Genomic DNA, 72089 nt, shown 5'->3' with positions numbered 1-72089 from the left:
CAGAAATTGAGATAGAGATTGAGCCTCACCATACTACCATAGTGGATGCCTGTCAATTATCTATATCTTCTGTTGCCATGTGACATCCGACAAACAGTACGAGCAACCCAAATCTATTGAGTGATCAAGGTCAGAGTTGGAGGTGATTTATCAGGCCAGACAATGGCACGTCGTAGATATGGCCTATCAATTCAATTACCTAATTAATTCTTTAGAGTCAAATGCAGAACATGTAGTATATATATGGCATTTGCCAAATAAAACTAGGGCAATCATGTTCAATAATTAATCAAGCTAATTGATTAGGGCTACAATTAAAAGGGCACCACTCGTGTATCATGTTTTATTGATCAGATGCCTCATATTCTCTTTTATTTATCCTCATCGTCCCCATTCCTAATTTTAAGTGCTGGACCCGGTCTGTTGGCCGAGCCTGAGAGAAAAGGTACCAGTCAAGCGTGCATGCTGTATGAGAATGAAAGATTACCCCGGCCTTTAATGCCATGATTTTCCTAAAGAGAAGAAAAAGAATCTGATCTGCCAGCCCCATGTTCCCATGTGCCATCCTTTCTGTAAAGTGGTGAGAATACACAAAAGTACCAGAGAGAGAGAGTATGTGACATGAGATGACATAGTAGAAACCAACCATAGAGATATATATAATGCATATACATGTACACTACTATATATATATATATATATATATATATATATATATATATATCTTTAGTACTAATTGGAATGAAAATTTAAAGCATATATATATATAGAGAGAGAGAGAGCGAGCGAGCTTGATTAACAAACTCATCATTGCTTTGAAGTGTCCATTGAGGAGGATGCAGCAATTAATATAATTGATGTTGTGCAATTCATCACTTGGACGAAAATGAAAACTTGCAACGCTGGGGAAAGTTGCAAGCCTTTGTGGGGATCACATGTCGCTGTCCTGGCAGTAGCGGCCTTCCCCTGCACATATCTCACTCTGCTTGGCCCTACATCTCACAGAGCTTAGATGCCCATTCCATCTCTCTATCATTGCAAGTCACTTTCAGACTGGTGCAGAAAAGATAACATCATCGAAAAGCCCACAACCTCATCATCATTTCTAGTCCGATCATATACTGTGTTTAATGCGTAATGTTTAGTCTAATTTATCCTAAGTCCTAACTAATAAGGACAAATTATTAATAGGCTAGCTCCTCTGCATGGTGCTGTGTACGTACGATGTGTTATCACAATCGGACCATTTCCAAGAGCCCTGTACTGTGGGACTAATTATAATTAATAAGCAAAACTCTAAATTTGATACTCATCCCTCCAGATCCAGATCACTCTCTCCTTTCAATTGAGCCTGCAGCAGGAGGAGACTTGTTTCATGGACATATATTTTACTAGCTAGTGCCAGCTCAACACAGTGTGTCATTACCTCCCTTTATGTTTACCTGTCGATCGGTTGGCTTTATTTCCAAGTCAAATAGTGCTAGCTGCTTACTATTATGACATGCTCCTCATTTTGAGTGCTTCTCAGAAGAATATACTATACTAGTATGAAAAGAATCCTGGTAGTAGCTAGAAAAGTGGAGCTGTATTTTTATAAGAGTTTGTAAATCTTTTTTTGGTTCGTTTTGGATTAAAATGAAACTGCACCACGTCAAATCGGACTGAGATCTGTACCCAGCTGGTAACCCACTCGAAGGTCCAGTCTGATAAAATGCAATTGCAATTTGACCCAAGCATGAGGAAGACTTAGCTTTGACTGTGGTGTAACCAAACCCCTGCAACCATTTGTTTAAGAATTGCATTACAACCACAACTTTATTTGGACTGGAATTAAATGAGGCCAAAAGAGGAGACCTGTTAATTAAACAAACGGTGATGAGTAAAGGCAACAGTGACATCTGAAATTAAACCCATATTGAAAGCTTGAGCTACCAAATATGGTAATAAGAAAGATACACAGGAGAGGAGAGAGGAGATCTAGCTCTACTTCAAGGTATAAGGATATGAGTAGGTAGGACCCTGATCCAAAATGTGGATGGATTCAGGATTCACCACGTTTTGTCGCTGAGCTTCAATTGTCTGATCCATGATCACTTTCTGTTTGACTGTCATTAATTAGCACAGATGCACAATGGGTAAACTTTACTTTTGACCAACCTAAATGGAAGCTTTTAATCAGATCGATCGATGTTTATGATCATCATCAAATTGGATGGTGTGGGTTGATGGGGCAGCTGCAATCTTTGTTGGTAGATAATGGGTTATATATATATATATATATATATAGATAGATAGATAGATAGATAGATAAATAGATAAATAGAGAGAGAGAGTCTTTATTTACCGCGAGCTCTCATGCCTTGTTTTACTGCATGCAAATAAAAGTAGGGAAGAAGTGACAATCTTTTCTTTGGTTGGAGGGTACATAAGCTTTTCTAGGCCAAGATTGTGACCGCCAAAGTCTTCACGTGATAATGTGGAGTTTTTCCCAGTGGTGGAAGTTGGTATTGGCAGTGTCTTGAAGCATTGACCTACTTCACTTAAAATTAAAATTCCCACCCCAACTATTTGCCACCTTTTCTTCCTATTTTCTAATATATATATATATATATATATATAATCTCTCTCTCTCTGATGTGCTGTTCGGCATTTGCAGTTGTACCTTGTAATTCTCTTCATTTTTCTCCCCTCTAAACCCTTCCCTACGTTTGCAAGTGGAAGGTTAGATTCATGGCATCTAGATCCTTTCATAACAGGTCTTCCACTAAGGTTACTCTTACTAGTAAAGGTAGACAGCCAAGGGGGGAGAGAGAGAGAGAGCCCCCTCTTCCCTCTCTTATGTGATTCTAATCTCATCTTTCTCCTCTCCTCTGTAACTTTGGTGCTTGCAATCGTCCAAGGAAAAGAATCACAATGCGTTGAAGGAAACAGACTCAGTTTTACTTTCACTTTCCTTTTTGAGAATTTGTCCTATATTTGTAGTCTTTTATTTGTTTCCATCAAATTTTTTTCTGTGATGGTCGTTTGTTTCATAAATTCTTCTTTCTACTTTTTATTCTTTAAATTAATTTAGTGATCAGGGCAGTAATTTTGACATACGGCTTCCTTTTAAAACCCTGCTACATGTACAATTATTATTGGGAAGCGTGAATGACTGTTCAAGCTAGTCATCCTCCTTTAATTAGTTTTGATGTATATATGGAACCAACCAAAAAAAAAAGTTTTCTTCTTTTTCTCCGTGAAAGGGATAAAAATATCACTAAAACGTTTCCATCTAATTCCACTTTATGTTGAAATAAAGGCAGTTATGCTGGTCTCCTTGGTGGAACAATTTTAACAAACGAAATTACGGAATACCCTGTGATCATTTAATGAAATTCATGATGACGCTTGGACTGAAAGACTGATTAATGGATTATTCGTTTTTGGTGCACTAATCAAAAGAGAAAAGAGTGAGTTGGTCGGTCAATGTGAATGCATGCATGCAGAAGTAAAATAAGGTTAACTTTTACTGTTCTAGGTTTTGGAAAGTGTGGGTTCTATTTGCAGATCCTAATAAAATAATATTTAACAGTTTAGAGAACAATCACTCAAATTCATTCCCTCCAAACCCCAATAGCCCACCTTTTAACAGAAAAGATAGAAAAGAATTTTTGGTTTTCCTACCTATATAGCCAAACCCCAATAGCCCACCTTTTCAGTTTTCAATCTTTTTTTATATATACATGGATCCTCAAGGACCTAAACCAAACATTCATAACTTTTGACCTACTCATCTCATGAGAAAATAATCATATCATGCAGGAATATAACAAAAGAAAGGAGGTTCTCTCTTGTCTATCTTCATCTAGCATTTCTTTTTTTTTTTTTACGAAGACAGACAGACTGCTCTGTTACCATACTTTTCGTCATTAGTTCCATTTTGCTTGTTTGTGAAACCTGTAAGTCTGAATTTTATTTATATTTCATTGGAAGGGTGGTACGAGCAGAAACTTCCATGTGCATGAAGAATGATAATATATTATATTGTTAAATTGTTTGCTACAGTTGTATTGTTTCTTTCACATATTAAATTGCTACAATTATATTGTTAAATAATAACAACAGATATGAAATATATAGCAAAATTATATATACACCATTCCCACCATTATCACAATCACCAGGTTCAATAAAATCCAAACGTCATGCACCCCAAAACCCCCTCTTTTCCCTACATCACTACATCAGACTCTGTCGCCCAGCACTACTATTTTATTCTGCTATGGGTTCGTACATATTCATATACATTATTACAACGAAAACATTTCCCCACTATTAAAATCTCTCTCCAAAGAAGACAGCAATATATCAAGGGAAGAGATGAGGATAGAGGCTGGATAAAACGGTAAATTCAAGTTGATGGTTACTGGTCTCTCTTCCCACGTATATATTTTTTACTTGGAATATTCAAATTTTTTGTTCTTCGTTATTGGACGGTCAAAGAGTGAGTGTAGTGGTCTGGTTCTGGTAAGCATTCTGGGTGTCAGGAGGAGGAATGAAAGCTACGTCACAAGCCTTCTGAAAGCTCCCTTTGGTCATCATGGAGAGAGAGAGAGATCTGCCAAATTTTCCAGAATCTGAGAGGACCCATTCTACTCATCTTTCTACTCACTGAACTATACAAGTAGAAGTACACTCTGATAAATTGTCTTCTCTTCCTCATAATATCTTGTATATTTGTATGTATTCATCTGTTTTGCTACGTGGTTATTGTGAACTGTGCAAGCACGCAGACGCAGCCATGAGAAAATTTGAAGGAGCATGAAGAATGATAATATATATTATAATACAGCTAGTTAGTATTATTTTAAATTTTAAGCCTCGTTCAGTTTCTACATTTCATTGGCCTATATTACCCACTTTTTCCTCTTCTCAGTCGTCTAATCGATGCGGCAAACATTGGTAGGCCATACCCCAAAATTACAGCAATCCATCTCATCAGCAGAGCTTCTCGGTTCTGGGCTGTCAAACTCATCTTTCAATGTTTTTTTTTTTTTTTTTTTGGGGGGGGGTGGTCATGAAAAGAAATGTATTTCGCAATATAAATGGGTCTCCAGAAACAGGCACCTTGATTCAGATAGATAGGATCATGCATGTGTTTATTGTGCTCAACAAGCCTTTTCTCCCTCAGTAATCTTGAGCATGGATTAATTTTCTCCTTGGCATCATTGGTGGCAGCTGGAAATGAGGTAAGGGATAAGGCAATGAGAATATGACAAGTTCTGTTCTGTAGCATCTTTGTATCAGCATGCTAGGCAATTTTTTCCTCATTGACACAGTTAAAATTAAACATTGAAGCTAAGAAATATGGCCGATTAGGACCTCCACATTTAGTCAATCAACTGCACTACTCCTGGACCACACCATGCAAATGCAAATTATACTGGTCGAACAATCAGAAGGATGAATTATATTGGTCGATCAGAAATACAGGATTGGGAGAGTCCACACTTCATCATACTGCTCCATTTGACCAAATGGAAATGGAAATGATTTTGGCCATGTGCATGGTAAATAACATTCAACCAACTCTTAGGATGGATAAATGAAAATGGAAGTTTTCCTGGGGTGGAATAAGTAAATATACGTTACATGTGTCAGGTGAGTCAAAGGAAATAAGGCATTGAGGTTAGAGAGAGAGAGAGAGAGAGAGAGAGAAAGATGGGTTTTCAGGAAACTGAGTGAGAATGGTGCAACATTGCATTAAAAGGAGGCTAGGTCTTACTGATAATTAATAATTGGGATTAGGAAATGAAAAAAAAAAAAGAAAAGCAGATGAACAGTTTCTGAATGGTTGGTGATTGAAAAAGAGATCGTTGGGAAATGGGAACCGGGAAGAAATGGTTGGTCTTATCAGATCATATTGGTAAATTTTAAAGAATGATTAAATACTGTTTCAGAGAGGGAGATTTGGGGAGGAGTATAAATGTGAGCTGTTCTTGTGGATTGGCCTTTCCATGGAAGGATAGGATTTTGGGTTTTTCCATCCCATCGCGAGAGAGAAAGAGAGAGAAAAGAAAGAGAGTCAGTTCCAGTTTCGAAGGTTATGGAGGAAAATCTCAATCCATTAGCTGTTACTCATCTCCTTCAATGCACCTTGAGGAGCCTGTGTATCCATGAAAACTCTCAATGGGTCTATGCTGTTTTCTGGAGGATCTTGCCTAGAAACTACCCACCGCCCAAGTGAGGATAAAAGCAAAAAAAAAAAAAAAATCGAAATAGAAAAAAAATCCCAATAGATCATTTAGTAAAGGGAAAACTATTCTTATTTATGCGTAGATGAATGACAATGTCCTTTTTTTTCTTTAGTGATCTAATGTCAACTTATTTACTTCCAACAGATGGGATATTCAAGGAGGAGCCTTTGATAGGTCAAGAGGAAACAGGAGGAACTGGTATTATTTTAGTTTTACGATACTCCCTGGATCATAGTTTTTGTATGTACTATTTAGCCATATTGCACCATGATCGCTCTTCGCGTATGGTAGGATATTGGTATGGGAAGATGGCTTCTGCAACTTTGCTGCTTCAATGGCCGAAATCGATTCCGGCGATTGCCCAGGTTCATCGGTGTATGGAAATTGCGAATTCTCACACTTTAAAGGCCTGCAACCAGAGCTTTTCTTCAAGATGTCCCATGAAATATATAATTATGGAGAAGGGTAAGTAAGAGCCACTATGTCTTGTGTAGATAAGATTCAGTAGCTCTCGAAGTGATGATCTAATGTCGTCGAATATTTATTTTTTTCATTTTTGGGTGGGCAGTTTGATTGGAAAAGTGGCGGCAGATCACAGTCATAAATGGGTATTTAAGGAACCAAGTGATCAAGAAATCAACTTCTTGTCTGCATGGAATAACCCAGGAGATTCAGTATGTAATTGATATTTCTGATCATTCTTGACAAAATATATTTCATAGTTCACGTATACCCACATGATTTGGATCTGTATTTCGTCTGGAGAAATCTCCCAGCTGGCCTGTCTTTTATGCTGATCTTTTTTTTTTTTTTTTTAATTTTCAGCATCCAAGGACATGGGAAGCTCAGTTCCAGTCTGGTATTAAGGTACTTCATATTACAAACATCACTCCCTCCTTTTGTCGCTCTATAGCTACAGGCTCCTAAGAATTGAGAGGTTTTTTCCTCTAATTTGCTTCTTCATGTATCTTCCAGACCATCGCTTTGATTGCAGTTAGAGAAGGTGTAGTTCAATTAGGAGCTCTTCACAAGGTTCTCTCTCTCTCTCTCTCTCTCTCCCTCTCTCTCTCTCTCTCCATAAACATGCACACAAACAGATGCACTCAGTGTTAATCATGTGCGGTAAGCAAGACTAGCTAGCTTAAAGTTTTAAAGCACTACTGTGTTCCTACTAGCTAACAGTCTCACTTCTGTTCTCACTCGTGGCACTCAAGGTGATGGAAGACTTAAGCTATGTCGTCTTACTGCGAAAAAAGTTCAGTTATCTGGAGAGCATTCCTGGTGTTCTCTTGCCACACCCATCATCTTCACCATTCCCCTTCAAAGTTGACGGTGCACCCGATAGTTTGTCTTTCCGTGCAACACTGGCTTCCCCAGCAATGACAACGACGACGACCACCGAATTCTACAATCAGTTCGGCCAGCCAGTAAAGATTATTCCATCAATGAGCAGCCTTGAAGCACTTCTCTCAAAGCTCCCGTCCGTTGTGCCCACACCGTCCCCATCCTCATCTGGGTATAACTCAGGACCGCAGCTTTTATCATCTCACAGGCCATTGGGAATGATGGGCATGGAGAAGGTGGCCAAGGAGGAGATAGACGATGAATATGGACACGATAAGTACTTGGGTGAGAGTAGCAGTACCGTGTCGTATCAACATCACGCTTATCATTATTATCAGCACCAACAGCAGACCTAACAAACATCTCTGAGCCAATTCTTAAATTAATAATTTATGTAGCTCGTACATTTCAGTCTAATATGCTTCTTTAGCTTTCCTTTGTAGTTCAACCCTCTCTTCTCAATTACATAATGAATTATGCGAGACTCATCTCTGTAGAAGAATCCATTCTTTTCTTATGGCTTATTTTTTGGGGGAAAAAGTGAGGAGGGGATTGGGGGATACTTGACAGGATACTTTTTTTTTTTGTCTTGGGTATTAAGGTTTGAAATGGAATGAAAACTCTCCGACGTCAATGCACAAAATGGGATTTGGAGCCTGCCCAACCTCAGTGAGATGGATACATCTGATTGTGAGTTTCTGCTTTTCCCTTTTCTGGGGTAGCAGATGAGATGGGATTCGCTGTAGGATTCTTTTTGAATATTTAATCCAAAATATATAAATGCATGTTTGGATCCAAACACCAAGTATGAACAAATAATTTGAAGAGCAAAAGTAATTAGCTCTCATGATCCCCTTGTATTCGCTTCATTAAATCTTGATGGAGTAAGCTCGGACATCAAATTGGAAAAATTTGGTATTAGAGAATGACTACCAAACATCACATGATTTACTAATTAGTTGCATTGGATGCAATTAATCGGTTCCTCTTCGAGCTGTAGATCTAGAATATAAATTCAACAGAATACAGATATATATGATGATGGAAGGCAGTTTTATTAGATGTTTTTCTACCATTCGTGAAGATGCAAAGCCATGTGGATGGCTTAAATTTAAAGAATCGCTTTAGAACATCAAGGAAAACCTGCTCAAAACCAATTCAGGATGTGGTTGAAATTGCCCTCCCTAAATGTGCACGGAACTTACTTTTAAGCAAGCGAATATTAGAAGCCTCAGTTTCTGCCTCAAAAGAGCAAAATTTCCAATCCCTCACACATTTTTCCAATTCCAATAAACAAATGCCTTTTTTTTTGAAAGTTGAAATACTGAAATCCAATGAGAAGTTGCTTCTTCCTCCCTGAAGGGTGTATTAATGCTCTTTAGGCTCAATTTGGAAGGAGTACAAATGCAAATATATAGAGTGCAAAACTATGTATTTTGTATGTATTTGTACTGTTCATATTTGTATTTGTATTCCTTCCAAACTGAGCCTTAATGGTCCGCTTTATCTGACCTCTGATGCACACTCACCTGTGCATAATTGGACGATATTAGACATGATGTCATTCTTTTCATGTTAGACTTGGAAGTAAGACTGTAATGGAATCAATCTTTAATTGAATAGTTTGGGTCCAAATTTGATTCCAATTGAGTTCGAATCTTAAGGTTAGTTCGATTATTTATTCAAACTCGAGCTCAACTAAATAAAAAATTTGACTCAAAAGCTCATTAGTCTTGTTTGATTAACACACAAATAAAAAAACTAGAGTTCGAATTGAATTCAAATTCGAGCCTAACAGTATTTTAGTTAAACTGAGCCAAGACATACAGAAGTTCGGCTTGGATTGAATCACCCCTACTTGGAAGGACATGTTCATTAAGCATATAGCACATGAATCCTTGAACAAAGGATCAATAAGTATTGGGCAACACAGTAGTACAGCACCAGCTATATCATTTTCAATTAGTTCGCTAGGTGCAGCATGATAACTAATAACCACTGTTGTACGAGGGCAGCACTACCAAACACCCACCCCTCTGGCACTGGCAGGGAAAAAAGAAAAAAAAAAAAGAAGAGAAAAGAAAACCTTGAAGAACAAAAAAATATCATTTTGCTTACATATGCGTGTGTTGCATTTATCCACTCTTTTAGGTAGAAATCCAGGGTTTTTTTTTTCAGACAACAGTTGCACTCCTTGCTTTTTAAGGTGGTATTTGAAGAAAACCCATCATCTTCCGGTTGCTTTTTTCTGAAGTTCCCACTGTACCGCAGACTTCTGATTTAAAGCTAGTTGTCTGAAACAAATGTTGGGAGGTGCATAAGTTTCACAGTTTGTCAAACGGACCCTAACAGTGGACTCAGACACATCCAGTCGATCATTTCCTCCAAGTAGGTACCAATGCATTGAGGTAACTCTAATAATCATCTTGTCGGTGACACTCTTAAAATATCAATAATGTCTGACTAATAACCAACAGATCAAACCATAGATATAGCCAATCATGATATAATATAATAAACTAACATTTCTGAATGGCTGAGAGAGTGCAAGATGAACTTGTACAGCATTTTGTTCCTTCTCGCTAACACCCGGTATAGTTGCACTGCACCAACTGAGCTTCTTGTACCAGAGAGGACAACTGAATGAGTTGCAGGACCAATGCAGATATGAAAGATTCGTAAATTAATCATAAAGTTAATTTGGCAAGATAGCACAAGGTTCTCCACTGGTACCAATGGCAGAACTGCAACTGAAAAAAACAAGTATAAGAAAAAACATGTGAAGGCACTCCATAAAGAATGATAAAAGATAATGGAGTGATTTATATGAGCAGTTCAATTTCCAGCCCCTATAGTACTGCCATTAATGGTTGTGGTAAAAGATGATCTGATGCTAGGTTATATCCTGAATTAAAGAGCTATTAATGGCACATAATGCCCAATCATGCCCAAACCATTTTGTTTTGACAATAAAATTGAAGATTATAAGGTTAAGGGTCAGAACCCATATAATAAGAACTACAGAAATCTCAGTAGCGAGGTACCCTTGTTCTCAGCATGTTGGGCAACAACCTTTCTTGCAGTAACTGACCTTTTCACATAAAAATTAAAGTTCAGTAATGGCATGCTATGACCCATCACTAAATACATATGTTGTCTCGTCTCTCTCAATGAGAATGCCAAAGACACTCTTACATCTATATACCCTTCCACAAAGCAATGGTTATTCAAACAGAATCATGAACTTGTATTTCCAACACACAGAATAGTTCTCAATGAGAGATTTTGGATCACCTCCTATGTTTTAGTTAAGCTTCTACATTTTAACACTTAAGTAGCATCTCAAAGATATAAAAAAATGTCATTTAATACCTCCCTATTTCATATTTTTAAGGGTGGGAAAGCCCTTAACTAATCACACAATGCTGTATCAGACAGTATAACCTATAAATCCATCATCATACATACAGAGCACAAAAATCAAAACAATCTGGAAAAAAGAATTTAATTTGAAACCTCCACTTCAAAGAATTGTTAAAGCTGGATAACTTATTAGATTAGATTATTTGATTGAATACTGCAGTTTGCATCTGGAAACTTTTGGCTATTTCACTAGTCCATCAAATGCCACTGAAGACTGAAATATTTCAAAATATCTAGTTGTTATCTATGTAAGGAGCAACATTTCTTGAACTCTGTCTATGTACCATTCCATACTTGCATGCCAGACACATCCTGATGCTTTAATCTATACAAATATTTAATTTTCCGAATATCCTAAGTAATGTATTGTATTAATAACCAAAAAGAAAGCTAAACTTTTACAATCCTTCTATACATGTATGCCATGTATTTCCATTCTGTAAATCAACCTTTACAATTCCGTTAGCAAGATATCTTTTGATCAAAACATCCTTGTCAGATCTGCATAAGAGTGTCAAAAAACTGATTATAAGCCAGGCCTCTAAACTCCTTATTCGCTGCACACCAAAGCTTCCTTTTGATACTCCCTATCAAATCTGAAGGAATACTTGCTGGATTTTTCAAATGTCACAGCATTTCTATCCTTCCATATGCACCAAAACACTGCCAATGTAATCAACCCCCATATCACCCTCCCCTTTTGCTCAAACCATGGATCTGCCAACCCAAAAGAAAACCTTGAATGGACTGAGGGAAGCACCCAGTCCACCCGAAAGTATTCAGAACAGTCCTCCACACTTCTGTTGCATGTGGGCAATGAAAAAAAATGTCATTTGCAGATTCCAGCATCTTTGTGCAAAATACACATCCCACCTGATCCACATCATTCCCCTGCTTAAGAGTTTGTCATGAGATAAGCACTTTCCTAGTACTGCAGTCCAGACAATAAACTTGATCTTTGAAGTAGCACCAGAAGACCAAATTCTATTTGCTGGAAACTCATAGTTTACCTCTTGAAAGAGATTATTGTAGAATGACTTTACAATGAAAGCCCCACTTTTCTCCCACCACCATCTACTCGAATCCAGGTGTCCCACTTCAGGTGGAATGCTCTGAATTCTTTTCTGCAATTAGAACACTAGGTCACAGGCTGCACTACCTGTCAATCCAAAATCAAATTCTATCCCCTTTACGAACCTTATACTAAATTCCCCTATTAGACGCTGGATAAACCTTTTCAATGCCCTTCCAAATAGAAGTCCCATAGGTCTGGATATTGTTTCTGGATTCTCACCCCATCTCCTTAATCTCAAATTTTGCAGTTCAGGTTTTCTTAGGTTGAAATAATTGTAACTGTAACTGCAATTCAGGTTTTCGTAGGTTGACATAATAGACAAAAAAAACTTATTTTTTTTCTATATATTAGTTGCTTTTCAACTGACTTTTATACCATGCATATAATTTTTTTGCACATAAATAATCTGATTCTATTTGCATTCTTAAGTTATGTTATAAAAATTTCTGATATTTCCAATGTATGCAATCAACCATATCTGCAATTCAGCTTTTCTCAAGATGATGTATCAGATTCTGTTCAGTATTAGACACTGAGACACAGGTACTGGCTCCTTCATTTTGATACTCACCAAATAGAAATACTTACAGTGTTAGAATCTGCTTCATTTTAGAAAGTGGAATACTAATATCACATGCTTTATGATTGTGTAGCACTTACAATACCCCCTACATAAGACACCTGTCCTGCCTGGAAAGGGAGGGTGAGGGAGTCCTTGGTATTGTTGAACTAGAGAGGACAAACATCTTATTTAGGAGGTGTTGTAAGGGCTAAACGCTCCATGGGTGTGTATGATTAGCATTTCTGTTTTATAAATTGAAACTTGAATACATCCAATGTGTGATCAAGTGTCTCTTTAACCTGACACTATTGATTTCTAGTGCATAATTATTACTTTTGAGTACTAGCTTTTTTGTTGCTCCTCTTTTATTGCTGATGCTACTTATATTGGATATTAATAGCGCAAAACACAGATTTTTAAATATATGTTAGGCAGAGGTACAATGCCTTTTTTTTTTTTTTAGAAAAGGCAACTTTCATTAAAAGAAAGGGGAGGGATATACAGGATAAATAAGAGATACATCAATCAGGAACTAAACAAAAACCAAAAAGCCTTCCCTACTCATTAAAAAGGAAGCTCTATATTGCTGTACAAAAAATCCCTGCCCACCCCAGATTTAGCAAGAGCATCTGCTATTGAGTTCAAATTCCTTGGAATCCACCTGAAGACACAGTGAAGCTGCAATTGGATAACCCTGATTTCATTGACTTGATGAGAGAATCTCCAAGGTCCCTCCTCCTGATTTAACATCCAGCTTATTACCACCTTTGAATCTCCTTCCACCACCACTGAAGAAATATTCAGGGATTTTACGCACCTCAGCCCCATCAGTAAGGCCTGCACCTCAGCTTCAACAGCTTCAGCCTCTTCAATGGGTCCACTATAGGCCCAAACTTGAGTTCCTAATTAAGTGAGAGTTCTGCCACCTATTCCTGCCTGACCTCTGTGGTTAAGTCTACTTAAGCAACTGCCATCAAACTGGAGAACAAAATCTGTAGGGGGTTTCGGGGTCACAGGAACTGTGTGAGCTCTATCTAAACTCGAGGAACTCAGAACAAGCCCCAAATTTCTTTCTACGTCTCCCATAGAAATGCCCCTGGACATACTAGAAACCTTCATCCAGGAGTTAATGCGAAAAAGCACCCTTCCTTTTAACTCATCCAGGGAAGAGTATTTTATCTTCAAAAATTCTTTTGTCGCACTCCTCCCAAATGCACCAGAAAACTGCATGCATGATCGCCTTTCCATAGAGAGCACCTCTTTTACTTGACGTACATCCAGGCCATTGTAAAAGAAGGTCAGACACTGAGTTAGGAGAGGTCCAGTGAAATCTGCCTCTGTAGAAGGTGTCCAAAAAGAATTGCCACAGGCTTCTGGCTACTTCACAGTTAATCAGAAGGTGGCCACAAGACTCCCCATCTTTCATACACATATAACACAGATATGAGGAGCCACATAAAGGTGTCCTTTTCTCTTTCTTAAAATCATATCACAAGTATTAATCTTCCACAAGAAGCCTCCCAAACAAAGAAGCAAATTCTGGGGGGGAAAGCAGAAAGCCAAATCTTCCTATGAGGGGAAGGGGAGTTAGTTGTCCCAGAAGTCAACACATTATAGAAGGATTTTGAAGTTTCTACTTAGCATAGTTTTAAATATAGCATGCTTGCCTAACCGGAAATTAAAGACTTTATGTCCAATGTGCAGTGTGCCTATGTACCAATATCCATACCCAGTTGGTTGACCCATCTTAGTGAGTCCATGCAACCCAAGATTTTTGGTAGAACCATTTATCATTTAAAAAGTAAACGGTTGAGGAACAATTTTTTGTTTTATGTGCAATAATAGAAAAGATGTTGTACATATATTGATATCTTGCAAAATTGCTGAATTTATTTTTAACTAATTCTTTTCTCTGTTTAGAAAACCAGTTTTCAGGCCTATTTGTCCCCGTGAGGTATTTATTCTTTGCTTGGCCATTTTTTTAGGTAATAAGAAGGAAACACTTTTTCGGGGCACTCTTCAGTGTGTTGGGAATTTAGAGAGAGAGAGATAGATAGATAGATAGATAGATAGAGAGAGAGAGAGAGAGAGAGAGAGAGAGAGAAGAATTTTGATAAAAAGCATGAGAGCAAAAGGTTATATGCTAATATTGGAAATCTTATTTTGCATTGGGTGATGGCCCACCCAAATTTTGAAGATGTGTGTGCTTTTCATCTTCTTAAGTTTCTACTTTGAGTGATCTCAACATTCTTAGTATAGTTTTTACAATATATATATATATATATATCTTAAAAGATAGAACATAAAGGAGTATTGAGAAAAATGCTTAAAAAAATCCTTGGTGCTCTTATATAGCAAACCCTAACCCCACAAACAACACATCTTAATTACAAATTACAATTAAAGAGGAAACAACAAGAATACCAAGAGAAATGACAATTGATCAAACTTCCAAACTAAGAACCTCAATTATCTTCCATCTATTTGATTTTCTGACCTGATCCTTATAAACTTTTACTTTATGATATAATCTTTTTTATATTTTAATTATATTCTCTTTAATTTATTATGAAAAGGATTTTGGATAAACAGATCTGGTTCTTACAGTTATGAAAATGTGACATTATTAGAGTGGAGTGGTGAAACAGGATTCTTGTTGTACCCTCTAATGGAACAACGCTCTAATGAGTTGTTGAGAAAGATTGGATTTCTATGCATACCCAAACCAAGGCTCTTTAACATGGATTTTACGCATAAAAACCATACATAATACTTACATATAAAATACAGAGAAGAAAACACACAATTCAAAACTTATCACAGTCTGAACAATCTAAGTGACACATGTAAGTAGGAATTTATCATGTTGTCAACATTTTAAGTTACATTAATACAGGAGCTTAAAGCTTTTATCATAATATGTAATGACAAGTGCATGCATAGAATTTTCTCTTCTTTCTTTTATTTCCCTTTTTCTTTGGGTGTTAGTAAGCAATTCAAAATTTGTACCTATTTTTGAATTTTTTTATCCATTGTATCAACATCAGCATAATAACAAGTTTGATGCATCTGATTCTAACCTATGGGAACATAAAAGGAAATAACATTGAGATTACCATGGTTTTTTTTTATCGTGTCAATACTAAGAAAAAAACAAAAAAAAAAAAAATAATGACTTTGAAAAAACCAAAATTCTGCACCCATTATCCAACTAATATCTAAATTTGGGTGAAGCAAGCCCAGGAATCTCAGAAAAAACACTAAAGATTCTACGATACCCTAATACCTGTACATGCCTAGTGTACCAGATACTTATCAGATACAATACTGGATATTGCATGGATATTTTTGAAGTACTCAATAGCATTACCACTGTTAAAATATGTAAAATAGTATATTAACAAATTATTCTATAAAAACATGAGCATATGTCAGAAATTTAATTAAATTTGGAAAGCCATAGTCTTGAGAAATGACATTTAGCTTCAAAAGCTAGATATAAACACATGATATAAGCACATAACATGGGATAACTGTACTTGTATCTTTGTCTAGAATTTTAGAAAATGGACAGTCATATCCATGTTTCCCATAATGGCTAAGATTTCAAAGAATTATGGGATCAAGAAAACTGAACCTTAGAGAAATCATCCAGAGTGCTGCACTTGATAGAACTAACGTTTCAATATTAAATCCAAATGGTTGTAATAAAGTTGAGTTTAAGAAGGTATATATAATTAGTATTTAACCAGACAATGTGTTCAAAAGGGAAACAAAATGGACATATAGGTAAATATCAAAAGTCAAATAGATAGTAATAAGGCAACTAATAAAGGTCACATAATTGAGTCAAACAAAAAACCGATTCTACACAAGCGATGCAAATGACAGAGATTCCATAACCATGCTATTTGACTTCATCCAACTTCAGTGTAGTCAAAGAAAATCTGCTTGACATAGTATTTCCACAGATCCAGGAATTTGTTGGCCATCCACTGGGTTTACTAAAGTATATGAGCATAACCCCAATTGGTTTTCATAAAAATTAAGGAAGTACCAATGAAATTACAGCAAACAACTGATCAACTGGAATCCAAACAGTGAAAAATCCCTTGCATAAAATACAGAAAGCTATTCCATCTTAGGGGCATACAGTCCCATATGTAAGGGTAGAAGAAAGATAGGAAGATTTTAAAGGAACTTCAGCTTTCAGAACCACCAAGTAACCACTTCGGGATTCAGATGGAACATGTAACAGGAGTAAGCCTTTCCCAAAAAGTTTTACTTGGAAGTTGGATAATGATAAGAAGAAAAATTGCACCACCAAATCCTTATTGCTCCTCTCTAAATTTCAGATACCAATCTATCAACAAGGTCATGGTTTACTAACTACCTCCTTTCACATTTTCATCTAAATCTGCCCATATAATCCTCAAGATAATAATATTTCTTGCTCAAGAATAATTTAATAATAATTCTTGCTTAATAATCTTTGCATTTTTTGGTCACTGTAACTAAAATTCTCTTTGTACCCAGAATCTGGTCTAAATGTGCTGATATAGTTTTACAGCAATAAATTGCATTGCCCTCTTCAAACTAGAAGTCATGGACAGATAAGTAGTCCAGATCAATCCAAATATGAACTGCTACTTAAAGATTTTTATCTTGGTCTAGATGATTGTTAGCCTCTAGTCTGAACATATTGTTCAACAAGGTTGCTAGGTTTGCTAACTAGACCATAGATTCACTTGTTAGAAGCAATCTCGGGAAGAAAGTTGTTTTCTAGGTCTCCTTGCCAGATCAGTCGCCTTATGTTTTCTTTTTTCTTTTTTTGATAATAAAAGGAAAGGTTTTATTAAAAATAAAAGAAGAGTTGAATACATCCACAAGAGGTGCCAAGACAACACCTCCAACACCAAACTACAAGACTAGTCAAAAGAAAACACATATTTGAAACTCAACCAAGGTTCCAAGCTCCCAACATTCTCCCCAAACTCTGAACAATTTGAAAAGCAAAATCACCTTCCTCCTAATATCAACTCCAAATCCCCCACAAACCCCCTTAAATCTGCAGTTAATTCCCCCTCAAAATCTTCTTCCTGTCCTTTCTCACTCCAAGCCTCTCCCCCTTCCCCTAATGGTTTTTTCTCCAAATTCTCTTCTTTCCTTCTCTTCTCGAACTCTTCAAAGGCTCTTCTGACAAAAGCTTCTCTGCCCACAAAAGAAAAACCCAAAAGCCTGCCAATCTTCACTTCCTTATCAACAAATGTATTCAGAACCATAGTGTATTTTTTTTCCTGGCATTCCTTTGTTTTAAGGCATTGATAGACTTCTTTCCTCTTTTCATATTAGCAAAAACACCAGTATCTTCTCTCTTAATAAATTTTCTTAGCAAAAGAAAAAAACGAGTCTAGATGACCTCGCTCTCTTCTTCCTTCTTTTACTTCATTATACATGGGCCACTTCTTTTTGTGGGACCTACTATGTATGGATATTGTAATCCCATGTGGACCATGATATATAAATGGACCAACTATCATGCATTTCAATGTTTTCCTTAGAAAAGAGAAATGATGATAAATATCACAAAGTTGGATGGGGTTCCTGTTTAGAATCTGTACATGGTTCTTTCTGAAGCTGTTCATCAATTTGCTATTGTTGATAGACCAGACCAATGCACTGTAGCGGTAATGCAGTATATATCAAATAAAAAGTTATAGTTGGAAGCTCTTGTGTGAGTGTAGGCAGTATATATCAAATAAAAAGTTATGTGCATGAATGTATGCATGTGTATGTGTGCATATATTACAGCTGAAACTTACATGTCACATTGGCTTCACAAGGTAAGTGAAATATTTGTCAAATAAACACCAATCTTACTTCATTAATGCAGATCAAATTCCTGGGACAGAATCAGTAAGATGGAATTAAACAAAGATAAGGCAGTACCAACGGATACCCCCCCCCCCCCACACACACACACAAAAAAAAAGAAAAAAAAAAAAACAGAGGAAATAAAATTGTTGTCCACAGCTCCACATGTTAAAACAGTTAAGGAGTAACTATGCTATGTCATTACCTTTCCTCTAGTGGTACAAGGCCCAAGCACAACGTGTTACTCCATCTCAAGAGGCTGCCACTAAAAGATTCACATCAATTAAGCCATGAATCACCAGTCATGATAAATAAAGCTATGAAACTAACTTCCAAAACATGTGGAATTGGAAGGTATGAAATTATTCAGCAGATGTGGCATTTAATTTATCCAAGAATGTAAATTCTAACAGATGTGGCAATTATACCAGACACCAAGTAGGGAAATGTAATTCCTAATCAACTTCTCCAAGAATGTGGGAACCAGAATCAAAAAATGCACCCCAATTGGTCAGTGTCAAACACAAAACATTTCAGTCCAATCTCCCTCCAGTGATATCATAGACATTTCCATCTACCTCTGCCATGAGGAAATTCAATTGCATTTCAACAAAAGCAATTCGTAGCATAGTTGCATTTCCGATTCTGATATAAGGTGCAGTCTCATTCTTTGTCCCATAAGCAGCAATGGAGCATCCCTAAATAATTCCTGAATTTTGTATCCTTGTGGAAAATCCAGGGTTCCTTGCAAAGGGGGGCACATATTATGGAATACTTCACCCTTCTCCATAGACTGGACTTATAGACATACCACAACTGTGTTTTTAGGCATTTATCTTTTACTTTATTGTTCTTAACTGTATGCTGAAAAGTTAGAAACGAATATCTGGATGATTCTAAGAGGTTCAACTTCATTATTTCAGGAATCAATTACTTATTATTCGTTATATGCTGCAAATGGCTTCTTCCTCAATGCATAGATGTAGCCGAGGATATCCCTTGTTTTTGCTTTTCTTGATGTAAATGTACCAACACAGACACGTAAGAGAAAATAATGGAAATTCAAAATTACTTTGAGCCCATATTCATAGGTGATAAAATGAATGGATGATTTGGACCAACTGGGAAAAAACTATAGATTAAAGCTCATCTTGTTGAGAACATGCATAAGAAGGAAAAAAAAATCAATAATTGGACTATAAGACCAACACAATTTCAAGCTAAGAAAACATTTACTTTAACTTCAACAAACACAAGCACGAAAGCAGCAACTGCATCAAAAAGTATAAAAAATGGTGAGGAACAATGCACCCAACAAAAACTACCTATATATACCCTGCAGTTAAGTTGGAACTTCAAATGCAATTGCATGAGCATGAGAAGCTCTAAAGGTGTAAGGAAGGAGCATATTAGCAGAGCAAGAGAGAACCCATCGTGTGAGGAAGCTGAAGCCTGAAGAGGGCCGACTCGCGAGCGTTGAGCCGATGATGCCGATACCCAGAAAGCATCAACCATCACAGAATGTAACCCCTATGCTGTTTTGAACCGGCGATCGACTTTGTGCGTTGTGCCCACAAAATGTTTATGGATTAGAAAAAGTAAACTGGGCCGAGAAACCAGCCCACAACGAAAGGTGCCCATTTGCTTCAAATATTTTCCATTTTAGCTAATACTTTTTTTTTTTTTTTTTTTTTTTTTGCGGGGGGTGATAGTACTTGATTCTGTTTTTAAGTTTTGAGAAATGGATAAAACAGAGAAGAACAGCATATGTTTGAGTGAAAATTGTCTTGATTATTGTTGCGTTTGGGCTGAAAATGGAAATGCCAACCTTACTTCAAAGAATGGAATTCGTTTTTGAACACTTCAATTCATATCATACGGGAACGTCAATATAAAGGTTTTCTCTTTGCTACTTAATAGCAAAACTAAGCCACACAAGTTTGGCTGTAGCAGAGACCCATGCGACGACGGGAAATCTGAAGCATTGAATAATTTTATTTATTATTAATTAATTGATAAATTAATAATCAAAATTTATTGTTAATTAATTAAAGTATTCAAAGTTATTGTTAATATTTAAAATTTTAATAATTATATTTTCGTTTAACATTGATTTATAGAAAATAATTATTGTTAATTTAATATGAACAAATATTTTTAATAAATTTAATTTTATTAATCATTTGTAGCAATTTTAATAATTGTTATTATTTTCATTATTTTTAAATGAATTTTTGATTGACTTTAAATAAATAAAAATAATTATAAAATCTAACATTTTTATTAATTTCACTAATAATTAACAATTAATATGAATTGAAACGAGGTAGGGTACCACATCCCTAGCCCCACCCTGTAGTCAAGACACTCCACCCCATCTCTGCCCTATCCCTAGTGTTAGGCAAGTCACTCACTCCCCATTAGGGACAAGAAATCATTGAATTTCCCCGTCTCATCCTCAGCGTTGGGTTAGTTCAGGGCAAGGCACCTACTCCACATCAAGCATGGGGAACCCTTGAATTCCACCCCCCATCCCTAGTGTCAAGCAAGTTCAAGGCAGGAAGGCAGGACACCCATTCCCTGTCAACCCAATAATCATTTTGATGAACAAAATGATCAAAAAGGATATATTGAGTATTAGTAACATGGTAAATTTTGATACACTAAATTGTCTTTAATTTTCAAAAATGTAATTTTATGAAAATTTTGGAAAATTATTACATTTGTATTTTTTTAAATAGTTTACTTATAGAATTACACTAATTTATCTTATATTTTCTAATATAAGCTAATCAATAAACTTCATTTTTACAATATTATACTAATTATCTTAATAAATTGTGTAATTATTGGTTCAAATTACAACTTTCCCTTTCCCATACTCATTTATCTTTAATAATTTACAATGAAAATTACATAAATTTTCAATAGTTTTCCAAAATCTATTAAATGTAATAAATTTTCCTAAAATTTCCAAAATATTCCAATAATTATTTAATACATTTTGAATAAACTTTCAATATATATATATATATATATATATATATATATATATATATATATATATATATATATATATCTTTTAATTTCTAAGATGCTATTTTATGAAATTTTATTACATTTGTGTAATTATGAAGATTTATTGAAAATTATTTTAAATTGTTATTAAATGTTTATTTTTATTAGGTAGTTTACTAGCAAAATTACACTAATTTATCTTTTATTTTCCAATATAAATTATTTAATAATTTCATTTTCCAACACTATAATACTTTATTCCCCCATCTGCATTCGATTATTAACTATAATAATAGCAATAACTAAAATTTTATACTTTTTGATAATTATTAAATATAATTCTCAATCATATAGAAATTAGTTAAAGAGTCTTCAATTTCTATAAGATGTTGTTAATTAACATGAATATAACAGTATTTGCCCAAAATACTTTAAAAAGTAATGATGAGTTAATTAATAACAATTTTTGTTTTGGTAATTTACTAACTATACTATTTAGAAATTTAATTTTTGATAATTTACTAACCATATATATTAACTTTTGGTAATAACATTATTTAATACTCATTGAATATGGATTGGATTAATATTAACCATATTTAACTATTTATTAATTAATATGAAAAATTTGGGGGAAATATTTTAGGAATTGATTGGGAAGTGGAGTAACATGATACTTCCTAATGGCTTAGAGAAGATACTTTAGAAGAGAGATTCTATACAGTTGGGTTGGGAATGGTGACATGGCTTAATGGGAGTAGTAGGAAGGGGAGAGGAGTTGGGTTGGGAATGGTGACATGGCTTAATGGGAGTAGTAGGAAGGGGAGAGGAGTTGGGTTGGGAAGGATAATCTGAATTTGATCTATTTATAATTAAACTCTACCTTATATTTATCCATATCTCATTCAAATCTATTTAAAGAAATCAGATTTTGTCCTCACAAGACCATGCTCACATAATTGGCACGGTCTATTGCACTATTGCATCGGAAATATCTCCCCATAAAAAAAAGCATACAATTACAGAGATATTCCCAATTAAGGGCGGCAAAAAGGCTGTACGAACAGTGGGTCTTGTGAACGCTGAAGCCTCTCCCATTTAAATATACATGCTCATATATATTCTTCTCAACCTCAATTTTATTTAAATCCGGAATAAATCTGACTTGAATCCGAATATAAAATAAATAAATAAATTTAAATCTACCTACATTCGATCCATTCATAGCCCTAGCCTCTCCATATGATGTTCCATGGCGGTTTGCTTGTTCCTTTCTTGAAGACTCTATCATCAGTTTGGAATATCTGATCAATCACCAATACACTCTGTTCCACTTCCTCTTACCATTTATTATATGGGCCTTTTATGCCTGTCCTTGCATTTGCTAATAATAAAGGCTGCAACTTGGTTTGGATTTTGGACTTGGGAGTCAGACCCGACCTAATGAATTTGTATTCTGCCCTTGTAATAACAAAGTATTGGGGATTGATTCTCCAAGCTCCTAGACTTGGGCCCAGTTGGCCCCAGCTCGACCGAACATAGGGTCTCCCAAACATGCTAACATAATTCAAGATAGGGGCAGTACACCATGTGAAATCACGTGGGGCAGTAAATAACTCCCTCCTAATTAGAGTCAAAAACCCTTTTAACCTAAAAGTTTAAACTGTTAGCAGAGATTGTTGAATAAAATCTTTAACATGCCCCTTCATGCGTAAATAAGTACATACCACTGCTGAAATTTAATTGATTATGATGGGTGATGGTCAAATACTAAATCACTTGGTCAAACAGTCTTTATTAGGTGAGGCCTTTGAATAGATTTTTATTCTCTAATATAGAGACTTTCATTCTGCTCATATGCTAAAAAATAAAAACCATATCTCTATAGGAATAATTGGATCCAATTAAGGGGGCGCTCTTTTTTCAGATTTTGAGAGGAGGAAAAGTTGGTCAATGGGATTTTGGTTCTCATTGACCAAGAATCTTATGTTCTTTTTTCAGATTTATGTGGGGACTAGGGAAAAGTTATTTTCTTGGGTACCACATCTCTTAATTGGATAAATAACTTTTTCACCTACAGGAAAGTTGCCAACACTTGAATTAGACAAAAATACCCTTTTTAATAATAGATTTTTATGGATAAAATGGTCATTACCTTATTTCCATGAGAAATAAAAGAACATGGGTAAATGCACCTACCCGGGTTAGTGTTTTCCAGGAAAAACTTACCCAAGTAACTGCATTTACCTAGATAAATAATTTACCAAAAAGCGAACAGGGCGTAAGAATTTTAAGACTAAGGGTAATCATGACTAAAACCAACCCAATCAGGGCTCGACATTTAGGATAATGGGCTTATCCTAACGTATACATGCACATTTTTTTAGCGGTATACATACATAGATACATAGTTAAGGGGCTTAAACTTAGGTTGGGCCAAGTTAGGACCCATGCATTTTCTTTGACCAAACCAGTACTTTTGAAGATTGACCACTCTATAAGCAAATATCTAATTAAAAAATCAAAGGAAAATTTGTATTATTGATATTATATTTTCCCTATTTCATTTATCATAGAACAAATTTTAACGATTAAACCAAATAACATAGATTCCTATGACCATCCAGATTTATTATATTTATTATGATCTTTTAAGTTTATGAATGAAAGAAATTTAAGACTGTGTTTGATTTGAAAGAAAGTGCAAGGAAAAGAAGGAAAAAGTAGGAAACCTTGTTAAGAGATAAAATTGGAAACCATAGATGAAATCTGTTTAAAAATATAATATGACGCTACTATAATTAGAAGCATGTTACAACGAGAGCCCTCATAATGACAGCAACAAGGTTACTTCCTACATGAATTGCTATGTGTGTCTAAGTTAAGAAGATGAAATCCATCATTAGATTATCAGATAGGTTGCATTATTACCAAAAATCAGCACACTCAAAATTATCAAATAATTCAATTAGACACATCTGCTTAGAAAGATCTTTTAGCTGAGGCCCATTTGATTGTAGGCTAAAATTCTCTATACATTGTATATTTGTATTCATTCAATTTCATGAGTTTCCAATTGGTTAAAGTTTTAATTTTGTACCTTTTCGGTACCATACCTTTCCATTGAACTAAAATTCCTTGTTCTTTGATTAATGAAGTCTTCCTTTGTTTACCAAAAGAGAAAAAAAAGGGGTTTTATTAACAAATGAATGCATGATTGCATATACACATGACCACATGTAACTAAATTATATGGAGTTTATTGAGAATGATCATTCTCGTTAAAAAAAAAATCCGGATGACCTACAAACCTACAAATGGAGGCGTGTACAATGGGCTACGGAACGAAACAAGAGATATTGGAGAACACACCTTTGTTCTGTACAGATAAAATGTGAACCCCATGTATGCGTCATATTGGCATGTTCACTCTTGATTAGTTCTACCTCCTATACAGCTTTTATTTGTATGTCATCCCGTTCCTGTCCATACCTACTCCATCAATCTTTCTCCAGCAGAAAGAACCTAAATCAAGCATTAACTAGTAACTTCAAGCACTAAAAACAGTTAAGGGTTTTTGAACTAATGCCTTGTGTGATGGCATGGTTCCAAGTAGGAGTGTCAATTGGCCGATCCAGTCCAATATGAGTTCATTACAGGTGGATCAGGTCCAATCCAATCTAGTGAATACTTGGGATCAATTTAGATCGGTCCAGTTCAATCTGAACCATCCAATATGTTCAAATTGGTTTTAATTTAGATTAGTTCCAATCCAAATCTGGTCCATTAATACCTGTATTCTTATCTTCTATCAACGGATTGGATATTGGTTCAATCCAACCCAATTCAATATAAATTCATTATGGATGGACCAGGTCCAAGTCAATCCAATAAATGCCTTGGACCATTAAGTCTGGACTGGTCCAATTCAATATGTCTTATTGGTCCATCCAATCCATCTAAATTGATTTTAATTTGGGCGGGCCCATCCCAAAACCAGTTCATTTACACCCCTAGATCCAAGTAATTAATTAATGCTCTATCATTTCTTAGACTATCTTATTTTCTTTTGCTGGTCAATTTGATATTTACTTGTATGATAAAGAGTGTTGATTCTTCTTTTTTGGGTTATTTATTTTAGGGTTGGGGTGGGGTGGCCCAACAAACCCACCCCAATACACCTATTATCAGCTGAAATTGTAAATGAAAAAAATGTCTCCATAGAAAGAAAAACAAAGGAGAAATAAACTTGTAGCATTTACTTGGAATTAATACCCAGTAAGGCTCTAGCAGAGTGTGAGTGTGTGTATAAGATCGACCCCTCCACTCCCTCCCCAGTTGTAAGAACCTGAAACAGAACCACTAGTTGAGTGTATGAATCAAGGCTGAACTGAAGAAGAAAAAAAAACAAGGGATAGAAAGTCTAAATTCTAGCTCAATTTATGTCTTCAATTCCGCGTTCTTTACACATGAAATTTCTAGGGATGCTGGTTATTTAAATTCCATGGAATTGATGGAAAAGTAGAATCCTTTCAATTCCTTCAGCTGGGTGATTCCAAACACTCCTAACTCTTATTTTTATTTTTATTTTTTTGACCTAGATCGAAGATCTTTTGTTGTATTCCTTTGTCGATGCTCCAAACTCCAAAGGCCTTGGGATTAACATGTGGGTTATTCCTTATATTCCGAACATTGTAACTTGGAAGTGGGGATCCGGAAGGATGCAAAGTTCGTTAGTTTTAAGGAAAGAGCCCCGCAATCTTTCTTATAGCCTTTAGATTCGAATTTCGAAAGCATTGAATATTATTTTTTATTCACACTATTACTTTAATTAATCAACCTCTCTAATCTCTTTACCTAAACAAAACAAGTGGGTAGTCCTGTACCTTACCTCAAGTTTATAACCCTATTTAATTACTTATACCCTCTCTTTGATCATGAAGTGGGATTGCAAGCTTATAAGCTAGTGGTGGTACTTCATTACTTGATGCATCAACTTGTAACCTATGTTAATACAACCATTTTACAAGTGAGTTGAGTTGATTTAGATGGATTGGATTTTCTTTTTGTTTTTTTCCTGAAAAGCAATCTAGATGGATTGAATTGAGTTAGGTAAAAGGTACTCACTGTATCTAAGTTTAAAATTTAAATGTTCATGAATTGATAGAGAGGTGAATAGAAAACTTTTCAAATTTAAATAGGTTGAAATTAATTAATGGATTGAATTGAACGTAGGGAGTTGAGTTGGACCCATGTTTGTGATAAGTAAACCGATTATTCATGGATGTGGGTGAATTGCTCTTCAACCTGCAACTGCAAGTTAAACCATCCCAACCTACCCGATTGCCACCCTTAAATGTTTGATGCACCAAATACCATCAATCATTGAGTATTTGACTATTACTTTGTGATGCACAGATGGGTCTAGGTCTAAGTGTAGCCATTGATAATAGGTCATGCAAGAGGTTTCCTTTCTTCCTTGACGATTTGGAAATTAAACAGGTCTTGGGTTTTTAAATTTTGAACCTTAAGTGGATCCAAAAGAGTTGATGTCTGCCAATCGATGTTGTAAAGGTGACTCATTTGGGTATATACTTGTGTTTCCAAAAAAACAAAAAACAAAAGGAGGTGTGTCCTTCATTCAATCCTTAATGGGGCCCGGTCCAACCGGTTTAGGCATGTGGGCCATATCCCTTAGAAGTTAGAAAGGCCAAAGGAGAACGGAGTCATGTGCAACCATGTGCGTTCCGTTCCCACCACTAACGCCAGCTGGGGGGCCGGCACGGCACGGCACTCCACTCAAAACGTCACCCAACCACATCACCCCCCCCCCTCCGCCTCTCTCTCTCTCTCTCTCTCTCTCCCTCCCCCCCCCCCTAAACAAGGCTTCCCTTACCCTTACTTATTTTCTAACCACCATCACATTATTGCCTTCGCTCCTACGCCCATGACAAGGTCTTCCTACGCCAACCACTGAAATGAACCCACGTAAAAGGCTGTATATCCACGTCCAATTAATTAAGTAGACAAGAAAAGCGTCAGAAGTGACATAAAAATTGAATCCAGGCTGAGCGCCTTCAAGTCCACTCTAACGTTGACACAGGACTCCTTTTGTTTCCTGCCGGGCATAAGAAAGCTCTCATACATACTACGGCTTATGAGCCAAAGAGAAGTCCACTCCACTCCACTCGTCCATTGTCTACACTCTCTACACCTTAGAAAGCTGTCCACACTCCTCTGCGGACTGCATGCGGTCCCCCCATCCTCTCTCTCTCTCTCTCTATCTCCCTCTTTAATAACTCCATCTCAATAATGCTAGCTTTATTATTTATGATTTATGAACTGCTCTGGCTCTGGCCGACGGGGTCGAATCGAAGCTCTCAAACTATTAACTAGCCTGAGTGTGTATCGTTAGCGTGGCTATCAAATCGAGACCATTCAAGTGGGCCCCGCTCGCCCAAATACATAGTTCGTATGATATATATCTTGTCTTGTGCCACTAAAGACGATGTCTTATGTCTACCTATTGAATGGTCAAAAATCAAGATGAATGAGTTGTCTCACTGTTAAGCGGGTAGGATGTAAGGTATAGTGTCTGTCCTATTGGCTATTGCACCATATATACCAACGGTTTATAGTTTTATATAATAACGAGAACAAAAGGCAACAGTGATAACGGTGCTGGACCTTGACAATTCATTATCATATTTACTCCTCTTGTTCTTCTTTAACTTCTTCTCTATGCTATATCAACAAACATATATAGCAAGCCAATTACATGGATTTTCTTTTTTAAGTTATTCTTTAAATAATTGCTTCTACTTGGTAGGTTGGTTCCGCCAATCAAAGCCCCAAGGCCTATGAAGCATGTGCGGAGCACGAGCCTCCCCACACATAACAGTATAGTTGTCACTAGTAATAGTAGTAGATGACTACTAGCTAGTAGGCCATGGCCTTCCACATATGAGCTGGGCCTCGAGCCCAACGACGTTATTTAACAGTTATGATCGTTATATATACACTTCAAATTAAGAAAATGAATAGGTAGCTTAAATAATTACTAATAATATATATATAACTTCCTTTTTACGTATAAACCAGCAACACCCCCCCCTCTCTCTCTCTCTGAGGGCTGGTACTGCTCTATTGATCACATAATCACATGTATGATGTCTTTGTTCACAACAGTTTCACGTATCATGTCTATGGTTCTTCTAATCAATCCATATCCACTTCATGTGTAACATGTGTATAAACACTCTTTACCAAAAAAAAAAAAAAAGTAGAAACCACTAAATTGGAATAATTATAACGGTAGCTCTGTTGCGGAACACGTGGCAATACATCTGCTTCCTACGTTGCATATCGCCTAAATATATACTATTTTTTTTCACCAAAAGCTATTCGATCACATAGAAGAGACTTTATTATCTAATAGCAACACATGTGCTCCCCACTAGTGGTTTTGAGATTCTAACCAAGTCATCGAGCAAGGAATAGCGCAGCTCTTGTGAGTTGGAGTGAGAGCCACAAAAGGCGACAAAATGGGGTGGGTGATCGAGCCACTTCAAACCGACCAAACCTAAGGAAAGACTCAATGACAGATGGGTTGATGAGGAGAAGCATGTTAGAATAGACGCATAGATTCTAGTTTCTAGATGAGAGAGAGAGAGAGATGGGTTTTTTCTTAGGGGTCCTCTCCCTCCCTCCATCTCCATTTAGATGTATTATGCAAAGCCCAATTACATCATCAGTTGGATGACAAGCACAGCGAGATGTGCAAGTTGGCATCAACGACAAGAGCACATGAATACCTTCTTTTTCCTATCTAATTTCATCATCGTCACCCACGCACCTGCACACATTAAATCGTCACACGAGGGCTCAAGCTTTCTATTACTAATTTCCCTAGTACTAGTCGGACCACACATGAGTGACGTTGCATACATGCATTCATTATGTAATGCACCATCATACACACATCTAGCATGCATACCCGTATAGTATTTCATTAATTTAATTAATGAAATTATATATACAAAAATAAAAGGAAAAGAAATATATTTTATGCGGCTTGGTTGTGTGTATATATATATATATATATATATATATATATATATAAATTATCAAGTTTATATCCACGCGGGAAAATCCATCTGTCAAAGTCATCATCATCCTTCACATGCCTTGTTCCTTCAACTCTCCAGTTTTTCCGAAAATTTGCTGCGGCAGGTGTGGAGGGGACCACAAATGCCTGCTTACGTGGTTTCATACACGTTAGATAAATAGACACTCTTCTCCCATTGAGACTCGGTTTTGTGTCTAATCCAATAATCCATGGGAGTTGACCTCCGTGGCTTTATTTAACTTTGGCCCCTTGCGCGCGTGGGTCCTATGGCGGCTTCTGATCTCCTTTGAGTGCTCAGATCACTGCTTGGCCCGGCTTGGCTCATCAGCTTCTTTCTTCTTGGACAATTCTCATCTCTTAATTAGTGAAATCATCAAATCTTGATCAACACTACCAGGCACCAGCATATTGATTAGGTGTAGGGAGGTGGCCCATCTCGTTTTTCTTCACACTCTCTAGTTGTGGATTGGAATGGCCTTATCTCTACAGCATGATTATATATATATATATATATATATTAATTCAAGGGAGACTCCACGTGAAGACTGAAGACAGTATACAAGACATTCTTAGAAACTTTCTATTTATATTCGGCTAGGTCAGCAATAGATTAATTAGAAGTCTCTCATAGTTTGGATCCCCACCATTTAATTAAGGGGCAATTTGCCAATTTATGAAGGTGATTCGATCCAACTTCCCTTTGGCCAGGCCCATAAGCATTCATCAGGTTTGACCGGTTTTATGTTAAACCGGTCCGAGGGAGACCTAAGTTACCTAACATGCTGAGGGCCTGAGGCCAAGGTCTACTACACTGTTTTTTAATAGTTTTTATAGAATTCTACAGTCGACTGGTTCAAGTTCGACCTGGAGAATAGACCAGCTGGTTAGGAAAACTGTGAACGATGTGTCTTTGTCTTTGACCAAGGCAGATCCATGAGCCTAATTTTTGTGGCAACAGGACAAGAGGATGCCAACTGACCAAATGACCAGTTATATATACATGATAATACATTCACAGGGAGACTGGTGACCCGCTTAGTCTAGTCGATGGTCCAGAGTTCAGAGGATCGACTCTTGAGTTCGGAGTTCCATCCACCTGCATAAAATTCGGAGAGTACGAAATGAATGACTTGGGCCGTTGGATCTGTATCGCATCAAATCACGCAGGGGATCTAAACACCTGCGACCGAAAGGGAAGGCGCCGGGATTCGGGGACTACGAGGACCAGATACAATCAAGTAAACAAAACTAGTGGCTGGAGAGAGCGTGCGAGTCTGTCAGACACGTGTGTAGCGCTTTGACGTGGCAGATGGAAAACGACAAAAGACTGGGCGTGTGAGAGGAAATTCCCTTGGAGCCAAGCAGGTCGGTGCACATGGGTCAGTCCCTCTCTTTCTCACCCTCTACCCCCTCTCACTTATACCTGACCCCCTCTCTTCTTCCTTTGTCCCTCGGCTACTCAAACTCCCTTCTCCTCCCTTCTCGTTCTGGTTCAGAGATTATCTTTCTCTCTTTCTAGTGCTAGCTAGAGAGGTTCGTCGTTGCTTCTAGATACAACAGATTCAAGTTTTGGCGCAGATATACATCGGTTCACCTGAGAGAAGAAGCTATGCGTAACGGAAGTTCCGGACTGAGTTTACGGAGACGGGGTAGGAGGGTGAGTGATCGTAGGTCGGTCCGGATGAAGGTGAGAAAGCTCCAGAGGCTGGTGCCTGGTGGAAGAGGGTTGCAGCCTGATCGGCTTTTCCTTCAGACGGCTGATTATATTTTGCATTTGAGGTTGCAGCTTAAAGTTTTACAAGCTCTTTCCAAGTTGTATAAACCATGAGTCTATGGTGTACGGGCACCACACTAGTCGGTTCTTTCTTTTCTTCTCTTTGATCTTTTGATTAATATATTTACATTAAAAAGATGATCGTTGTAGTTGTTCTATCAGTTATCACGGTTCCATATTCATCATCATCAAGCTAGCTATATGTTTTTTTTTTTTTTTTCTCTTCTCTTCTCTGTAAGTTATAAAGCCTGAAAATGCCATTGGCTGTCATGGCTTTTGAAGAGAGTCTGTCTTAGGGCCTTCTTTTTTTTCCCTTTCTGGTGCCTGTAGGTCGTGGATGGAGACTTGGAGAAGGGAGTAACATGATGTAGAGTAGGATCTATCCAGTTCGGCATTGAATAATTGGGTTTTTCTTCATATTGTTGTCAACATCTAATTCTTACCTGAAAATCGAAGACTGCTTTTGGTTTGATGGAAAATAAGAGAGAGAAATAGAAAGTCGAGGGAAAGTTCTTAGAGAAATTCTTATTTTCCATCAAACCAAACATAGCCTTAGGAGTGATCTTGTTATTCTCCCTTTTTCCTTCTCTTTTTGCCAATTATAACGCTAGCTAGTTGCAAGAGTGTAGCTAGGGTGAGCTGTGTTCATGTATTTTTTGTTCTCTTACTGAGCAATAATATTTCTGTGTTTTTACAGCTCAATCTCCACGTTGGAATTTATAAAAAAAAAAATCTTAATTTATTCCTCTCATTGTACACAAGCTTTTTTTTTTTTTTTAATTATTCCTCTCTCAAGAAAAATGACTGTTCTATTTTTATATCTGGATTTCATTTTCAGCTTCAACGAAGGGTGATTTTACTATAGAATTGTTATTTCACAAATAAAGGGGAAAAAAGCGAAATATTTTACAAGTTAAGTAACTATCATTATAAAAAAGTTAATGGGTTTTGGACCTTAATTTTGCTTTCCACTGGTTCTCAATTTCTATTTACCTCCTGGATTGGACATTATTTAAGCAAGCAGCCTGTTTCAATTTCCTCTTCCTCTGATTAAAACGTTCCAGTAATCAATAATTCGTGGTAGGAGTTAGCCTATTATCATTAATTAGATATTTCATATGAAAAGTGACGGGCGTTGCAGATAATATATTATTTAGAATATATATGATATAATATATATGATATATATGATATCAGTCTGGGATCACACTACCAATCTGTTAAGATTAGTTTATGCTATCATTAATTTTATAATGCTTTCCTCATTAGTTATCCTCCAAACGAAGTAAAAGTCTACTAATTAAGCAGAAACTAAAAGAGAAGAAAGTTCAACATACTGAGGCATATTCTCTTCTTGAAAAAAAAAACAAAAAGCAAAGTCTGGATTAACTGCACTTGATGGCTGTATTAGAGGCTGCTTAACAAATAATAACACTCCACGTCAGTCATGCGTCTCTAAGTGAAAGGTTGCGGAGTAGGGTTGCAAGTTGGGCCGGATTAGGTTGGGTTGAGGCCAATCCTAGCTCAATCCTAAGTTCTAAATCCCAACCATAATCCTAACCCTAATTAAATTCCTTCAACCCTAATACAACCCAATCCAACCTGAAGTCATTTTCGGGCAACCTTCTTCCCATCCCTTAAAACCTCATAAATTTCTCAATTTTAGATCTTAACTCAACTTTCACTACATATATTAATTCTATGTTTCATTAGTATTTGCTTGATAATGATTTTTTTTGGTACACAATTTAGAAAAACAAGTGTTAGAAATAACCTTAGTTTATTATAAGTTATGGCTTACGATAGATCTTTCTTGGGCAGCAAACAACAAAGAGGAGATGAAAAATAAAATTTTCAAAAAAAACATAAAATAATATTATTAAGGTTTTAATCTTTTTTATTACGATTAAGTGAATTGATTATCTTAAAAGAAATACATGATAGTATGTGGTGGGGGCTATACAAATATCATGCATCTAGACAAATCAATGTATGTTATATATTACATATAGCATATATTTATATATGACATGTACTATAGAGTCGGGTTCAGATTGGGTCGAATTGGCTAAGAGATCAACCATAATTTAACCCGAAGTAAAGTCGGATTCATGAATTTCAATCCTATCCCTAACCCGAACATCAAACCAACCCAGCCCAACCCAATTTTTTCAGGTTGGGTTCGGGCCAACCCAGCCCAAGTTGCAGCCTTATTGCGGAGCATTTACACGACCTTATATATACAGTACAGTCTTCAGTCTTCAAGTGCAGCAAATCCGGATTCCAACAAAAAGGAAATAATAGAAAACCAAAAAAGAAAGGCTTTTTCAAATGTCAATTCCATGAATCTCCAGATTTCCTAGTTTGGTTGCTTTTATTCGGAATTTGGTCAAATATAATGCCGATTTTCATCATCAGTAGACCCGAAGAAGTGCTTTAATTTAATGAATTCTAGGCAGTCGGTCGCGATACTCTTACAATTAGACAGTCTCACACACCTGCATCTGCATGCTAGTTCTGTTACTTTACAGCCTAGCTATTTTATGGATAAATAGTCCAGTGTCATCGTGCTGAAACGCAATACAGAGGTTACTGTAAATTGTTGATCATATGCAAGCTGCCTTTGAATTGACAATTAACGAACCAAGAAGCCAAAGCAGCTCTGATGCATGACTTGATCGACCTCCATCGATTAAGCTCCTCGTTGGAGTCTTGGACAGTTTAAGAAGAGAAGCTCGTAGCTAGAAAAGCTATAGCTCATTAACATCTAATTCCCCATTGGGAATCTAGCATTTAGGTGTGTATAGGAGACAGGCTCTCTACAAACCTCGTGTAGTGAAGTAGAGTGAGTTTACACAGACCAGAAACCTAATTGCGTAGTGGCTTCTTAGCTAGGTTGTGGTCCTGATGAAGAAACCCATGTGTTTGCCACCTCTCCCTCCCTCTCTCTCTCTCTCTCTCTCTCTCTCTCTCTCTTCATACATGGTAAGTCCCTGCACAATAGCCATGTGGTTGAAAGATACCTTTTTCCTCATCCTTGTCTATCAGGGAAAAGGATAAAAATTAAAAAATTAAAAAAAAAGGTTGTGTGTACATGGCCTGCCGGCCGGCTGCCGGAGAATATGATGCTTATGTGATACGGTTAATTACATTTGATAGATGTGTCCCCAACTAATATATATAGTATAGGTGGAATATCTTTATTCATGCATCTTCTACACCGTGCCCCTATATATTATCACCGGACTCCCAAATAAGGTGGCCTTCTCCGGCTGGCCCCTACACCAATGTCAGCAGATACAAATGTAACTACAAGCATGGCTCACGGCTCATGGGTGAGGTAGCTTCTTCTTGATTCTCCCGACCACCACGCCAGCGCCAGCCACGACCGAGGGAGGCCGTCCACTCTTCAAGCACCTCTCCACTCTCCAGATAGGCAAGCCATGCCGGCCCCTAATTAATTAGCTTCTATCATGCGTTGATGAAGCGGCAGAGCCTTCAAGACAGATCCCATGCTGGAATGTACACAAGATGGGACCCAGCACCCCCAAATTAAAGCATATAACGTGACTCTGGTCAGCTAACTTCAATGACTTGCTTCTCCATTCTCCAACTCGAATTTGGTCGCGTTTCCACCATATTTATCATACTCTGATCGATGTCCACAATTTTCTTTAATTCACGCAGGCTACGCTACGCTGGTTGTTTGATGAAGGCGGCCTTCTCCTTATTGGCTGCTCAGGTTTCAACAATATTGATTACGGCCGCCCGGTCACCCATCATCCTATAGCTGCCTCACCATGATTCGGTATATAAACACAAATGGAAAATCTATGATGCAGAAAAGATATGTTTTCCACCATAGATCTTTTGAGGTGATGCAATTCCTCCCCTATACGTAATTATATGTTTTCCACCAGGTATTTGTGTTTATATCTAAATACCTGGCTTTAATCCAATTGTATATGATGCGATCTATTCACGTCTTGATTTTGGGATTTTATTAGGAGATGATGATCAAAATCCCTATCATTTCCATTTTATGGGATTGAATTGATTTTACAATCCAGTTTTTTTTTTCTTTTTATTTTTTGGATTTTTACAATCCAGTAGTCTTCATATATAGTTCCGTTTTTATTCTACGTGCCTCTTATAATTGGAAACTAATTAAGGAGTGTTCTGTAGTGTGGATGAGAATACCTTGTGGTAGAGACCAATCCACATCACACCACAGTCCACAATTATTTTGAACTATGGACAAATTATGTGGACTAGACCAATCCACACCTATAGTGGCATTTTGTAGTGTGGTGCACCTTTTTGATCCATGTATTTCATATACATTTTATGAATGATATACACAATCAATCATAAATATTTAATTTTTGCATTTTATATGATAAATATTTTGAAAAATGCATCAATGAATTAATATTAATCAATAAATGTTAATTTTTTTATAAAACAATAATAAAATAATTAAAAATATATTTTAAATATTAAAAAATATTATTCTATCGATAAAAACATTAAAATTTTATAAAAATTAAAAAATTAAATAAAATAATTAATATTTTATTAACAAAAATACTAAAAATAATATTTAAATAATTGATAAAACAAATTTTTTGCAAGATAAATATAGCATCTAATGATTTATGCAAACTAATAATCCATTGATTTCCGTACTAGTTGTAAGACAAGACGCTCAACATGAATTAATTATCCCACGAAACCAAACTACCTTTCAAAGATGCACTGCTGGCCCAATCAAATTTGGAACAGCCAGTACTCCCACAAAAAGCTACATACATAGATTAAAAAATGAGCTAACATTTTTTTAGCTCATTTATGATAGAAATGAAAGCTACAGAAAGCTCATTTCGATAAAAAATTGAATAGCCAGTACTCTCACAGAAAGCTACTTACATGAAACCAAACTACCTTTCATTTGCAGGTTGTTTCTCCTCGAGAACTGACATTCATTTTTTATAAACAGCGGTTGTTTTTCCTGAGCTAACATTCATTTTTTGTCTGATGAAAAAGAGAGAAACTAGCAGGCAGAGAGAAATTAACTAACATTCATCAGTTTTGTCTGATAAAAAAAAATGAGCTAACATCCATTTGTCTTTTTTCATCAGGTTGTTTGTGGAAATATGAATCTATGCAAAACAGAGAGAGAGAAACTAGCGAGCAGAGAGAAATTTACCGGTGGTGGAGAGTTGCAGTGACAGAAAAGCTTCAACAACAGGCAATGGAAGCTAATGTGAAATAGATAATAGGGTTTTAAAGAGACTATAAAGCATGAGATAAAAAATAAACTGTAGAGGAGATGTATCCATGAATTTTTCCCGTTGATGCTATATTGAGATGTGGATGAAACCGGTGTATAATATAGCATAAACTGGTGTTGTTCACACCGAGCAAAACGGATATTCATTCCACAGGATGAACACGGTACCAAATACTACCTAATTAGTAGGAAGAAATGAGTAATCATTAACTATAATGTTTAGGCACCGTCTCGAATAATCCAGATCTGGTAGGGACACACGGTGAACAGTAAACGCAGTAAATTTGTTGACACCTGCCCCATTAAATACCCTTAGCCTACCCTTTAAATGATTTAAAAATATCTTAAGACATAGTTGTCAAAATATTTAACGAGTGTGGATATATGCTCACAATAAGGGTACCGGTGTGCCTACTGAAACTCGTCTCGATCAGTTGTTTTTGAACTTTGGATTGGGGTGGAAAAGGTAACTGAAGAAGAAAGGAATAAAAGTGAATTCATAATTTGCAAAATCCACGTTTTAGCACTGAAAATGGCCAGGCAGATTCCACAAAGCAACAAACTATATGTATTCCCTCGTTTTGGTGGAAAACCAAACCTCATAGTAAATTTTTATTTTCATCCTATTTTTAAATTTCTAACTCCCTATGTCCAGCTTTAGCTATTTCCCGAAGGTGAAAAATAAAAGAAGAGGTGGAGGAGGGATGCTACCAAGCCAAGCCAAGCAAAGATATATTTAGCCCCATATATAGGAATTACTAGGTGCTATACGGTAAAGCCTAAGCATGCATGGGTGGCGTCAAGTGTACAGGTAAAGTCCTCAAAATGTACTGTTCGAGCCTCGTTCTTTAGCTGAACCCATTCATGCTTAACAAGCTGGAATATAATTGATTGCGTGAAATTATATCGATCATTCCAAATTTATAAGATTCCGTTTGATTTGTGTGAAGATTTGGGTGGGATGAAAAAAGATGGGATGAAAAAGTGTAAAAATTTAATTTTATAGTGTTTGATTTTATATATGGGAAAATAAAAGGAAAAGCACTATTGGTTGGTTTTTCGCAAGAAGAAGAAGGCGAGGAAGGAAGACATGAAGAATAGGAAGAAGAACAGAGAATCACATATATCCAAGCAATTCTTCCTTCATCTTACCTACTCTTGCTTTCCTCAGACACCCACCTCACCTCCGATGAAGTACCGAAGAACCTTCATGAAGGGATGAGATATCCATCGTATGGACGCCCGAATCTTACGGAATAGAATGGGTGAATTTCAAAATTTTCCCTCCATCCTACTGGGAATTGTATTCCCTATTTTAGAAAAATCATATTTTTCAATTATCAATCTTGAACCAAGAACCGAACCAAATCTAAACAAAAGTAGTAGGAGAGTGATATACCTGATACGGAGAAATAGTATCTCCCAATGGAGGTGTTCACGTCAAAGGAAGGAGCCAAAAACTGCTCCCACTGAAGATGGCGCAGTTCAGGATGGAGCAGAATCAATAGCATTCTTCAAAAGAACCAAATCCTTCGCAAGTATCAGTTGGATGGCACGTGAGTACTTCTTCTAATCAGCCCTTTCACAAAGGACTGATATCAAGATCCAATCTTAATCACTCCTACTGACAAGAGGAGATCGAACTGGCAGATATGGTGGCGACAGGAAGGAGGCGACAAGAGAGATTTAGCGTAGTGGTGCAGAATTCTCTCTTCTATGATTTCAGCTCTGAAGAGGATGTGAATATGAATGTCTTCTAAAGGCTGCCGCCTCATCCTCCTTTTATAAGCTTAAAGGGGTCAGCTCCTAATCCCATTAGTAGTTGCTAATCCAAATCATATTTGGATAAGAATTCCCTTTAAGTGATAAGGATAAACCCTTATCTTATCTGCATATTAGCTCAGTCCCTCCTAATCCTATTAGGAGGTTTCCATATCTGAATCACATTCAGATCTGGACTCTCTGAGTGGATAGGGTTAAGGCCCAATCCTATCTGCTAATCTAATCTCAGAATTCGCCCCTCATTTAATTGATCAAATCAGCCAAGTTCAAAATGGGCTTTAGGCCCAATAAGGTTATGTGTTCACTTAGCCTTCCAAACTGCTGCCTAGTTGAGCTTCCTTGTATGGCGTGGGACCCAAACATTGATCTACACATCAACCACATGGGTTCAGCCCAACCTTTGTTATAAGGCCTGGCCAAATACATTGTTATGGATAGTGCACCCCCTGAAACCCATCACATGTGCTCTATGGGCCCAACACTTACCCTAAGTGGTCCCTGGGCCAAGCCACCTTGTAACACCCAGGGACTGTGGGCAGATGCAAGATTAGTCCATCAGGTATTACACCTGATGGCCTTACGCTTAACCTCTCAGCCCATAATGATCAAACACTGCTCGACAAGAAATGACCTTTCCCTCGGCTACAAGGAACATTGCAGCACTCTCTACTCACATGGATCCCGGGAATTAAAACTTTTTTGTAAACATTTGAAAAACAAAATTTGCAAAGGAACATTGCTGCACTCTCTACTCACATGGCTACAAGGAACAATGTTGCACTCTCTACTTACCCTATGTATATCAGTATATAAATATATTTTATAAAACAAAATTTCAACGATTGAAATCGGCTATCGGCAGTCTTGGTTTCCATCAGAGAGAGTGCATCCCCGATCATTACCTTTGTCCGGCAAAGGGGCTGATCCTGTCACTATGATCACCCACTAAGATGAATTCTCAGACTATCCCAATATACCCAGGTTTTGACCCTTGCTAAGGATCTCACTGATTGACATATCAAAGACAGCCCAATCCGACACCTAGTGTAGTATTATAATCGAGTCTAGGGGTTAGGTGTAACTTTCTAGTTTTGCCCATCAAATATTGGAAATCTGGTCCCGTTCAAAGATTCAATTAATTCTACACTGCATGTGCCTTGGGTCTCACCCTGGCGGTTGAGACAAGCCACCCCAACATTTGGCAGCACGCCAGTGTTAGCCTTGGCAGGATAAATCTCCCCAGACTTATCCAATGGCTGTGAACATTCTAAACTAACACGAGTCTCATAAGTGTATAGTTTAAGGGTATTACATAGAAACACACCATAGGAACATGAATCAAGTATGTACTTTATTCATTTACAACTGTTCATATTGTACATCATTCTGATTGGAGCTAAGGGCATACAACTGTCTAACACTTCAAATCTTCTTTTTATTTTTATGATTTCCTATATACAGAGATGGTTGTATAAGAAGGCCACAGATAGCAGAGAAAGAGGAGCGGCCAGCTTGCTAGTTAATGGTAACCTTGATTTAGTATTATTGGCTTCGATTGGATCTGGAGATTGGGAAATGATGACTTCCAACCAACGATTCCGTGGGTCTAAAATCAATAAGAGACGTCCCCTAAATATTTAAGAGCTGTAATTATTTCGACAGGTGCCTGGTTTTTCTGAGCAACGGCAGCAGACAACGGTGGAGAAATGGAGTTTCCCCGAGCAGTGATGGAGATTGGAGGACAGGCAATGAACAACAGTATTTGGTGAAGAAAATAGTGGAGAATAAATCGGGTTGCACTGTTCGTCGTCATCGCTAGAAGTCAATGAACAGTGGTTTCTTAATTTTTCCACCGGGGTTGCACTGTTTTGGTGCGACTCTTATTCTACGATTTTGGGATCTGACATCCCACATTTTTCTCATCCCTTCCCTTTATTTCCCTCAAAACAAATAAGAGAAAAATTAATATTTTTGGAATATTCCATTTTTCTCATCCCCATCCTACAAATCAAACGGAGACTAACCAAAAAAGAAGTTTAGAAGCATTGATAAACCCCTGTGTATTGGTAGAGGTGTATCAATACTAAAAAGCATGCACTTTTAATATTGTTTTATTTTTTTTCAAAAATTGGCTTTTGGAGAAGGTTTTTATGCATATTTTTTTTTATTAAAAATAAGATGGTTCTCAAAACATCTGTCTGTAAACAGGTGTATTGGGACCCAAAGATACAATACTATATGCCCAATATAGGGCATATTGTGTCAAAATTTTGATCCTTGTGTATAAGTTTGAGATGTCATGCTTAATCTGAATATTTGATTGTAATAAAACCCCAAAACAACAACCACAACACTTCGTCTCCTTATGTGGTCTCTCCTATCCATAGTTTTCGAACCGCCATTGACCTTGATGGTTAGACCGTTCAGCCTGGGAACTATCCAGGCAACCGGTTCCATTTTACCCCAAACCCGGTCCCTAGCCAAAAACCATTGAATTAGTCAATGACTCGTTGACCTGAGTGGTCGAACAATCAACCCGTTCAACCTATTCAATTGTTTTTGGCCATTTTTTTAAATTTTCTTTATTTTTTTTTCTCAAAACGGGCCACATGTTCGAATTGGATGGTCGAAACATCAACCCAAAAACTAGTGGTTAGAACGGTTCTAGTTCTGGGTCATTTTTTAAAACATTAGTCCTATCTACCTATTTGATGCCTTGCGATTTTATACAAAAAGTAGAGCTTATGTGGTTTGTTTCTTCATCACTTAGATGTGCAAGTTTCTAATACAAGCTTAACCATGTTTATACATACATACACACATACATACATACATACATACATACATACATACATACATACATACATACATACATGCATACACACATACATACATACATACATACATACATACATACATACATACATACATACATACATACACACACACACCCCAACAGGGACATGTGGGATGCACGGGAAAATATAAAAGAATGAATAATTTTATTTACTATTAATTAATTGATAATAATCAAAATTTGCAGTTAATTAAGTAAAAGTATTCAAAGTTGTTGTTAATATCTACAATTTTAATAATTGTGCTTTTCATTTAATGTTGATTTATAGAAAATAAATATTGTTAATTTAATATGAACAAATATTTTTAATAAATTTAATTTTATTAATCATTTGTAGTAATTTTAATAATTGTTATTATTTTCAATATTTTTAAATGAAATATTGATTGACTTTAAATAAATAAAATAATTAGAAAATCTAATATTTTTATTAATTTCACTAATAATTAATGATTATATAGGAATGGCAATGGAGCGAGTTTGGGGCGGGGCACTCCATCCCTATCCCCACTCTGTAGTCAAGATGCTATACCCCATCCCCGCACCGTCCTCAGTGTCAGGCGAGTTCAGGGCAAGGCACCCACTCTCCTATTAGGAGTAGGGAATCTTTGAATTTCCTTGCTTCGTCCTCAATGTCGGGCGAGTTCAAGACAAGACACCCACTCCTCATCAAAGATGGGGAATCGTCGAATTTCCCCACCTTGTCACGAGTGTCAGGAGGGTTCAAGGCAAGGCACCCACTCCCCATTAATCCAATATTCATTTTGATGACAAAAATGATTAAAAAGATATACTGAGTATCAACCAAATGGTAAATTTCTTAAAATATACTAAATTAAATTTCTTAAAATACACTCTTAATTTCAGCTAAATTAATAGTCTAGTAAAATTTATAGCAAAAATACACAATTGTGGAAAATAAATTTATAATCAAAATACAATAGAAAAATACAATAAATACTAAAAGTATATTAAATTAGTGAATAAATAGTGTAATCCCAAATATTAGTTTAATCTCTAATAAATATTAATCAATAAATTATAAAAACTACATAATTACTATAAATGAATTTATAACAAAAATACAATAAATTAAATTTCAAAAGTGAAATAGTAGTTGTTTTATCTCCAATAATTGTTGACAATTTTCTGTTAAATAACAAAACAAAAATAGATTTATAAATAATTATTGAAAATATATTTATCAGAAAATACAATAAACAATTACTAAAAATACAATAAAGATTAATTTTAGTAAATATAAATATATAATAAATATACACTATTATCATAAAATTATTACTAATAAATATTAATTTTTTTGAAAGTCATTTTCTATATTTATTAATCGATATAAGCAAAATTAATTATTTGCAATATTATTTAGTTATTTAGATCATATTGTTATTTAAAATTTTGAAATATTAATTATTTATTGAATTTAATAATCTGTAAAAATATAATTAGTACTACTAGTACGTAATTTGTTATTAATTTTTTAAAATATTAAATTATTATTAATATGAATATTATGAAATCTACAACAATTATTTTTCTACTTTTAAGAAATTTTTAAAATTTGTTACATGATTTCGTTATTTTAACTATTTAAAATTTAGTCATGTTAAATATTTCATAATTTCAATATTTGAGTAATATATAAATATTTAATTTTTCATTATTTGAATTTTATTTATTTTAAAGTTATTACATAATATTAAATATTTTGTTATATAGTTATTTATCCATTTTTAATGCTTTGTTATTTAAGATATTTATTTATTGAAATATTTAAATAATATTTTATTTTTTGAATGTTAAATTTTTATTATTTGAATAAAATTTAAATTTAATAATTCATAAAATTATTATTTATATTGTTACTACATAATTTCATGATGAATTTTGTATAAATATAATAATATGGATATTATTAAATCTATTATAATTAATTTTGTTTTTTGAATAAATATTTTTAAGGTTAGAATATAATTTAGTTATAATATTTAAATAGTTCTGAAATCTTTTAATTGAAAGATTCTTTTGATAGACTTAGATGAAAAGTGGGGAGAGGAAAAATATGAATTAGATATAGTTTAGGAGAGAATCTCTCCACTAAATTAGAGATAATTTAAGAGATAAATAGAAGTCAGAGATAATTTAGGAGATAAATAGGAATTGGAGACAATTTAGGAGAATGTGGGGGAAAGTGGTGCCACTTGGCTAAACATTAGTGATGTAATGCAATCCGACTGCTCCCTGTAGGAGATGATTTGGCTGCCAGCAACGACAGGCTCGATGAACCTACAAGAGATGAATCAGAGAACCCGGGGTGGCTACCCGACGAGGTCACTCCGATGCTTAAGTTAGCACTTAGTTGTGAGCTTGAAGATGATATTAGATTGTGAGAGAGCTAGAGAGCAAAGATTACACATATTTTTTCACCCTTGGGGGGTGAAGCCTTTATATACTAGAGTCCTCGTGGGTTTGGTGGAGTAGTTCCTGGATCGTCGTTGTGATGGGATCTGTTTTCGTGTTAGTTGGGGATAACGCCACCAACCGGTAAGGTTGCCCATTTCCACCTGAATCGAGGAGTGGGTGAGCTAATATAGCTATTACAAGGTACAATCTCGTAAGACGCGAGGTACAATGGTGAGATCCTTGGAATTACCACATGGCGGTCGATCTGACTGGGAAGCGATTTGCCCGTAAGGTGCTAGGCTGTATGGTGGCGAGCTGCCTGTGAGGTGTCGGGCTGCTTGTAAGGTGTCGAGTTGCTTGGTGGCGAGCTGCCTGTGAAGTGCCAGGCTGCTTGGTGGCGAGCTACTTGTGAGGTGCTGAGCTGCTTGGTGGCGAGCTGCCTATGAGGTGCCGGGCTGCTTGGTGGCGAGCTTCTTGTGAAGTGCCAAGCTGCTTGGTGACGAGTTGCTTGGTGGCGAGCTGCCTAGTGGCGAGCTTCCTGTGAAGTGTTGGGCTGCTTGGTGAAGAGCTACCTAGTGGCTAGCTGCCTGTGAGGTGTCGAGCTGCTTGGTGGTGAGTTGCCTGTGAGGTGCCGAGCTGCTTGGTGGCGAGTTGCCTGTGAAGTGTCGGGCTGCACCTAGTTGTCATGAGGTGCCATGCGGCATAATGTCATTAGAGGGCCAAATCCTCCCTCATCATTTGCCTCCCACTCCCGAGATGAAAGTAACTCGGGGAAGGGAGTACATTGCTCCTTCTGGCCTGAAATGACTAATTTGATGAGCTCGTAAGCGCTGATTCAATTCCTTAGGCTCTGGGAGCGACTCGCTGTCCACTCTTGGATTTTTCCCATGCCGATGAGGCGATTGTGTCTTATATGCCCATGCTAAGGAGGCGACTGGGACTAGTTCACCCATGTCGAAGAGGCGACTAGGTCTTATATGCCTATGCTAAGGAGGCGATTGAGACTAGTTCAACCATGCCGAAGAGGCGACTGGGTCTTATATGCCCATGCCAAGGAGGCGACTAGGACTAGTTCGCCCATACCGAAGAGGTGATTGGGTCTTATATGCCCATGCCAAGGAGGCGACTGGGACTAGTTCGCTCATGTCGAAGATGCAACTGGGTCTTATATGCCCATGGCAAGGAGGCGACTGGTACTTATGTGGTGCCGAAGTCTTTTATCAGTTCGTCAATTCGCGCCTGGCCCAGACCGTGCCAGGTCGGTGCATGTGCTAGGCTGCTAGGCCGCCAAGCCACGCGCAGGCCGTCGGGCCGCAAGCAACCGCCAAGCCGCACGTAGGTCACCAGGCCGCGTCAATCCACGCCAGGCTGTTGGGTGGGCGCCTTAGAGCTATGATTACGCTACATCAGCCTCGTGATGCCGGTCACCCACTCCTACAAGAAGTTACTAGGAGCTCGACCTTCAGGGGTAGCACTACTAGCTTTAGGTCGCCAGCTCGCACGGAACCTTGGAAGGCTCGACCAGCAAGGGCACCCATGTAGTCTGTTGACTGCCAACTTTCGCAGAAGCTACGAAGAGCTCATCTTTGTAGAGGGGACCTCACGAAGAGGACTGCCGAGGTTTTATCTGAATTGAAAGTAAAGTCGGTAGAGCAGCTTAGTCTGTTAGCTTTCTACATAGTCTTTGAGTTCATAAAAAATGGAAACTAGAAAGTGAGAGCTTTAGTTTCTAAAATGTGAGAACTTAGCTTTCTAGAAGAAGAGGACTTAGCCTTTCAGAAGATGAGAACTTAGCTTTTTGTAGCATATTCCCACGGAACCACATAGGGTTCAGTGAATGTCGCACCGACTATAGGAGGGAGTGGCACGTTCACTTGTGCAGTCGCTTGGGGCATCGTCAGCGCTGGGACCCCAGCCACAGTAAGCGGTATGGTGAACTGACCTATACGGACAAATGGGAACTGAGGTTGCCCCTCGGAGACGTTAACTTCGTTGTTTTGTCTGGCGTTGCTGGAGGAAGCCATGGATTTGATTCTAAGCTTGAGATTTTTGAATGGAGACAAGGGCTTTTAGTAGCAGTTTCCAACAGATGGCGCCAAATGATGTAACACAATCCGGCTGCTCCCTGTAGGAGATGATCTGGCTGCCAGCAACAACGGGCTCGATGAACCTGCAAGAGATGAATCAGAGAACCCGGGGTGGCTACCCAGCGAGGTCACTCCGATGCTTAAGTTAGCACTTAGTTGTGAGCTCGAAGATGATATTAGATTGTGAGAGAGCTAGAGAGCAGAGATTACACATCTTTTTTCACCCTTGGGGGTGAAGCCTTTATATACTAGAGTCCTCGTGGGTTTGGTGGAGTAGTTCCTGGATCCCCGCTGTGATGGGATCTGTTTTTATGTTAGTTGGGGATAACACCACCAACCGGTAAGGTTGCCCATTTCCCCCTGAATTGGGGAGTGGATGAGTTAATATAGCCGTTACAAGGTATGATCCCGTAAGACGCAGGGTACGATGGTGAGATCATTGGAATTACCACGCAGTGGTTGGTCTGACTGGGAAGCGAGCTGCCCGTAAGGTGCCAGGCTATATGGTGACGAGCTGCCTGTGAGGTGTTGGGCTACTTGGTGGCAAGCTGCCTGTGAGGTGCCGAGCTGCTTGGTAGCGAGCTGCTTGTGAAGTGTCGGGCTACTTGGTGGCGAGCTACCTGTGAAATACTGGGCTGCTTGGTGCCGAGCTGCCTGTGAGGTGCCGAGATGCTTGGTGGCGAGCTGCCTGTGAATTGTCAGGCTGCTTGGTGGCGAGCTACCTGTGAGGTGCCAAGCTGCTTGGTGGCGAGCTGCCTGGTGGTGAGCTACCTGTGGGGTGCTGAGCTGCTTGGTGGCGAGCTGCCTATGAAGTATCGAGCTGCACCTAGTTGTCATGAGGTGCCATGTGTCATAATGTCATTGGAGGGCGGCTAAATCCGCCCTCATCAATTAGATAAGCAAATCCCTCTTTCTTTATGGTTATTAGAAATAGTTAAGTCTATATTATTTTCTTATCTTTTTAATGGATAATTATGTTGAATTAAAAAAATAAAAAAATCAAAATAATAGGAAATTAAGAAGAAGGGTTTGGAGAAAGGAGAGGCATAGTGAATGGTTTGACAATTTTCCTCTTGTGGCTGAAAGAAATTTGGATAAACTGATGGTTCCCCAAACTGCCACATCGGTGATAAAATACATTGGCCCATTGGTTCCGTAGCATGCTGAACAGCTATTGCATTCAATTAATCCTTTCTAAACAAAAAGATGATGTCTCAATGATTGAAGTTGCTGAATTAAACGATTTATTACTATTTTTAGATAAATAAGATAATTAAATAATAAGTATTTAAAAACATATTAACCTACCCAGCTTTAGTCATCAAGGACCTCTGCATCTCCTTAAAACTTATTTAGGGAGACAAAGCAATAAGCTTTTCAAACAAAAAAAAAAAATCAATTACTCCAGTTGTCATCAAATGACCACTTACCCCAGGGGTGTCAATTGAACTGGATTTGGTCCAATTTGATCTAGTCCGATATGAGTCCATTATAAATGGACCAGGTCCAATCCAATCAAATGAATGTTTTGGACTAATTTAGACTGGTCCAATTCAATGTTTGGACTATTCAATCTATTCAAATTCACTTTGATTTAGATTGATTTCAACCCAAACCTGGTCCATTGACACATATATTCTTATCTTAAATCAATGGACCAGATATTGGCTTAGTCCAACCCAATCCAATATAAATTTGTTAAGGATGAACCAGGTCTAATCCAATCTAATAAATATTTTGGACCAGATTGGTCCAATCCAATATATCTTGTTGGTCCATCCAATCTGTCCAAATTGATTTTGGACTGGACGGGGTCCAATCCAAAACCGGTCCATTGACACCCTTACTTACCCGGGCTGGGCTGGATTAAAACTTATAAACTCACACTGATCTGATTTTCCTCTGGGCATAAGTCTAAATCCATCCAAGGCAAGCCCGGCCCATGATGATTTCTACCTTGGCCCAGGCCCTATCCATCGCTAGGCTGGGTTGGCCAGGATGCTGGACAAATCATTATATAAAATATACTACATCAGATCCATATATGTGGATCTTTGGTAGGCAATTTCTAAAAGAATCCAGGTCATGCAAATGATGTACCAAATCAATATCATCCAAAATATGTATCAAAACTTCAATTAATCTACTGTACCAAATAATATATAAAAATCAGACTATCAAAATTGTCTCCTGTTAGAAAAGAATTAACTTGACAATTTGACATTAATTAAAGTAATGTATTGAACGTGCCAACTGGCTAGTTGGTAAAGTCTCCGGTAGAGACTTTGGGATGGTATCCCTCTTGCACCAGGGTTGGAGGGGGTTATGGATTTGGGGGATGGACTATCCCATGGAGCACGGAAAAAAAGAGTAATATATTGAAGCGATGTTCTAAATTTGGGGGATCAACTAATCCTGGCCATTCAAGCGATGTTCTAAATTTGTGGTGGGGGTGGGGGGAAGGACGAGCATATAAATATGAAACCAAATGAGATGTGGACCATCAAATTGACCTCCTAAGATTGGTCAACTAATCTAAGACATCCAATTGGTGTAAGCCAGGAGCTAACTTTGCATTCTTCTATTTTTCTAATGGTCTGCTAATAAATTGGGTAAATTGTAGGGACTAAAATTTTATATGTATCATTTTAATTTTAGTACTTTAACTTTATACAAGTCCAATTCCCTTAAATTAACATTATAGTGAAGGGTAAATTTACTAAAATTCTCATTTTTCTTTATTGTTAATTTTTTATACCTTTGAACTTAGGATGCAAATTATCTGTGGCAAAGTAAGCGTCCAAAAGTGAGACTACCCCCAATGAAGACATCGAGGGGAGCTTAATTTGCTGTTGCTGGTATGCATCTAAAGTCTAAAATACAAGAAGATTAATAGTAAAAATAGAGAATTAGAATATGGGCATTTTATAATTTTACCCCTCACTGACCGTAACACTATTTTAACGGAATTAGACTTAAGGCCGCATTTGTTTGAGGCGGAAAATCGAATCGAGGTAAGTTTTATACTTCGGTTCGATTTTACAAGTGTTTACAAAGAGTTTAATTTTATTTTGTAAATTAGTGTAAAACTCCACTTTGAATTCTCTTTACATCGATAATCGATGTAAAATATGCATCGAAATTATTAATGTAAAACTCATTGGCTTCTATCATCGAAGTAAAACTCCTCTCACCCTCATGTCTCTCTCCTCCGTTTCATATGTTGTTCTCTCGCCATTGCCATTACTTCTTCATCGAACATCCAATACGAGATATTCTCTCTTTCACTCTCTCTCTCTCTTTCACACACACACAGATCTCTCATTCTCTATTCTCTTTCTTGGTATTTGAAGTTCTGCTCATACAAAAGACGTTGTGCACTATCGTCCTTGTCTAGCGACAAACAAAGTATAAACACTATTCCAGCCAAATGAAACTAGATCTTTATGCTTGTCACCGAATTTGATTGATGGTGCGCAATCCGGTCGGTCCTACCTGTCAACAATCTTGCCTCGGGCTGGAGCACAAGGTGCCTGAAACGGGGGGAAAGCGAGTAATCTTCGGGAAAGAACCCGGTGAGAAAGCTCCGAAGCTCAAGTTAGTATTTCCTCAAAGGAAAGATGAAATCAGATGGCGCAAAGTTTACATACCTTGTTCTTGGGGGGTAGAGAGCCTTTTATGACCACTTCGCGCACTCACTCATAAGCTTTTGTCTGGTCGGGTATGATTATCTTTGCACTTCTGCCAGTTCGGGTGTCATCACCTCTGCTGGGGCAGAACCGCCACTGCTCTCTTTGTCGGAGCAGTCTCTGTAACTGGAGATGGCGGTGGCAGGTGGCCATTGAAGTGTGGATGTCAAGCATCAGATCCCAAGCCAGTCAGGTGCGCGCCCCTGGATACGGACTCCTTCAGTGTTAAGCATGGTACTTGTTCAGTTTGGCGTCCTGGAGGCGAAGTGCTGGAGTGGTGTGCGAGGTGAAGTCTTGAATTCGGATAGAGGTGTGGCCCGAACTGCCATGGGGCAGGCCAGTTCGGGTTGTTGCCCTTTGTGTTTGTATGGCTCGGGGCCTAAAGGAGAGCTCGGGCTCCTTGTAGGGAGTTCGGACCGTTGGTTCCTCCTTTCGGAGCTCGCGCCTTGGGTGTGCTGTTGTGCCGAGTTGTTGCCTTGGCCACGTGTTGAGTGGTTACGAGGTTGGGCCAAATATTCCTTCATCAATTGCCCCCCAATCCTCGCGCAAAGGGACTTGCCTGCGGGCCATTGGATTTTCTTTGATCAGAACCGTTGATTTTCGGTTATTGTGGGTATAAATAGTGGGGGACTTGCGAGGAGACTTGCGCTGGCGCTCTTTCATTTTCAAAAGACGTGCGGCCAGTCACGTCTCGGTCTCAGGAGACGTGTGGTTAGCATGATTGCGGGCCATTGGATTTGCTTTGATCAAAACCGTTGATTTTCGGTTATTGTGGGTATAAATAATGGGGGACCCCAGTTGCTTTGTCATTCTCCTGCGTTTTGCTTCTTGAGCTCGCGTCCAAGTTTCAGCTCGCGTTCAAGTTCTCGTAGTCCGTTTGCTTTTGGAATCCTTCTTCTCCTCCCGATGTCTAGCTCGGATATCTCAAACAGTTCTTCAAGAGGGTCAGATGCAGGTTCTACGAACCGAGTTGCATCCCCCAACAGTCCTAGTGAATCCGAGGTAGAGCTCAATGAAGAATTTGAACCCATAGGCCGAGTCGCCTCGGGTAGTTTGGCATCCTCTTCTTGTTGAGGTCGGACGTTAGACAAGTTTGGGCCTTTGACCATGACACTTGAGGGGCCTCATTCTCTTATTACCCAGTTCAACTTGCCTAGGGAGTACACCTATTTTATACCCTCGGACAATTTCCCTTGGAAACACGGTCCTAATGAGATCGTGATATTCCGAGAGCAGCTCGTTGCTGGGTTGCCCCTGCCTTTCTACCCCCTCATTGTTGAGGTTATGAACCACTTTGGCATTACTATCGGCCAGCTCCACCTGAACTCTATTCGTAACTTGGTGGGGACAATCTCCCTATTTTGCAAACAAGTCTTGCCTTTAGACCTGAAGATCTTCTCTTCCATTCTAATACTTAAGAAGCAAGTGGGTCCCCTTCCCGGGCATAGGCGGGCGTATTACCTATCTCCTTGCCGGGGTTTTAAGATTTTACACGATCTTCCCAACAAGGTCCCAGCGTGGAAACGAGACTACTTCAGGGTGTGAAGTGCATTGGGGTGGCCATTCCAAACCAGGTGGGGGATGGTTGCCCCTGACGCCGGTGTTACGCTTGATAGGGAGACGACGAAGGGCTTCTGACAAAGGGCATGGCTTAGGCTAAAATGCCACCATTATTTGACGGAGAACAAGCTCATTGAGGTCGGTCTGAGTTCGTTTAGGTTCCTTACTCAGAGATTTGTCTTTTGTTTTGCTCTGTTCTTTCGTTTTCCTGATGCCGGGCTCTTTTTGCAGGTGTGATGGACTCAGAGAAGACTCGTGGTGGGAACTTGTTTCACGTCATGAAGAGGAGGAAGCGAGTCGCTAAACGAACTCATGCTGAGCTGCCCTGAGATGCGGAGCCCGAGGTACCAGACTACCCGTCAGTGGATCCGCCCAAGGAGCTCGAGATGGCCCCTCCAGTACATGAAGCGGCAGGGGCCCCTTATGTTGAGGCTACTTAGATGGGGGCTCCCGCTTACTCTGAGTCTGCTTACACGCGAGCTGGGCCTTCAGGTTCGGGAGCCCAAGGCGAGTTCAGGAGCGTGTTGTTGCCGAACCACGCTCTTCAGAAGAGTAGGGAGGCCATTTATCCTGAGGAGGTCGTGGCATGGACCGAGCTTCCTTTGAACCGGGTAGCTTGTCGTGCTGCCAGTCATGCCATGGTGGTAAGTCAGCGATTTCTTATCGGGCTCTTTGCTTTTATCTTTCTTGCTATCGTTCTTTTGATCATTTGTTCTTTCCTTTTGGTAGGTGAATTCTTTTATCCATGCCTTGGCGGCCCAAGTGGAAAGGAGCTCTAGGCAGGCGCGAGCTGCCGAAGAGGCTTACCACACTGTCGAGGTGGCTTCTCGTGCTGCACAGGCCAGACTGGTGAGGTCTCAGAGAAATACTGAGGCCATGGGAGCTGTGGTGAAGCATATGGCGGACCTGAGACTGGATTTGCAGCATCAGGTTGAATACCTTCAAGAGGATATTAGGGAGAGGACTAAGATCTTTTCTCAGGGCCTCGAGGATGCCAGAAAGAAGGCCGTCGATGACTATATTGCCTCGTCGCGCTTTGATGACATGATGGTGGGCTCATATAGAAGGGACTTTAAACTAAGCCGGTGGATGATCTGGAATACGTACCCCAAGCTTGATATTAACGTTATAACCACTTCACGCATTACTCAGGAGATGGCCAATGCTGCAGAGGTGAACCAGACTCTGAGGATGAGGCAGGACCTTCGGGTATCATTGAAGTGCCTTCTGATGGTGAAGAAGTACCTCCGAGCCTGTGAGCACGATATTGTATATATACATCTTTTTTTTTTTGGAAATGTACACTCCCTTATTTCGCAATGGAATGACTTTCTTTTGGTTAAGTGTTGGTTGCTCTCTCTCCCGTATTGATCGTATTTGCTGAACTGACCATATGCCCGATCTATTTTGCCCGGGTTACTGCACTCGTGTGGCTTGTTTTGCCTTCGCTTGCCTATGCCGAGGTCCTTGTTAATTCGGCATTCTAGCCTTAAGGCTCTGGTAGCGACTTAGTCCACTTCGCTTAGTGATCTATAGATAGTATCGTCTCAAGTTAACGACGTTCCACACTCAGGGTACTTGTTTGCCCTCTAAAGTTTCGAGCTCGTATGCCCCCCCAAGCGCTCTCTTTACTAGGTAGAGCCCTTCCCAATTCGGTCCAAGTTTGCCCACGTCGGGCTCAGGAACCAGGTTGTCGACGCGGAAGTTCCGCTTCTTTACTCTAGCATTGTAGTACCGAGCTACTCTTTGCTGGTAGGTTGTGGTCTGGGTGTACGCGAGGTCTCTTACCTCGTCCAGTAGGTCGATGTTGGTACATAACTCGTCTCCATTTGTTTGATTGTCATATGCTTCAATTCGTAGTGTAGGTATTTCGATCTCTGCTAGGATTACCGCTTCAGTGCCGAAGGTGAGGTTAAAGGGGGTTTCTCCTATGGCGGTTTTTTTCGTGGTTCGGTGAGCCCATAGAACACTTGGTAGCTCGTCTGCCCACAACCCTTTAGCTCGGTTTAGTCGCGCTTTCAGTCCGCGGAGGATAGCTCTGTTCATTACTTCTGTCTGACCGTTTGCCTGCAGGTGTGCGACCGATGTGAAGTTCTACTGAATTCCCATATCTTAGCACCACTCCTGAAACTTGATATCCTCGAACTGCTTGCCATTGTCGGAAATCAGTACCCGAGGTAACCCGAAGCGACATACTATGTTCTTCCAAAAGAAGTTCCATACGTTTCGAGCTGTAATTGTTGCCAGAGGTTCAACTTTTATCCACTTTGTGAAGTAATCTACCGCCACCACTAGAAACTTCCTTCCACCTGTTGCTGGCGGGAATGGCCCCAGGAGGTCGATCCCCCATTGCGCAAAGGGCCATGGACTGGTGAGGTACTTGAGGTCGACGGCAGGCTGATGGTGGATATTGGCATGCTTCTAACACTTGTCGCATTTTATGACGAGCTTGACGGCCTCTGCCTTCATCGTTGGCCAGTAGTACCCTTGTCGAAGTGCCTTTTGGGTGAGGGCCCTGCCTCCTAAGTGTTTGCCGCACAGACCATGAGTGTCGCGGAGTACCAGCTCGGCTTCGGTAGGTCGCAAGCGACACAAGTAGGGGAGCGTATAGGACCGTCAGTATAGTCGTTCGTCTATTATGACTTATTTGGCTGCCTAGCGCTACACCCTCCTGGTTGCATTGCGGTCCGTAGGGAGGGTTCCATCTAGTAAGAAGCTCGCGAGTGGGTCGATCCAGCTTGGCTCTGCTTCAAGGATGGGAGCGACCTCCTCTACCCCACCGAGAATGCTAGGCCGAGATAAGCCCTCTATGTACACGGTTCTCATGGTGTTGTGACTCGTGCTGGCTAACCGGGACAGGGCGTCGGCCTCAGTGTTCTCTGACATCGGGATTTGCTTGATGAAGTGTGACTGGAAGTTGAGCAGCGCTTCCTTTACTTTTGCCAAGTAGGCGATCATAGTCAGCTCGTGTGCTTCGTATTCGCCCGTAACCTGGTTGACTACAAGTTGGGAATCGCTGCAGATAACTATGTGTTTTGCTCTTACCTTTTGCGCTAGGTTCAGCTTATCTATCAATGCCTCATACTCCGCCTCGTAGTTGGATGCTGCGAACTCAAAGCGTAGTGCGTATTCCAATTTCGTGCCACCGGGCCGCGCAACACTATTCCAGCCCCGCTACCCTGCTGGTTCAAGGAGCCATCTACGTGAAAGATCCATGGCTCCTCATCACAGTACGCATTTGGCTTAACCAAGAGAGACACCACACTGGCTGCTACCTCACGGGGTTCAGACTCTATTGGCTTGGGAGATCCAGGCTCACCCGAACTGGGGATCTCGGGTTCAACCAGCCTAGGGACTTCGAGGCTGAACATGCACTCAGCGATAAAATTTGCTAAGGCTTGGGCCTTAATAGCAGTTTGTGGCTTATACTGGAGGTCGTATTCATTGAGCTCGATGGCCCACTTTGTCAACCAACCGGAAACCTTAGGCTTGAGTAAGACTTGCCTCATAGGTTTGTCAATTAAGACGATGACAGTGTGAGCCTGGAAATATGGGCGGAGTTTCCGAGCTACAATTACCAGTGCATATGCTAGCTTTTCTATTTGCGGGTATCTCGTCTTTGCTCCCTGCAGAATTTTACTAACATAATAGATGGGTCACTGGACCCAATCTACTTATTTTATCAGTACCGAACTGACCACCTCGTCGCTTGCCAAGAGGTACAGTTCTAAGACCTCGCCCTCCTCGGGCCTGGTTGAGATTGGCACACTAGCAAGGTAGATTTTTAGCTCGTCAAACGCGAGCTGACATTCTCGAGTCCATTCGAACCCTTTGCCTTTGATTGCTTTAAAGAAAGGTAGACGGCGGTTTGCCGATTTGGACATGAAGCGTCTCAGAACGGCTATGCGACAATTTAGCCTCTGAACTTCTTTTACTTTTCGGGGTGGTCTCATATCTAGGATGGCCTTTATTTTGTTCGGGTTGGCCTCAATTCCGTGCCGGTTGACAATGTACCCTAGGAACTTACCCGAGGTGACACCGAAGACACACTTGTTTGGGTTTAGTTTCATGCTAAATTGATGCAGAATTTGGAAGACAAAATCTAAGTCTTATATTAATTCTTGTGAAAACTGCATCTTGACGACCATGTCGTCTACATAACATTCTATTTTTGTGCCAATTAAGGGCCAAAACAACTTCTTCACAAGTCTTTGGAAGGTCGCCCCAACATTCTTCAGTTTGAAGGGCGCAGTACAGGTCGAACTAGGTTATGAAGCTTATTTTTTACTCATCGGACTGGTCCATCCTGATTTGGTTGTAGCCCGAGTAGGCATCCAAGAAGCTTAGCAACTCATGTCCCGAGGTCGCGTCCACTAGGCGGTCAATTGTAGGGAGGGGGAAGCAGTCTTTTAGGCAAGCTTGGTTCAGATCGGTGTAGTCGATGCACATGCGCCACTTGCCATTTTTCTTTTTTGCCAGCACTGGGTTGGCTACCCAGCTCAGGTAATGAACTTCCCTTATGAAGTCTGCTGCAAGGAGCTTTTCGACGTCCTCGTCGACTGCCCTCTAGCGCTCCGGGGCTAAGTTGTGTTTCTTTTGTCTAATGGGTCTGACTACAGGGTCAATATTAAGTTTGTGAGTTATAAGGCTAGAGTCAATATCGGGCATATCGGCCATGGACCGTGCAAAAAATATCTAAATTTTGAAGTAAGAAACTCACCAGTTCGGTTCATAGAGGTTCCTTGATGGAAGCACCGATCTATAGCGTTCAAGCCGGGTCTGTAGCTGAAGTTGGGATTGCGACCGTTTCCTCTGTGGGAGAAGCTCATTCCTTGCCCTGCTCCGCAGGTCGCTCCAGTTCGAGGTCGTTGGCCGCCTTGTTTTTTCCCTTCAGGGCGGCAACATAACACTTGCAGGACTCAAGCTGATCGCCCCGTGTTACCCCCACACCGAAGTCTGTAGGGAACTTCATTGCCAAATAGTAGGTGAAGACCACTGCCCGTAGGACATGTGTAATTGGCCACCCTATTATGGCATTGTATGGGGAGGGGGTCACGACCACCGGGAAATCGTGGTTGAGTCTGACCGCACAAGGCCATGTGCTGACTTCCATAGGTACTATTATTTTCCCGAGGGGCCTGACTTCCTCTCCGCTAAAGCCCACTAGAGGAGTGTTCGCGGGCTTCAACTCGCTTCTCTGCAACTGAAGCTGGTCAAATGCCGATTTGAAGAGGATGTCTGCCGAGCTACCTGAATCCACAAGTACGCGCCTGACTTCGAAGTCACTGATCCTTAGTCTTATGACAAGCGCGTCATCGTGGGGGTAGTGGACCCCTCACGCATCATCTTCCGTGAAGAAGATCAGTTCTTCTGTATTTGGTCTCTTTGGAGGGTTCTGTTCTTCTCGGGCTGCTTTGCGAACTGACATCTGGGCCGTTGCCAAAGTACAACCTGCTACCACTAAACCCCCCGCTATCACGTGGATGGTTCCCCGAACTGGCCTCTCTTCTAAAGGCTGTCTTTGCGATGGTTCGACTGGCCTGTTGCTGGATTCGGGGGCATCTCTTCCGTGCTCCCATTGCCGACCTGTCTTATTATTATTATTATTATTATGTTGTACAAAATTTCTCAAGTACCCGCGACGGATGAGTCCCTCTATCTCGTCCCGGAGATTATTACACTGTTCGGTACTATGACTGTGATCTTTATGGAAACTACAATACAAGTTTTTATTTCTCTCATTTGGGTTCCCTTTTAGGCGAGGTGGCCATTTTAAGTATGGGGTGTCTTTGATCGTCACCAAGATCTTGGTCCGCCTCGTGTTTAAGGGTGTGTAGTCCATCCGAGCTGCTAAGGGAGCTCGGAACAGCTTGCTTGGCTTTGTCTCCCGGGCCAGGTTTTTTCTTCTGTCAACCGGGTTAAAGGGCTCACCTTCCCTCTTCCTTTTCTCGATCTCGCTTTTGGTCCTTTGGTTGATCTCTTCCTCTGTTCTCATGAACTTATCCGTGAGCTTGAGGAATTCGACTATGGTCACGGGCTAGTTAGCTACCATGTGCCATTTGAACTCCTTGTGTGTTACACCGCGGGATCTAGTCGCGGTATCTGCAAGCACGCGTCATTGAACCACTTGATGTAGCCCCGGATGAACTCTCCTTCCCTCTGGACTACTCCGAAGATGCTTTCTTGAGTTCTGGGGCGCCGCTTGCTGGTAACGAAGTATGCGGTGAAGACCTGCACGAATTGGGTCCAGCTTCTTATTGACCCAGGGGCCAGATTCCTATACCAAGTGCGAGCCACCCCCTTGAAGGTGGTGGTGAAGGCCACACACATGCACGATTCACTGGCCCTGGCTAGGTGCATTTGGGACTGGAAGGCATCGACATGGTCGTTGGGGTCAAAGGACCCATCATACTTGTCTAAAGGGGGGAGCTTGAAGTCTTTGGGCATGGGGACTGCAAGGAGTTCTGATGAGAGGGGGGAAGGAATTGAGAGAATATGGGCAGATTTTACCTCATCCGAGCTTGTCTCTTCTTTACCTCTGAGCTCGGGTAGGACACGGGTGGTAGTTCGGCGACTTCGTCGGCGTCTTCTTTGTTGAGTGGGCCTGGTACTGGCACTGCTGGTCTCTGTGTTGCCGAGCTCGATGGGCCTGGACTGTTGGTAGTCTGCCACTAGGATGTTGAATCGATTCTCTATCAACGGGAGCTCAGACTTGGAGTGTCGAGATACTGACTTGGCGGGCGAGGTTCTCGACCCGTCGGCGAGCTGCGAGGCGGGGGTAATTTTTCTTTCCCCTCGGCCCGGGGATGAGGCCTAGCTCTTGTGGGGGTTTTGAAGTTGGGAGGTTTCTCCTCGGTGATGGCGTCCACCCTGAGGGGCGGGTTTAACCGGATTTGGAGCAGAGTGCCGAGGTGGAAGTAGTGGCTGGTTCAGAGGCAGTTGGGGGAACTGCTGCTGATAATGATACTGAGAGATGTGGTGCAGTACTTGATGCTGTTGGAGCTGATGCTACTTGAATTTGTGCATTTGGGCTTGCATTTCCCGCATGCATTGCATCAGGTCGTCAAACTGGTTTTGGCTGGTCACCAGGGGGACAATAGTTGGTTCAGTAAAGGTTGTTTCGACAGGGAGAGGAAAGGGGGCATTCATGGCGGGAAGGTTTACGGGCGCCACTGTTCGTGGGGCGTTCAGACTGAGGATCCCATCCACCAGAAGGGGGATGGTGAACTGTCCGATGCACATCACGGGGACTTGAAGTTGTTCCCCGGTAGTGTTCATCTCCGTGCCACATCTAGCATTGCTGGAAGAAGCCATGAGTGTTGGGGATTTATGGAAAAAAGAGGTTATGAGAGTTTTAGAAGGAGGCTTTTATAAGCGTTCCCACAGACGGCGCCAATTGATGGTGCGCAATCCGGCCGGTCCTATCTTTCAACGATCTTGCCTCGGGCTGGAGCACAAGGTGCTTGAAACGAGGGAGAAAGCGAGTAATCTCCGGGGAAGAACCCGGTGAGAATGCTCCGAAGCTCAAGTTAGTATTTCCTCAAAGGCAAGATGAAACCAGATGGCACAAAGTTTATATACCTTGTTCTTGGGGGGTAGAGAGTCTTTTATAACCATTCACTCCTAAGCTTTTGTTAGGTCGGGTATGATTATCTCTGTGCTTCTGCTAGTTCGGGTGTCATCACCTCTGTTGGGGCAGAACCGCCACTGCTCTCTTTGTTGAAGCTGTCTCTGTAACTGGAGATGGCGGTGGCAGGTGGCTGTTGAAATGCGGTTGTCAAGCGTCAAATCCCAAGTCAGTCAGGTGCGCCGCCTCTGGATACGGACTCCTTCGGTGTCAGGCACGGTACAGTTGTTCAGTTCCGCGTCTTGGAGGCGAAGTGCTGGAGTGGTGTGTGAGGTGAACTCTCAAGTTCGGATAGAGGTGTGGCCCGAACTGCCATGGGGCAGGCCAGTTTGGGTTGTTGCCTTTTGTGTTTGTAAGGCTCGGGGCTTAAGGGAGAGATTGGGCTCCTTATGGGGAGTTCAGGCTCCTTGTAGGGAGTTTGGACCGCTGATTCCTCCTTTCGGAGCTCGCGCCTTGGGTGTGCTGTTGTGCCGAGCTGTTGCCTTGGCCACGTGTTGAGTGATTACGAGATCGGGTCAATTCTTCCTTCATCACTGATGATTGCCAATCCGTCTTAGATCTATTGACAAATCATCTAAACAAAGGTTCAACATACAGATCTAGTGATATTTTATCAATCTTATAATGTTTGGAATGTAATGCTCAATGTGACTTGGACATCACTGTACCTCTCCGTTGTCTGAGAGATTTAGATGTTTTGTTCATTCTCCAAAAGCATTACATTTCCAAAACAAGTTTTCCATCTATGACAAATAATTCCATCTAATTTACACTTTAGACAATCAAACATGATCAGTATAAATTTATAAAATCAATCAATTCTAATTTCCATTAATCATTAAACGAATAAACATTTTCCATCATCTAAAATTTGAATTTACACCTCAAACAAATGTATATTTCTAGAAACTTAGGTATTAACGCGGCACATTAGGCCCTAAAGTAAGACTATTGATTATAAAGTATAAAATAGTTATATATGATTTACCTTAATAAATATTCATTTATTAATGGAGTTCAACTAGTTGCATTCACTAATATTGATTGCACGTTAAATGCATCACAACCAATAAAATTAAAATTTACCTACTTTTCATTCGTTTAATTTTCACAAAATATCACATTATGATGTATTTACCATTACGTTCAAGATATCTTATCATATATTTTGCCTTTTTTTGGTAGACATCATGGAGATAGAACATTTATGTTTAGGGGGTTAAGCAGTATATATACAAAGTACAAGGGAGTTCTATATCATTTACCTTAATATTTTATTTTTTCTATTTTTTTATTACCACGTGCGACGAGTGCATCGACGTCCTGTCACCCTATAACTCTGTTGCAGTTTCCACCATGTCTCTGTTTTTCTTTCTTTCGAGGGTGTGTGCGGCTCTTTGGTTTACAAGGAAGCAATCTTTCTCTGTTCAACCTCCTGCGTCGATCATTCGATCGATCTTTCGTTTCTTGATATTTCAGTGTTCGAGTATGCTCGGAATTTCCAGAGATAACTCCTACGCTTCAGTTAGTCCCACGCAGTTTTATTTTGTTTGGGAACATTCTTAATATAGATCGTATTTGTGCTTCTTTGATCTGCGTAAGCTTGTTTTGAATTTGTTGGATTCTTTTGGTTGAATGGGATTGGGTTTAATTTTATTCCCTATCTCCTTGTGTTTCATTGAATATTGTGTTAAATGTATCTTTAAGCGAATTAATTTAGAACGGTAACTTTGGATTTATTGAAAATGCTGATGCGGTTCGATTAACTTATCGGTGACACATGATCTTTCGAAGAAAATTAGTTACTTTTTTTTCCCTTTACTCTTAGGTATGTTTGCCCTCTTGTCTTTTTTATTTTTTTCCCTTTACTCTTAGGTTGTTTCAGCCTTAAATGGATGAAAATTTTTCCACGCTGAAATATTTGAGCTACATTTTATCCGTTTCACAATGAAAAGGTTATTTTCCTTGCCATTTACATTAAAAGTTAGGAGTTAAGAAAAATTCCGCTATAAGAGGGTGGAAATAATAGCTGAGATATTTTATCCTGCAAAGTTTTTACATTCACCATACTTGTTGATTCCCAAGGTTTATCTTGTCAAAAGGGCCTCGATTAAATGCCTTCAAATTCAATCGAATATCCAGGTGCATTGATCACATTGAACATGATACCTTGAAATGCAATTGAGGAACCCCAACAATGATGATGCAAGAAGATCCTTTCAACTATGTCTTTACCCTTATAATGCAAATGTGCATGTGCATAAACAATAGTATGATAACGCTTTTCAGGATTGACATGCAGGCGAGCATGGTGAAATGTCAGTTAGTTGTGGGGTTTAACCAACTTTTTGATCTCTATCTTATAAAAGCAAGATATTTACTGATATCCATTAAAAGAAAGGTTTCAAACTTCTAACTATACAAATTTAACATATTTGAAATGGAAGGAATTCATGCATTATATATAATAGTTATAAGCATGAGAAGTGATTGTTGCTTATATACAGTCATTATCTCATCCTATTGAAGTACATTTTACATGTTTCACCACTAACCCCATAGAGTGGAAGCTAGTACAATCTTTTCTTTCAGCGGTTTTTGAATGGAATTCAGGCTTATTAAAATTTTACTACTTGGATGGCATTCCTTGTGTATGATATCTTTTTTAGAGTAACTGATCATGTTTTGCCTTTACCTTTTATCAACACCCTTGGGTACAAACAAAAGAGATGCAGCTGTATGTTGATAACAAAGTTGCTGTTGCAACGAAGAAAAGATGTCAAATTATTTGCAGCAATATAGATCGAATATAGGTTATTTCACAGTCTCAAATAATTAGAGTAGTTGGTTCAAGAAAGAAAGAAAGAGAAAGAGAACTAAAGTGTTGTTTGACATTTCAGCTGTCAATTGCTGTCAAATTTAATCAAATATGTGCAAATTTTTGTTGGGAACTGATCATAGTTTCTCCTGACCTTTTATTGACATACTTGAATACGAAAAAGAGGGATGCACTTCTATGTTGGTGGAGAAGGTTGCTCCTGTAGTGTGGCCAAGATGCCAAAACCTTTATAGCCAGCTACATATAGGTTGATAAGAAGAGGGTTGCTCCTGTCTAGCACTCTTTGCTCTTTATGTATTGAAGTCCTGGATTCCTAAAACCACCTCTTCACCCATTGCAAATATTTATACCAGTTATAGGTAATGGCAACATCCTGTTTTGGCATACATTTCTGCTTTCCAGAATCAGTATTACGGCTTCTGCAAGGTTGGGCAACTAAAGGGCTGAACAGGAGGGAGGGATAAACTATTATGGAATACTTACCCAGATTCCATCTTTTGGTTAATTTGGAAGGAAATAACTCATCGTATTTTTTTACAACAAATACTTTAATGTGGAGGAAATTAAAAGTAATCTTATAGGCTTGCTTTGTTTTTGGTCGGGTTTCAGGGAGTCCAACTGAGTTCCTTTTTGCAGGTTGGACCTTTTTTTGGATGAGTGCTTTTTTTTTTGAATATTCATAATGTATAGGTTCATGGGCTGATTTTTTTTGGTCGGCATCGTGCATGGGCTATTGAACTTTATTTTCCTTAACATCATCAATATAATACTTTACCTTCTTCTTAAAAAAAAAGTATTCTTCGGAATTTCTGATGTACATTCAATCAAATCCCAACCCAAATAATTTTATAATGTTGCTGGTTGTTCAATACTAGATATGGTTAGTTGTTGGTCGGCATTGTGCATGTGTTTTAAGCTTCAAGTCTTTAATGTGGATTCCAAAGCTAGATATGGTTAGTGGTTGATGAGTGTGAATTTCACAAATCCTTCCTTATTTTAGTTTTTCTTTTTTTTTTTTTTTTTTTGAGATATTCCCTGAAGATAAACTGTAGATTTTATGTTACATCTTATCATTAATAAGATAGTAGGAGAGTGTGGGATCTCTTATGTGAAATCTTTATCTGATTCATGGCTCAAATAGATGCTAGACTTTTGTTTGATCACTGACTATGGGCTATCCCTGAGTTATTGAACACAATCTCATTCCTTTTCCATTCATGACTGCATGTAGAAGCTCCTTGATGGTTTTAATGATTCATCTACTTCTTAAGAGATGTTATAAATTTACTGTGAAGAAGAAATACTTCATACAGTGGCTGATGCCGTAAGCATGTGCCAATTCTTTGGATCCCCTTCCTATTACATTTAGCAATTTTACAAAACAGGGGCTTTTTAAAAGGTTTGTGTTTTCTTATTGATACATGAAGACGATTTAAGTTTGTTTAGCTATTCACTGCTTTTCTTTATTGGTGTCAGGACAGCATTTGGTCTGTTTAAATTTGAAATGTTCTAAGTTGGTATAAATATGTTCTTGTTGGTTCTTCAGTGTAGCAACTAGTGTGTCTTATGGGCTTGAAAATATCGTGGAAAGCATGGAAAGCTTTAATAGGTTATAGTTAGCTTTGCCTTTAGCTTGTTGGTAAAGCTACACTATGATCTGTATTTTTATAATTATATTCTTCTTTTAGTATTGTTTCTTTGCTATTCATCGGCCTTGCAAATTTGTATCTTCATATTTCTGGGCATTAAACAAGTGGATATTTCTGAGCTTGCAGTTTGACCTTTCCCCCCTCTAGATACAAATTAGCATTTTCGGAAGAATTGCACTTCTTTCTGTATTTTTGTCAATAAGCTACACTTTTACTCACATGTTCTGTTTTTTTTTTTTTTTTGCTTTACTAATCCTAGTTTTTACTTATCTAATGGAAACATCATGTAGTGATGAAGTTGATGTGTTTTATGGGCATGATCAGATTAGGAACTGAGCTATAATACTTCAGTCTTAAGGAGAACAATGTCTTCCCCGAGTAAGAGGAGAGATATGGATGTCATGAAGCTGTAAGTTTCAAAACTCGTTTTGATACTCCTCTTTGAGTAACCTATTGCATCATATTTCTTACTTGTTCTGCTTCTTTCTGTTTATGTTTAGCTGACAAGATGCTTGGCTTACAGCTGAAAATGAGGTTCAGTTGGAGTTGTGGCTAATATTCCTTTTTTGTTTCTCTAGTTGGTGCTTCTGATGTTTGGTTTGATTTTTTTCAGGATGATGAGTGACTATATTGTGGAGCCAATCAATGATGGAATTAATGAATTCAATGTGGAATTCCATGGTCCAAAAGAAAGTAAGCTGGTTCTTCCCTGTATCTTACTACTGCTATAAAATGTAAACTTGCCTATGAAAAGAAAGCAGAAACTTTGTAGGTTATTAAGATGGATATGTTTCTGTAGTTACTGATATTCTACTTCCAATCAGGTCAAATGACCAAGTCCTTAGTTGGGGAAGATTCACTAGGTAATGTAGCTTAATAATTTTTTTATCGGTGGCTTAAAATTCATCCTATCTTCTTGAAATCCAGTTCATACAAGGTAAATAATATCTTCAGTTGTGCATCAACTATGTGGGCAACTTGTTTAAATAGGACAAAGGACACTAAATGTGATCTCTATTGGATCTTGGTAGAGGTGCAAATAAGGTTGTGAATTTGATGTCTGGTATGGGGTGGACTACCATAAAAAGTACGAAGATTTTGAACAAAACCTACTGAAATGAGGGTCTACAAGCTAAGGTTTTGGGTTCATAAGTTGCAAATAGCTTTAGGGAAGATTATGGATGATGGGTTGAGGTTCAAAGGATGGGTTTAAGAGAAGAAAATGGGGTAAAATTTCCTGGTTATGCAGAAACCTCCATGGAAAGAAAGTGAGAAATGTCAAAAACTAGAAAAACAAAAGGAACTTTTTGAAACAGATTGAAAATAGTTTTTAGGATGAAATTTAAAGGGAGCATTTGGGTCATGTGGGGATTTCACCACCATAAATTAATATTTATGGATGCTATGATTTCTAGAAGAGATTTATCTCCAAGGAAAAAACAAGAAACCAAGCTTTTGTATGGGTGGGAAGTGGGATTTCGAACAATCAATTTATTTATTTATTTATTTTTTTCATTCATCAAAAAAAAAAGTTGATTGTTCTTGTTGATGGCTTGTCAAGTCTGAAATAAAATCCAAAGAGATCAAGAGAAAGGAGATAAAACCCTGAAATTTCTCTAGGGCTTTTCTAAGAACTAGTAAGTGTGCATGTGCTTTGCACGTGGCAATTTCTTATGATGATGCTGATAGTAAATAATATGGTTCCAAATTTTTCTACAGTTTTTTTTTTTTCTTTTTATATTTCTATCTCTATAAAATCTATTCTTATTTGTCACACTTATTTTTTGTTTAATATGATGAAGATATGATATTAGAGGTGTACCCAAATGTTTTCTATGAAGATTTTTGTATTTTTTATACTTTTGTGTATTTTCATCTTTTTTAATTTTTATTATTATTTAACAATGACATCAAGGGTTAACACATTCTGACCCAAAAGGTTGAATTGTTGACTTGCCACCAAACAGGAAAACAACTCCACTTTGGGGTTGGTTTTAAGCATGTATTTTATTTCTGTCATCAATAAAAGCAATTATTCTTTGTCACACTTATTTTTCTTTAATATGGTTAGTATAGGATTCAATTAAAGAATGGGAGTTAATACCCTAAATATAAGACTTAATGAGAGGTAATTGAATGAGGAGAAATGTAGTAGTTAAAATTACATTTTGTGCCCTCACAGTTAGAGAGGGATCAAATTCAAAAATAGGGGTATTCTAGTCAAGAATAGGGATTCAATGAATGTTAATGGGGGAGTTAATACCTTAAATTTAAGACCTAATGAGAGAGACTTGAATGAGGAAAAAAGTGGTTGCTCAAATTACATTTATGTCCTTATAATTGGAGAAGGACTAGATTAAAAAATTGGGGTATTTTAGTCAAACAAAAGTTCCACTCTCATTCACACTTTTAATAGTGAACAGGAGACCAGAATACTGTTTACCATAATTATGAAAACACCCCCAAGACCCAAAAGTAAGTAGAAAACATTAAAAACTCCCTATCCACATGAAGTTTAATTAAAATATCATAAGACAAACAACTTCTAGTAACTAGATCCTAATACCAAGAAAAATGACAAAAAATGTCCTCGCTGCCCATAAATTAAAGAAAATAAAATCTGACATATTGACACTTAAGACTCATGCTTTAGCTTTCTAAAGATGTATAAATAGACTGATTATTCAGAATCCTAGCTTTGTCCTTGAAATACAAAAGCGTTGTCCATGTTATATTTGTTGAGGGTGTTCACTTGTTCTAGCTGAATTTATGAAGTAGCATAACTACTTGGGATACAGATTTTATTTCCTTTTTGTTGTAGTTCTCATTATGAGAACAATTAATGACTTATCTTAAAAATGCACTACATCTTAAAATTTATTTTCTTATTTTGGTTTCACTCGAAACTCATATTTTTGAAGGATACTTGGCTCTGTTTTTTATTATTTTCCAATCTGGAAATTTAATTATTTGGTTCCACCTGATCTCGTGTTGCTTTCAGGCCTTTATGAAGGCGGAGTGTGGAAAGTTCATGTTGAGTTGCCTGATGCTTATCCTTACAAGTCTCCTTCCATTGGATTTCTGAACAAAATCTTTCACCCAAATGTTGATGAGCTGTAAGCAAAGTTACCAAAATTAACACTCCCAGTTATTATCCTATTACAGAAATAAATTTATGGAACTAAATATTTAGATCAATATTAATCTTTAAGACTAAAATTGTAACCTATAAACTCTGTAGCTTTAGTATTCAGTAAGTATCTTTAGGGTGCAATATGGGCTAGGTTAACCCCAACACAACCTGAAAAATTCAAGTTGGGTTGAAGGTTGTGTTAATATGAATCCAACTTAACTTCAGGTTGGGTTAGGGTTGAGGCCTCAGCCAACCTGATGCAAGCTGAACCCAACATGCCTGTTCATATTTGCATATATGCATTCAGGCATCCATGCATGCATGTTTATTAATGTATGTGTGTGTATGTGCACATGTGTATGTATGTATCTATGTTGCACAGACACTTCCAAGTTTAAAGGCTAAGGTTTTTTAGTTGACATTAGTACTCCTAACCCAACCTGATCCCAACCCAATCCGGTTAGGGTTAGGGATGGGAGTTCAAGAAATTGGGTTGAGCTAGGGTTGACCTCATCCTGACCAAGAAGCATCTAATGTGCTTCACTTGTACTTTTTTTCCTTTACCAAATATTTCAAGTTAGGCAAATATTCTATTCCTCTTAAACGGTCCCCCTCCCCCCCCCCAAAAAAAAAAAAAAAAAAAAAAAAAAAGAAAAGAAAAGAAAAGATAAAAAAAGCCACCACCACCAGCGCCACCAATGTGATCAATGTGTTATATCTCATGCTGACCATCTACTATCTTATCATGAAATGCAGGTCTGGTTCTGTATGCTTGGATGTTATAAACCAATCATGGAGTCCAATGTTTGGTAAAAAAATTACTTATGTACTTGTTTATTGCAAATCTATTTTAAGTCATTCTAGGTCTTTTGATTAAGGTTCTTATCCTGGCTGCTATCACTGCAGATTTGTTGAATGTCTTTGAGGTCTTTCTTCCACAACTCTTGCGTTACCCAAATCCTTCAGATCCTTTAAATGGTGATGCGGCTTCTTTGATGCTGAAGGATCAGCAACAATATGAACAAAAAGTGAAAGGTGAAAATTTAGCTACTTTTCCTTTTTCTCTTCCCATCTCATCATTTGGATCAACTAGGACTTAATAAAGAAAAAGGCGGTTTTTCTTTTGCTCATCCTTGAGGAAATGCCTTTACTTTTATCCATAAATAAAGAACTAGTTCTCAACTTCTCGTTAAGAAAACATATCTGGTTAATTCATGGTAACAGAGTACTGTGAGCTATATGCTAAAAGGGAGAATATTACCAACGTTCCCACTGAAGAAAGTAGTGATGATGAGGACACAAGTGATGGGCAAAGCACAACCAGTGACGATGATGTTGCGGGGTATGCAGATCCATGAGGTTGATCCCCTTTCATTTCCTGTTTGTCACCAACCTTTATTTGTATAACTATATATCCAGTTGTTCATAAACCTTATTAGGCAGTTAGGGATGGTTAGCAAATTAACATGTCTAGTGAATCCAACCGTATGTAGGTGCAAGGGATCAAGGGTGAAAAAAAAATAGGAAAACAAACAATGATAGTAAAAGTTAAATGAAAATAGCTAAAATCTAGTTTTTTTTTTCCAATGGAAAATTTCATTATACCATGTCACTGGACATTTTGGTACGATTGTTTCATGTCCTGTTGTTAAAAAAGCCAGTGCACAGAGAATTGGAAGAAGTGGTTCTAGGGCGGGTTGCTAAACTTGTAAGCTTTTGGGTTGTTTGGTTAATTCACAGTAGAGAGCTGAGGGTAAAAAAAAAGGTGAACCATTGGTAGAGTTTTCTTTCTATTTCGTTTACTCAATGATGATAATCCAATTCCCTTGCAAAAGTCTATACCATACTAAAAAAATGAGAATGCTGCAATTGACATCTTACTGCTGCAAAAGACCCTGATTTTACTTTCCAACTTTGCCCTCAACTTTCTTTTTTTTCCCATTGTATGTTGTCATTTAATTCCATTAGTAAGTTGACTTCAACGTGTGATGCATATTGACATCTTAATATTTACTTAAAATTAACTTCATTTTCTTGTTGAGATTGAACATTATAGAATATCTTATTCTTTCTCACTAAAAGATGGTGGGTTTGATGAATTTAACGAGTTTCATCTTGTAAAATGATCTGGATGCGTATCAGAATTCCATTTCTTTGATTTCTTGGATTTAGAAGTTGCTGAGAAATATGGTTGCTGTAGCAAATTCCCCATTTCCTTTTTTAGTTAGTTTTCGATACTATTTTTGATCTGCTAAGTTTTTTGTTTCCAAGCAGAAACATATTGGATTCATAGTTTAGGGAGATAGGAAGATTATTTGTGCCTTCTTGGCCCCTCCAAGAAGCTAGAGTGATGGCCTTTGCAATTAAGTACATTGTTGGTTCGGGAATTCTCCGTTCTCTCTGGAAGTTTTCATAGTTAGTTTTTTTTGTTGTTTTTTTTTTTTTGAATTTTGATTGTTTATACTTGCATTGTTCTCTTTCTCTATGCCATTTCAAACCCCATTTGATATATTTTTTTTTGTGGGTGATGTACTGAAATGTGTTTTAGTTGAAATTTATGTGGAGAATCTTGTAACAAGAATTTTTATGTTAACTATCTTGTTAGGATTCATCTAAGCAAAAGAACATGTCTGCAGTTAGAGTCTTAGAGAGATTGAAGAGTCGAATGTCCTCTTGAGTGTAGAGATGTTACAAGGTTTTCCTTATTTATTTATTTATTTTTTTTTTGAGGGTGGGGGGAGGTAGTGGAGGTGTTGGAAGGCGTAAGGTTCAAGGTGAATTAGACTTTTCTTTTGAAGAGTATTTATGTTTTTACATGTTGAATCCTGGCTCTATTTTGCTAAGCCAATATCAGGCTATTCGTTAAATATATTTTTTTCTTTTTTCTTTTTGACTTCTTTTACTAAAAACCTTTCATTTGTCTTCTATTTCATAAAGGTGGCTTTTATTAATAAAGTAAAATTAAGATGAGAGTAGAGATGTAATTGTCCTTATATGTTATTATAAATTTAAATTAAAATTTTTGTTAATTTTCAGAACTTTTATACATGATTACTCTTCTAGGATATATTTCCTTTTTAATGAATTCTTTCTTCAATCAACAGTTAATCAGCTTGAATATTGACATAGTTTTGAGGTTTTGATGATATGGCTAGTGAGATGATTTGCCACTCAGCTTGATCAATTCAGTATGGGTAAGTTGTTATAGAGAGTTCAATTAAAGTTTTTCAACGTTGTCAAACATTTTTTTTTATTTCAACGTTGTCAAAATTATAGCCTTGTAGGGTTTCAAAATATCGATACGTTTATACACATTTTGGAGATTTTTTTTTTAATCTTTTTGCAACCAGTTCAGGGGGGCCGGTTTAGGTCTCCTCTACCCCCTGAACCGGTCAGACCTCTGATACACCCATTGTAGGGGCATATTGGAGGGGTCTCAGAATGATACATATCAGCCCGTGTTGGCCGATATGTGTCGATACTTTGAACCTTGGATTGTAGACTGTATTATTTTGTTTGATATTTTAAATTTAATTATAAAAAAGTGGAGTAACTATTAAATACTTGATTTTTGAAATAATTAAAAACGAATTACATTTATTTATTTATATTATTATTTTTTATTTTTACCCATGCATCGCACGGGTGCTTTACTAGTAAACCATAAATCTTGAAACATTGTTCCCTTGAGCGGGAGTGGTATGACTTAGAGGGTGTTTGGAACCGTGGGCGTTTATTCAATAAATGTTTTACGCTGCCACATAGACATCACTTCAGCAGTTCCCCTCGCTCTTCTGTACGCATTGAGAATAGAAGAAAGGTGACTTTGGTTTATGTACATGCCTATTGTTTGGGGAAGTTATTTTTTAAAGTTTAATCAAACGGTTAAGTGTTTTTTATTGTTATGCTGATGTGGTGCCTAGTGGTGACTAATTGTCATAAACGCTTGTAATTATTACCTTTCTCCGTTTTGCGAGTAAATAAAGTACAAGCATTGAATGAAAAAATGTAAACGGAACCAAACACGCAAGAGTCCATGTCCTCTCGTCTGGATGAGTGACCAATGACCAGGGTTATTACTCAGGTTTCTATCTCACAGCAGGAAACGTGGACCTACCCTACCAAGTGAACACGCTAGTGTTCAGTACAGGTTGGGCCCACAGTAAACACCGGCATGTTCACTCATGATAGGTAATCCACCCAGCCCGGTGTGCATGACTTTGCCTCAGCTCACCTGGTTCTCTACTAGAAACTGATGAACTAACAAAATTGTCATTGGAATCGATTGAATTTGGATATCCTGCCCACAAGAACTCTGCTTACGTCTACCCACATAGGAAACATCTCATCCTCTACATAGTATTATGCACGGAAAGATAATCCCAATGCACTGAGGTAATATGTTGTGGGTAGACATGGTCAGGAGATCTGGAGTCAAACTGATCCTGTCTCACACTATCCTTTATAATAAACTACTATAGGTTTATAGGACCATAGTACATCCTCTTCTTTCTTTAATAATGCCAAAACCAATTCTCTGCAATCAGATTTTATCTGAAAGCGTTTTTTTTTTTTTTGTTTTTTAACTTGAATTTCTTGCAAAAATATGCTTCTTCACGTATTGCCATGACTTCTGGTTTCTGACATAACGGGAGTTCTATCGTAATTTCCTTGCACCAAAAGATTAGTTGCCAGTAGATCTAAACCACCATCTATGTATGCTAATAACTCCGGTGGCCTCTGAAAAAGCCTTGATGGGTTTGTTTGCCAATATCGATTGTTTACAATCATATATTATTGAATCTGTTTCCTTCATTGAATTAGGAAAGAAGAATTTTCCAATTCCCAGTGGCGGTTTTATACGATCAACTATACAAGGGTGGGTTATCTCAATACTGAAGCCAAGTTAATACAAGTTAACAGAAACAGCACTGAGATCATTTGACCTGTGGAATGTGGTCTGACCGCTGGAGCCTCTTCTCCCTCATTTTTCCATGTTGAGAGGAATTTTGTTTTGTCTATGCTATAAAATCTCAAAAACCAAAATAATATTCTTGAATCATGAATCACTACAAGTCTATAACCTGCTCCAATATTCAATAGCATCATCTATAAACAGAGCATTAAGGGATTCTAGAAACCAACTTGGACCTGTGCAGGTGGTATGAGTACTGACTTTCAATTTTCAGCTTCTAAATTTCAGCAGTGGGTTTCAAGCACATAATTTTGCGTTGATAGTGCTGCCATTCAGTTAACTCTTTTCTAGTAGAAAGAAGAATAGCGTGAAAAGAGATGAATCCTACTTCCACCAGTGAGGTGTAATGCTAATTCAGTGAAAATTGTCTTCTGTCAATTCTTTTACCGTGGAGGTTTTCATGAGTCTTGGTGCAATGCTATTATTCTGGAAACCATCTTTACCCATTCACATTGCAATTCTTTGTGATCTGATCCATTCCAGCTACTAGTACACATAATTTGAGGATCATGTTCTATCCCATAAAAGTTATCAAATTCTGATTAGTGGAAACTTCAGAACTGCTCACAATATCATATTTTCCTACAAGAAGTACCTGTAGTTGCTGAACAAATAACATTCAATGTTATAGCTATCACACGACAAATTACCAGAAGTTATAACATTGAATGTTATAACTAAAAGATATATTCTAGTTACTCTTGGTTGGAAGCCATCACAGTGAAAATTCTTGTGTGGTC

At 38.4% G+C, this 72089-nt stretch overlaps 3 protein-coding genes and 3 long non-coding RNA genes across 11 annotated transcripts; 4 read left to right on the top strand and 2 right to left on the bottom strand.

Annotated features, from left to right (window-relative positions):
- The first annotated feature begins 5650 nt into the window (after nt 1-5650).
- Nucleotides 5651-8082, top strand: LOC148862891 (protein RICE SALT SENSITIVE 3-like). Its single transcript, XM_088980403.1, has 7 exons — nt 5651-6225; nt 6384-6437; nt 6531-6704; nt 6808-6913; nt 7065-7106; nt 7215-7271; nt 7454-8082. Exons 1-7 carry the CDS (start codon nt 6089-6091, stop codon nt 7937-7939), a joined length of 1056 nt encoding a protein of 351 aa, XP_088836529.1. The 5' UTR covers nt 5651-6088; the 3' UTR covers nt 7940-8082.
- Nucleotides 8083-9421: 1339 nt separating this feature from the next.
- Nucleotides 9422-20127, bottom strand: LOC148862890 (uncharacterized). Of its 4 annotated transcripts, XR_016109554.1 has the most exons (5): nt 19843-20064; nt 18723-18782; nt 18466-18545; nt 10108-10333; nt 9422-9877 (listed from the first exon to the last, which is right to left on the bottom strand). It is a non-coding gene; the product is annotated as an uncharacterized LOC148862890 (long non-coding RNA). The 4 variants fall into 4 exon arrangements; XR_016109555.1 differs by lacking the exon at nt 9422-9877 and having other exon boundaries at nt 9962-10333; nt 19853-20127; XR_016109553.1 differs by lacking the exon at nt 9422-9877 and having other exon boundaries at nt 9962-10333; nt 19843-20081.
- Nucleotides 20128-30713: 10586 nt separating this feature from the next.
- Nucleotides 30714-31854, top strand: LOC148862889 (transcription factor PAR1-like). Its single transcript, XM_088976204.1, has one exon. It carries the CDS (start codon nt 31273-31275, stop codon nt 31489-31491), a length of 219 nt encoding a protein of 72 aa, XP_088832330.1. The 5' UTR covers nt 30714-31272; the 3' UTR covers nt 31492-31854.
- Nucleotides 31855-34447: 2593 nt separating this feature from the next.
- LOC148862887 (uncharacterized) lies at nt 34448-36861 on the bottom strand. The gene is made up of 2 exons (XR_016110318.1): nt 36647-36861; nt 34448-35227 (listed from the first exon to the last, which is right to left on the bottom strand). It is a non-coding gene; the product is annotated as an uncharacterized LOC148862887 (long non-coding RNA).
- LOC148862888 (uncharacterized) lies at nt 35180-36819 on the top strand. Its single transcript, XR_016110319.1, has 2 exons — nt 35180-35312; nt 36579-36819. It is a non-coding gene; the product is annotated as an uncharacterized LOC148862888 (long non-coding RNA).
- Nucleotides 36862-60070: 23209 nt separating the features above from the next.
- Nucleotides 60071-67961, top strand: LOC148862886 (ubiquitin-conjugating enzyme E2 5-like). 3 transcript variants are annotated; one of them, XM_088979414.1, is made up of 7 exons: nt 60071-60277; nt 63566-63650; nt 63855-63934; nt 66243-66357; nt 67131-67183; nt 67281-67409; nt 67599-67961. In XM_088979414.1, exons 2-7 carry the CDS (start codon nt 63607-63609, stop codon nt 67730-67732), a joined length of 555 nt encoding a protein of 184 aa, XP_088835540.1. In that variant the 5' UTR covers nt 60071-60277; nt 63566-63606; the 3' UTR covers nt 67733-67961. The 3 variants fall into 3 exon arrangements, with proteins under 3 accessions (XP_088835540.1, XP_088835541.1, XP_088835542.1); XM_088979415.1 differs by having other exon boundaries at nt 60101-60239; XM_088979416.1 differs by having other exon boundaries at nt 60116-60350.
- The last annotated feature ends 4128 nt before the right edge of the window (nt 67962-72089 follow it).

The sequence above is a fragment of the Nelumbo lutea genome, chromosome 3 (assembly GCF_056320005.1).
Source record: "Nelumbo lutea isolate HS-2025 chromosome 3, American lotus-T2T, whole genome shotgun sequence".
In the NCBI taxonomy this organism is placed as follows: Eukaryota; Viridiplantae; Streptophyta; class Magnoliopsida; order Proteales; family Nelumbonaceae; genus Nelumbo; species Nelumbo lutea.
Note: the sequence above shows the minus strand (reverse complement) of the source record. Positions and strands in the feature narration are given on the sequence as shown.

Excerpts from the sequence above, each read along its gene's own strand:
- LOC148862891 (XM_088980403.1), top strand. The coding sequence starts at position 6,089 with ATGGAGGAAAATCTCAATCCATTAGCTGTTACTCATCTCCTTCAATGC. Across the intron at positions 6,226-6,383 it reads AGAAACTACCCACCGCCCAA|ATGGGATATTCAAGGAGGAG; the intron begins GTGAGGATAAAA and ends TACTTCCAACAG. Across the intron at positions 6,914-7,064 it reads GGAATAACCCAGGAGATTCA|CATCCAAGGACATGGGAAGC; the intron begins GTATGTAATTGA and ends TTTAATTTTCAG.
- LOC148862889 (XM_088976204.1), top strand. The coding sequence starts at position 31,273 with ATGCGTAACGGAAGTTCCGGACTGAGTTTACGGAGACGGGGTAGGAGG.
- LOC148862886 (XM_088979414.1), top strand. The coding sequence starts at position 63,607 with ATGTCTTCCCCGAGTAAGAGGAGAGATATGGATGTCATGAAGCT. Across the intron at positions 66,358-67,130 it reads CACCCAAATGTTGATGAGCT|GTCTGGTTCTGTATGCTTGG; the intron begins GTAAGCAAAGTT and ends CATGAAATGCAG. Across the intron at positions 67,410-67,598 it reads ATATGAACAAAAAGTGAAAG|AGTACTGTGAGCTATATGCT; the intron begins GTGAAAATTTAG and ends TCATGGTAACAG.